Below are 72,089 nucleotides of genomic sequence, written 5' to 3' on the forward strand. Positions count from 1 at the left end.
GGCAAACAGTCTAACAGATCATATAGCATATCAACATCCTAACCAGGATTCCGACCTAACCGGTCACTAGCATAGCATTACCCTATATCCCGGGTACCGACCTTAACCAGGTCACTAACATAACACCATCCTAAATACCACGATGCAGATCTAGCAAAACAATAACATAACAACAATACCCGGATTTCCATCCGATGAAGGGCCGGCCTTGGTGCCGTAGACCCTGTCGATATAGTGAGGATAACTCACCTTGCAACTGCCGAAATCCTACAAATCTCTGACTGCTGACTCACCTGGACTCCCAACTATCACATGATAATCACCAACTTAGAATCCAACATGACTTTCTAGGCCAAGGGCCCACAACACTCATTAAGTCCATCATCCTCTTATTGGGCCAAGACCCAAAACCAAATCTTCATGCAAAGCCCAATATTGGCTCAATTTACTAAATTGGGCCCACCTTTCGAAACGGGCCTAGATCCAAGGTCCATAATAATTATTAGGTCCAATTTACTCCATCCATACTATTCAGTCACGACCCAAGCCCAGCTAGCCCATAAACAACCCAATTACTCAAGGCCCAAAATTGAAAACCCAACAGAGGGCGTACGCTGGGCGTACTCCTCTGGTACGCGGGGCGTATGCACGTCTGCACCAAAAATGCTTCCGTGTGCTTAATGGCTTAAGCACTTAAGCCCATATGTCAGATCTAGTGACAAAAAGGGCCTAGGACTCATAAAGTCTCAATCTTTATCCTTTTGGACGTCCATAAAGCTCTTAACTCAAGGTCTTAACCCATTAAGACCTTCCTACTTCTTACATGGGACAACCAAAGCCATTGGGACCTCATTTTTCTTACTCAAGACCTCTCCAATGGTCTGCAAGGACAGCTCATCTTAACCAAAACACATCATGCATCCTAATGGGGGTTTTTGGGACAAGAATGGTGTCAAAACTTCACCACACTTAGATCTACACAAAATAGATGTCAAGCAAGAAGATTTATACCTTTAGGAGCTCTTGAACCACCAGAAAACTTTAGATCTACACGCTGGCCTTCTTCCTCTACTCACTAGATGCAACACCTTCTTCTCAAAACACTCCAAATTCACTTCAAAAGTTCACACACTCAAGAAGTTGGCTAGGGTTTGGGGAAAACGGCTCTAAACAGTGGAGGCTAGGGTAAGGGAGGGTTATAAGCTCTTAAAGTTGTTTAAATAGCCTCCACACCTAAAATATTAGGGTTTCTGGATGATAGACGTACGTTGGGCGTACATCCAGTATGTTGGGCGTACGTCGAGGGACTCTCGCGTTCATTTACTCCATTACGATGGGCGTACATCCAACTTACGCTGGGCGTACCGAGCCAAACACGTGCATGCATGCTTAGCATGCATGGGACCCCTTTGCCAAACTTCCCCCCCTTAAGGACCATTGATGCCAATATCTTTAGTTTACAATATCTCCTCTATCCTAAGTCCGTTCCCGACGAACTTTATATCCACGTAAAGGTGGCGAGAAGCCCCACGCTTCTAGCAACACACCCCGGTTCGAAACCTTCTCGAATGAAACCCATTGCCCATAAAAGACCGAAACGCCCTTACTCTCGATCTCGGAAATTCATAAATAAATACTTTTAGAACGGAAGTTACACAATGCCGGCCCACTAGTAGTTGATTATAGTGGAGATGATTGTCTTTGTGATAATTGTTTGGTATGCCACTATCTTTTATGCTTTATATGCTAATATGTTATGATATTATGTGATAGTGGTAGAAGGGGTAGGTTAGACCCCGTAACCGGTTGAGATAAACCGGAGGGTAGGTCGGGCACCCAGATATGCCTGACAGTATTTTATGCTATGTATTATGTGGTTGTGGTAGGGGTGAAATAGTCCACGTAGCCGGTTGAGATAAACCGGAGGGTAGGTCGGGCACCCAGATATGCCTGGCAGGGTAGGTCGAGCACCTAGATATGCTTGACAGGGTAGGTCGGGCACCCAGATATGCCTGACAGGGTAGGCTGGGCACCCAGATATGCCTGTCAGTATGCTATTATATGGTATGCGATATGATCGGGAACTCACTAAACTTTGTGCTTACGGTTTTTACTTTTTGTTTCAGGTCCTTCTTCTTCGAAGGGAAAGGAGCCGGCACGATAGCAGCACATCACACCATGACTTTCCGCACGATAGCAGCACATCACACTATGATTTTCCGCACTATGGGGATACGGGTCGGCTGACGAGAAGTTGATGTTTCCGATGCTCCGTGATAGCTCGTCTACGTCGTTCCATTGACAGTGTGTGTGCTCGTTTCATGACCTTTTGATTGTTAAGGTTTCCTGCTTTTGTTGGTCTTTGTCGGGTTTTCGTAGAGGTTTGACGTTTTTCATGATGGTGTTGGGTTCGGTCGACCAGGCGTCCCTGTTGACTATTATGGTTGAGGAGTTCGTTGTAGCGTATGATAAAGGTGACGGGTCGGATGTATGGCCCGCTGCGAGACCATGGGCCGACGCCACTCGTGTGCTAAGAGAAGATTGCGCTTTTGGTGTGGGTGAACCTAGAGCCGTCAATGGGTTGCTTCGACTTGTGCATACTAGGTTTGCCAGCATTCCAGTAGCGTGATCCTTTATCTGCCATTGTCGAAGTCTAGTGTCGTTTCACAGGTTGTGTAGCTCTTAGTACATGTCAAGATGGCACCAGACTTTGTGATATGTTCCACGGACTTAACGTCACCTCTTTTTATCCCAATAGAGTAAAGCCTTATAATCACATCATAGAGAAAAAGGTCTTCGGTTGTCGTCCGGGATGGGCTCTCGGAACGAAGCTTCGACGGTCAAGTTAGTGACTAGTTGAGAGAGTATGGGTTTAGCAGAAGAGTGAGTGAGAGGTCCCCCTTCTCCTAAAGGAGAAGGGTTCTCTTTATACCAATCATGGCAGGGACAAGATCCTGACAATACATTTTGGTCCTTGTTGGGACGACATGACATGCAAGCGTCTCATTGGTGGATCGTGCTCCACTAGTGGTTAGCTACCATTGGTGCATAATTCTTAGGAGGCGTGGCCCTGAGTATTACACGTGTCGCTTTGGGAGACGACTGGTACTGTTTTGTCTCTGAGTTGGCTTTAGTGCTTGGTGTAACAACCCGATATTTCAAATCAATGTATCGATCCAAAAATCAAGTTTGGTAACCTATCTTAATATAATATGAATAAACGTAAAAAATGAAATGTTCAAAAGTCTCACTTTGAGTGTGCTAAGTGGTAGATATCGTAATAAGGTTTCCAAAAATATAAATAACGCTAAAATCTGACTTCATATGAGGAAGTTATGATTTTTCGAAGTTTCGGACATAGCAGTAGACAGCTAAAAACTCGAATTAGAGATCGAGCGACTTTTTGCCAACATGACCTAAACGAGAATCGAATATCTCATCAATGGTATTGCAACGGTAAAAAGTCTGACGAAAACGGACATCAGATGAAGAAGTTATGGATTTTTAACGAACTTTTCCAGTCCCGGCCTGTTAAAAATGTAATATTAAAAATAAATTCAAAATTAGCCAACGAAGTCCAAACGAGAGTTGTAGAGCATAATCTCACCTACGCGTGCATATAAAGAACGTCGAAAACGGAGATCGTATGCAAGAGTTATGATTTTCTGAAGTTTTAAATAGTTAAAATATATAAATTTAATTATTTATTCGGATAATATCTGAAATGCTGACGAGTCCGATCTGATCCGCAGGGTACGCCCAGCGTACCGAGGAGTACACCCCGCATACATGTCGACACCGAGGTACGCCCTGCGTACGAGATCGCTACGCGCAGCGTACAGCTGCTTTCCTCGGCCCAGAAGTGACCACGTCGCACCATCCGGAGCTCGACACCTGGAGGTCCGATCCGAACTACGCCCCGCGTAGAGCTTCGTACGCCCAACGTATGTGCGAGGTTCAGCCCCTATAAAAGGGCATGCGAGGCTGCCAAATTCTTTTGCTCAATTCTTCTCATTTTCGTGCTTTTGCTCTGCGTTTAACCCTTCGAAACCATCCCGAAGCCTCGGCTTTCATATTCAAGTTCCGAAGGAAGTTTTACGCTCCCGAGATTCCCGAGATTCCCGAGAGATCAACTTTCTCCAGTCGAAGTTCTGATCGATTTTTGTCTCACCTTCTTCAAGCTACCAAGTGAGTTCATACCCCTATGACTACGTTTTTAAATACTTTTTAAATGCTTTTAACACATTACGGGGGAGAATACAAGTAAACACCCGGTTATTCCCGAGTGAAAATATGGAACATTTTGCTATACTTTGCATGCAGTTATTTTAACTATCAAATGGAAGTGTTTAACATACAAAACACCTTACTTTACTTTACCCTCACGGGGTGAAACATGAGTATAAATATCATAAGCTCTATTTATACGTTTACATCATATCAAGGGTAACCACTTTCGTTATGACATCTTTATGCATACAAGAACATACAAATCATTTTTATGCCTTTATTATCATTGTGAAAAAGGATAATCATTTCAGAAACAAACATATTCATTTTAGTACGGGACTTAATTGAGAATTCGTGAGGCATTCATCTTCAATATACCTTTTCAGGTACCACTAGAAGTCCTGTTTATAACCAGAATCTCCCGACCGGAGAACGTGACAAGTGTGTATAGATCTTTACGGGACTAATGATCTCGCGCCCTGACTGCTAGCTACAGTCCGCAGGGTGACCAGTGTCATCTCATTTCGACGCCTGAAGAACGTCACTACAGGCAAATTATGATAGTACGGTTATAAAAACTCACTGGATAGACAATTATTATGGTATTTCGTTTTCACGGGGAAAGTAACAAATACAGTTCTTTTCACATTCAAATACAAACCTTCTTATAGTTTTGTTTTATAATAAGACTATACATAATTCTTTAAAGCATGTCATAGTTGCTTACAACTTACGGTCTTGGTCATTTGAGACTGCATTTCACTTATAGGAAAATAGAGGATTTTCCTGGTTCAAATACATACAGTTTATACAACGATCTTTCATACCCATTTCATACACTTGTTAGAAAATATCGGATTTTCTGGAAAACATACACGAACTTTCGAATGGCATACATTTTCTCAAAACACTACTTATGAACTCGCCAACTTTATTGTTGACACTTTTTCTTTGAAATAACTTGTATTCTCAGGAAAACGCTAAACCAGGTAGCAACTACTTTTGAAGACTAACGCGCTGGCGTTAGTAACATATTTTTGGATCACTATATTGTATTTGATATTCAAACATGTAACACTTACAATCATGTAAACTTTTCAAATATTTATATTATGGTGGTGTGTACTTTCTTTACTATTCAATTGTTATGATACTGAATATGACGTCCTCCACCCCCGAACGTTTCTGCCGTTCAGGTTTGGGGGTGTGACAGATTGGTATCAGAGCATTGTTTATAGTGAACTAAGTATATCAAAACCATTTATTTTTGATATACAACTATAAACACAATTGGGCAAAAACACTCTGACTGAGAGTTATACTTTTAAAATAAAATTTTTATAAAGTATACATGCATACATCATATATCAGGGTCAATATCATGATGAAAACAATATAGAAGTATTATAGATGAGTTGTGCACTACAGTTATGCCTTGAGATATGTAGTTGGAACTGGGATGAATATAGCCTGCTCAACTATATTTGTCCGAGAGCCGACTAACGTATGCCAGGGAGTAATTGCAATGGACAACAAGTCTAAAAACTTACCAAAAGCATAACCTTTTTGAATCAAACATAACATTTAGAATACTATAGGAGTATTTTATGCATACAATAAGTTTAAACTTTGATACTTCAGTATGTGCTTTAGGTAATAGTCAATTCTTAACCCTATTCTCGTATAGACACAATGGCTGGATTCCACCTACCATGAGACCCCTACTACCCCAATCAAGGCAACGGGGGATGGGAAGAAGACGACCCAGAAGAGGATGAGGAACCCATGGAAGAGGAGGAGGAGAAAGGCTCTGATGGGACAGACTCAAACCCAGATCCCGAGGACAATAACCTACCCTTAGCGGCTCAAATTCAAAATCCTAATCCTCGACCGGAATTTCATGGCTCGACACCTCTATAGGCAACCAACCTGAATAGGTGGAGTCGCGAACAGGGTCAACCCCTTCCATACAATGGAGACCGAAGCTTCTACAATCTGAGTGAGGGAGGCTCAGCAGACAGAGTCCTTCCTATATTGGTTCGCCGAATTGCTCGCATTGATGAACGAGGAAGGACAACCATCTATCGAACTAAGGAGAATGATGCGAACACTGGAGTCAATACAGTTCGCATCCGACAGTTAGGATTAGCTCATGGTAGAATCGTAAATCAAAATGAAGCTTGGCAGAGAGAGCTAACTGAAACTCAAACTGAAGTCATGGAACTTAGAGCGCGCCAAGCAAGGTATGAAATGCGTTTGCTCGAGATGGAACGTCAATTGGCAGGTCAAAAGGCTCAGCATAACAGTTCCCGCCGCCAGTAGAGGATACTCTACTCGCTCTTTCTGTTGGTTTATGGAATAACCTTAGTAGGTACTCCAGGTAGTACTTGCCCAACTCCCAAAATTTTGTTATAGAATAGGATCTCGGCTAAAAGTCTTACTTTTCTCTAACTTTTGTAATCGGATACCTTTAGAAAGGTCAAAAATTTTCCTGACTCCAAAATGTAACCCAATATATGTTTAATATATAAGGAAGTACTTCTTTTGTGTGTTAATTCTTTGCATACCACTCGAATTCATAAGTTTATCTATAAACTCTTAATATGAATCAAAATCGAGAGCCTTGTTTAGGTCGAACCTAATTCAGGAAATGTTGAAATTGGCTAACTCATTAACACACGACTATCAATCATCAAAGACTTATTGTCTTCATTGTTATTTCTTCGGCAGCTAGATGCCTCCTCGTAGGTCAGCACGCCGAAATACGACACCAACACCGCCACCACCACCTCCAGCTTACTATCCCGCTATGGTGCAGGCTGCCATCACCGCAGCAGTAGCAGCTGCGCTATCCCAAATAAACTCTAATGGAGCCGGAGGGAGCGGGAGTAGTACCAACCATCAGAACCATGGCACTGGTCATGGTCATGTTAGGGAATGCACCTACAAAGAAGTCTCAAACGCCAAGCCAAAAATGTTCAACGGCACTGGAGGAGTCATTGCTCTTATGCAATGGTTTGAAAAGACCGAGACGGTCTTTGAAATCTGTTCATGCCAAGAAACAAGCAAGGTCAAGTTTGCTGTTTGTACCTTCACAGACCGAGCCCTCACGTGGTGGAAGGGCCATGTGAAATATGTGTCTCTTCCAGTCGCCAACGCCATGAGATGGGAGGACTTGAAGGTCCTACTGTTGGAAGAATACTGCCCGAGGGGCGAAATTCAAAAACTGGAGCAGGAGCTATGGAACCTGAAAATGGTTGGTTCTGACCTAGCCGCCTATACGGCCAGGTTCAGTGATTTGTCAGCCCTTTGCCCGGGAATGGTAAACCCGGAGCCGAAGAAAGTGGAAAGATACATCTGGGGGTTGTCACCCCAGATTCAAGGACATTTCTTGGCCTCCAACCCAATAACATTCAACAGCGCAAAGCGCCTGGCACAACGTTTGATCGATCACGGGATCAAAAAGGATACTACCACAGTTACTGCCGACCCACCAAAGGAAATACAGGGCCAAAGGAAACCGTGGAACAAGAGAAAGGGACAAGCCATGCAGGAGAACCCCAACAAACAACAGATAGTGACGGCTCACGCTGTTACTATCCCTACCACCCCCACACCGACAAAGCCGTACATCGGCAATCTGCCGAAGTGCAATAGATGCAACTTTCATCACCACGGACCCTGCCGTGAGATGCATTGCACCAAGTGAAACCGGAAGGGACACACCGTCCGCTTCTGCAAAGAACCAGCCCAACCAGCCGCACCAGCTGTGAATGTCGGAGTAGGCCGTACCTGCTACGAGTGCGGAGCAGCAGGGCACTTCCGAAGGGACTGCCCGAAGGCAAACAACAGGAATGCTGGTGGAAGTGGCCAAGTCTTCGCAATGGGCCAGGAGGAAGCCGTTGCAGACCCCACTGTTGTTACGGGTACGTTTCTCCTCGATAACTCATATGCATGCATGTTATTTGATAGTGGAGCGGAGAGGAGTTTTGTGAGCCATAGTTTTAAGAACCTACTCAAACAAATCCCTCAATCATTAAGTGAAACTTTTATAGTAGAAATGGCTAACGGGAAAACAGAAAACGCTAGGGAAATATACTTAAACTGTACCCTCTCATTAAACAATAATTTCTTTCCAATCAACCTCATGCCAGTCTCAATAAAAAGTTTCGACGTCATCATAGGCATGGATTGGCTAAGTTCTCATCGTACGGACAGTTTATGTTACGATAAGGCCGTTCGCCTTAATCTGCCAAATGGCAAAGCCCTCGTTATTTATGGCGACAAACCTAGCACCCCTCTTCGTATCATCTCTTGCATCAAGGCTCAAAAATATCTACGCAAGGAGTGCCACGCGTTCTTGGCACATGTTGTGCATGTGAATCGTGGAATAGAAGACTTCAAGGGCGTGCCTGACGTCTGTGACTTTCCTGATGTCTTCCCTAAGGATCTTCCAGGAGTACCGCCTGCGTGACAAGTCGAATTCAGAATCGACTTAATTCCTGGAGCCACCCCTGTGGCCAAAACGCCGTATCGCTTAGCCCCATCAGAGATGCAAGAACTATCCAGTCAACTAAATGAACTACTCAGCAAAGGATTCATCCGACCAAGCTTCTCACCTTGGGGAGCACCAGTGCTTTTCGTGAAAAAGAAAGACGGATCGTTCAGAATGTGCATCGACTACCGAGAACTCAACAAACTTACCATTAAGAACCGGTACCCCCTACCACGAATAGAAGATTTGTTCGATCAACTCCAAGGAGCAAACTACTTTTCCAAGATCGATCTGAGATCGGGATATCACCAGCTGAGAGTCCTAGAGAGTGACATTCCTAAGACGGCCTTCCGAACTAGATACGGTCACTACGAATTCGTAGTGATGTCGTTCGGACTAACCAATGCACCCGCCGTGTTCATGGACTTAATGAATCGGGTATGTCATTCGTTCCTGGACAAATTTGTGATAGTATTCATAGATGACATACTCATCTATTCAAAAAGTAAAGAGGAACATGGTCAGCACCTGAGACAAGTCTTAGAGACGCTGAGAACTGAGAAGCTTTACGCGAAATTCTCAAAATGCGAGTTTTGGATTAGGAAGGTGGACTTCCTAGGTCACGTGGTCAGCGAAGAGGGAATCCACGTGGACCCTTCCAAGATCAAGGCTATCCAGAATTGGTCTGCGCCAACAACGCCAACCGAAATTCGCCAATTTCTAGGCCTTGCTGGCTATTATCGCAGGTTCATACAGAACTTCTCCAGCATTGCAAAACCTCTTACCTCCCTGACTTACAAGGGTGTAACCTACAACTGGGGGGAAAAGCAAGATACTGCATTCCAAACCTTGAAGCAGGCCCTGTGCAGTGCACCCATCTTGTCCCTTCCAGATGGGACAGAAGACTTCGTAGTATATTGCGATGCTTCCAATCAAGGGATGGGTTGTGTACTAATGCAGCGAGGAAAGGTTATTGCGTACGCCTCACGACAACTGAAAACACATGAGGTCAACTACACCACTCACGACTTAGAACTTGGAGCGGTGGTGTTCGCTCTGAAGATTTGGAGGCACTACCTATACGGTACGAAGTGCACCATCTTCACGGACCACAAAAGCCTTCAACACATATTCGATCAGAAGGAACTCAACATGAGGCAAAGACGTTGGATTGAGCTACTTAACGACTACGAATGTGAAATTCGTTATCATCCGGGGAAAGCCAATGTGATGGCAGATGCCCTTAGTCGTAAGGAGTACTCTGGTCGAGGAGTGAAGTCATTAACCATGACGATCCATTCACACCTGTCAACACAAATCAAGGAAGCTCAATTGGAAGCCTTGAAACCCGAAAACCTGACAGGTGAAGCACTTAGAGAGATGGACAAGAATTTTGAGATCAAGAGTGTCGGAGTTCGTTACCTCATGAACCGAATCTGGACACCGGAGTTCGGTGGATTCAGAGAAGTAGTTATGAGCGAAGCACACAAGACCCGATACTCCGTGCACCCAGGTTCAGATAAGATGTATCAGGATCTCAGAGAACTCTACTGGTGGCCAAACATGAAAGCATAAATTGCTACCTATGTGGGCAAGTGCTAGACTTGTGCCAAAGTCAAGGTAGAACATCAGAAGCCCTCAGGACTACTCCATCAGCCCGAAATACCAGAGTGGAAGTGGGAGCAGATCTCCATGGATTTCATAACCAAACTACCCAAGATGCAGGGTGGTCACGATACCATTTGGGTGATCGTCGACATGTTATCCAAATCTTCCCACTTCTTGCCCATCAAAGAGACGGATAAGATGGAGAAACTAACAAGAACCTACATCTGAGAGATCGTGCGACTTCATGGTGTACCGGTATGTATCATCTCGGATAGAGATGGTAGATTCACTTCAAGGTTCTGGTAAACTCTACAGAAAGCCTTAGGTACTAAGCTAGATATGAGTACAGCCTATCACCCACAAACTGACGGGCAGAATGAGAGAACGATCCAAACCCTAGAAGACATGTTGCGAGCATGTATAATCGACTTCGTTAAAGCATGGGACGTCCACTTTCCATTGGTGGAGTTCTCTTATAACAAGAGTTATCGCACTAGCATCAAGACTGCTCCATTCGAAGCCCTTTACGGCCGCAAGTGCAGATCACCTCTGTGCTGGGCGGAAGTGGTCGACACGCAGTTGGCGAAAAGTCTAGTCCCTGATAGCACTCTCACTGGTCCAGAAATCATAAGGGAAACGACTGAAAAAATCTTTCAAATTCGAGAGCGACTGAAAGCCTCAAGAGATAGACAAAAGAGCTATCCCGACAAAAGACGAAAACCCTTGGAATTTCAGGTTGGTGACCGCGTCCTACTGAAGGTCTCACCCTGGAAGGGCTTGATACGCTTCGGGAAGCGCGGAAAACTAAACCCAAGGTACATTGGACCCTTCGAAATTACTGCAAGGATTGGTCCAGTAGCGTATAGACTTCAGCTTCCAATCGAACTTAGCAAAGTACATCCGGTGTTTCATGTATCTAACCTGAAAAAGTGTCTGTCCGATGAAACTCTCGTGATTCCACTCGAGGAAATCGAACTGAATGAAAATCTTAACTTTGTGGAAGAACCCGTCGAGATCATGGATAGGGAAATCAAGCGAACTAAGCAGAGTCGCATACCAATAGTGAAGGTTCGCTGGAATGCCAAGCCGGGACCCGAATTCACTTGGGAGCGAGAAGATCAGATGCAGCAAAAGTACCCGCATCTCTTCCCTAGTCCATAGACACTTACCTTGTAAATAATTTCGGGACGAAATTCCCTCTAACGGGGGGGATGATGTAACAACCCGATATTTCAAATCAATGTATCGATCCAAAAATCAAGTTTGGTAACCTATCTTAATATAATATAAATAAACGTCAAAAATGAAATGTTCAAAAGTCTCATTTTGAGTGTGCTAAGTGGTAGATATCGTAATAAGGTTTCCAAAAATATAAAGAATGGTAAAATCTGACTTCATATGAGGAAGTTATGATTTTTCGAAGTTTCAGACATAGCAGTAGACAGCTAAAAACTCGAATTAGAGATCGAGCGACTTTTTGCCAACATGACCTAAACGAGAATCGAATATCTCATCAATGGTATTGCAACGGTAAAGAGTCTGAAGAAAACGGACATCGGATGAAGAAGTTATGGATTTTTAACGGACTTTTCTAGTCCCGGCCTGTTAAAAATGTAATATTAAATAAACTCAAAATTAGCCAACGAAGTCCAAACGAGAGTTGTAGAGCATAATCTCACCTACGCGTGCATATAAAGAACGTCAAAAACGGAGATCGTATGCAAGAGTTATGATTTTCTGAAGTTTTAAATAGTTAATATATATAAATTTAATTATTTATTCGGATAATATCTGAAATGTTGACGAGTCCGATCTGATATGAAGGGTACGCCCAGCGTACCGAGGAGTACGCCCCGCATACATGTCGACACCGAGGTACGCCCTGCGTACGAGATCGCTACGCGCAGCGTACAGCTGCTTTCCTCGGCCCAGAAGCGACCACCTCGCACCATCCGGAGCTCGACACCTGGAGGTCCGATCCGAACTACGCCCTGCGTAGAGCTTCGTACGCCCAGCGTACGTGCGAGGTTCAGCCCCTATAAAAGGGCATGCGAGGCTGCCAATTTCTTTTGCTCAATTCTTCTCATTTTCGTGCTTTTGCTCTGCGTTTAACCCCTCGAAACCATCCCGAAGCCTCGGCTTTCATATTCAAGTTCCGAAGGAAGTTTTACGCTTCCGAGATTCCCGAGCTTCCCGAGATATCAGCTTTCTCCAGTCGAAGTTCTGATCGATTTTTGTCTCACCTTCTTCAAGCTACCAAGTGAGTTCATACCCCTATCACTACGTTTTTAAATACTTTTTAAATGCTTTTAACACATTACGGGGAAGAATACAAGTAAACACCCGGTTATTCCCGAGTGAAAATATGGAACATTTTTCTATACTTTGCATGCAGTTATTTTAACTATCAAATGGAAGTGTTTAACATACAAAACACCTTACTTTACTTTACCCTCACGGGATGAAACATGAGTTTAAATATCATAAGCTCTATTTATACGTTTGCATCATATCAAGGGTAACCATTTTCGTTATGACATCTTTATGCATACAAGAACATACAAATCATTTTTATGCCTTTATTATCAATGTGAAAAAGGATAATCATTTCAGAAACAAACATATTCATTTTAGTACGGGACTTAATTGAGAATTCGTGAGGCATTCATCTTCAATATACCTTTTAAGGTACCACTAGAAGTTCTGTTTATAACCAGAATCTCCCGACCGGAGAACGTGACAAGTGTGTATAGATCTTTACGGGACTAATGATCTCGCGCCCTGACTGCTAGCTACAGTCCGCGGGGTGACAAGTGTCATCTCATTTCGATGCCTGAAGAACGTCACTACAGGCAAATTATGATAGTACGGTTATAAAAACTCACTGGATAGACAATTATTATGGTATTACGTTTTCACGGGGAAAGTAACAAATACAGTTCTTTTCACATTCAAATACAAACCTTCTTATAGTTTTGTTTTATAATAAGACTATACATCATTCTTTTAAGCATGTCATAGTTGCTTACAACTTACAGTCTTGGTCATTTGAGACTGCATTTCACTTATAGGAAAATATAGGATTTTCCTGGTTCAAATACATACAGTTTATACAACGATCTTTCATACCCATTTCATACACTTGTTAGAAAATATCGGATTTTCTGGAAAACATACATGAACTTTCGAATGGCATACATTTTCTCAAAACACTACTTATGAACTCGCCAACTTTATTGTTGACACTTTTTCTTTGAAATAACTTGTATTCTCAGGAAAACGCTAAACCAGGTAGCAACTACTTTTGAAGACTAACGCGCTGGCGTTAGTAGCATATTTTTGGATCACCACATTGTATTTGATATTCAAACATGTAACACTTACAATCATGTAAACTTTTCAAATATTTATATTATGGTGGTGTGTACTTTCTTTACTATTCAATTGTTATGATACTGAATATGAAGTCCTCCGCCCCCGAACGTTTCCGCCGTTCAGGTTTGGGGGTGTGACACTTGGGCTCCAAGGAATAAACATGGGATCACTAGGGCGATGGCATGGTTGATCCTTGACTACCACGTTTATCAGACGTAGGCTTTGTTACATTTGACGTATTCTTAGCGGGATACGTTAACAATGTTCTAAAACCCTCATCTACCTCTAGCATCATATATCAATTGAAAAAATTCATACCTAAACATAAATTAACTACAGTTAAAAAGTATCGTACATTTGTTGTAAAATTAAAGAAACATGTAGTATATTTGTATTTATTTTGTATAAAAGTACAGTAAAGAAGCGATACCGGCTTTCTAAGGCGTTGGCGATCCATAGGAACACAATCCTATTCAAACGAAATGTAACACCCCAAATTCCAGAGGTGCTATTGAAGGACTTAAAGTGTAAACTAAGGAAAGGGACTCGACGAGTAGGCATGTTTACTCGCCGAGTCGGAGCGGGAATCTGTTGCGGGTTAAGTGGCCAACTCGCCAACTCGGCGGCTTGGACTCGACGAGTTGGTGTTGAAGAGAGAAAACCCTAATTCCGGGGGTTGTGCCCTATATAAAGCACATTATAACCCACCATCAGCCTCTTTGCTACCCTTTTGAGATCCAGAAACTCTAATTTTCGTGTGAGACTCCATTGTTGAGGAGATTCGAGCTTGGAAGAGGAATTTGGTGGAAGGAGCTTGAGAAATTAGAGGCTAGCATGAAGGGGCTTGTGTAGATCTGGAATCTACATTAGTTTGGGCACATCTCAGAGGTAAGGAGCCATTATCTTAAGCTATTTCCTTTTTGGTTCATCCTTGGTGGTTGATTTGGAGTTCCTTAGCTTGTTTGAGATCTATTTCGGGTTTAGAGTTTAGATCTGAGGTTGCTACTCCAGATCTAGACTTGTGATGGCCTAGAATATCATAAAGCTCCTGTCTAAGGGTTGTTGGTGAAGCCCCCTAGTCCTTAACCCTAGCCCTAATGTGTTTTGGGCCTATATCTCCTTGGTTTCACGTAAAGTTTGCAACTTTATGTGAGGGTTAGACTGTAGAAGAGTGGATCTATGGATTGGATCCCCTGCATGGCTCGAAAAGCCACTGTATGGATTGAGAACTGGAAAGACTCGGCGAGTCACATGGGTATACTCGACGAGTTGTATGAACATGTGCATGGACTCGGCGAGTTGGAAGTGATAGGTTTTGAGCATTCTAACACTCCTAAGGTGTTCATGCAACCCTAAATACCTTGGATCTATGTTTTCACTAATTATACATGCAATGGTGTTTCCAAGGTATTAAACCTATAACTAGCATACAATTGTCATAGAATCTAGTTAGGATAACATACCTTATGGTGGAGCTTGAAGTCTTGATGTATCTAGCCTTAAGAGCTTAGCCCCAATAGTGTGGAAGCCTCAAGTGGAATCACAACACACCATGGACAAAAGATGAACTTGAGAGAGAATCTGCATGCATCCAAAACCACCATGAACTCCAAGAACACACCGGTGGTTATTTTGGGCAATGAAGTATGTATTTATATGTGGGATTTCTAGGGTCATGGATATAACCCAAATCCATACCCATGGGTCTTATGATCCATGGTTCATGTGGCCCAACTCTTTATGTATCCATACATAAAGTTAGTCCAACATGGATCATAAGCCCAACACATATAAATATAACTAATTAACATAATTAGTCCGCATAGATTTAATTAGTCTCTTTTGATCACTAAATTAATTCCAAATTAATTATTGATCAATACTAATTAAAACATATGATTTCATATTAATATATTATAACTTATAATATATTAATAAACCATAAATAACCTTCTCTCAAAAGTCCATCCTAACAAATTGTCCTGATGATATGCAACCCAAATGGACCATGCTACTTTCGGGTCAAGTACATACCAATAATAGTTATGGGCTTAGACATCTAATCCAACAGTCTCCCACTTGGATAAGTCTAAAACTATTATTGCAAGTACGACTTCATAACCTGGCTAGCAATCGTAGCTCTTAAAGCCGTTGTCAAACTCTGAACAAATCAATGGTGCGTCCATTAGATAAGTGATCATATATTCCTCCATTCTATATATCATATGGACTGAGACATGGATTAGAATCATTCTCTCTGTCCATTTGTTGTTTCCCGATTTCTGATTTATGACGACCGACTAATTGAACAAATCAAATCAGTCCAGGCTTGGCCAAGCACTTAGGGGTGTCATCACTAAATCATCGAGGGGCCCACAGATATCGCTTTTATCCCGAAGGTAAAAGGAATGGATAAACTTCGACTCGTATGGCTTGTTCTACTACTTGTTGAATCATACACAAAGGCACGTTTTATAACATCGAGTTACCGAATGCGTTTTTGTGCAATCAATGTATAACCAACTCATAGTAACAACTCATATCTCTAGGTTTGAAGAATATAAGATATTATCGTCTCATGATTCACTCGTGATAAAATCCATGAAGTGATTCAAATGAGCGTGGGTTTAATCCAATACTCGAATCTTATTCCAGGAGCACTCATGAACGTTGCAGCAACCATTGCAATGTCTAATGCACCTTAGACAAATCGTACAAGCCAAATTCATGACAGTCTTGATTCATACCTACTTCCAATATATGACTGACTGTGGATGGTTTGAATAACTCAGTCATTCGGGAAGAATGACCCAATTATTCTGGAAGTCAAAACATGCAAAGTGAAACACAAGAATAATACTAATCTTATATGGCCCCAACACTTTAAGTGTAAATAAAAACACCTTTTATCTAAGCACCATATGGATTACTCATTATTTATGTTTCGATTTATCAACTTTATACTTGAATTGAAAACAATAGTCATGTCATGCTCCAAGCATGCCCACTATGTTTGTCCAAACAATAGTCATGCCATACACCAAGTATGCATACTATGTTTGTCTATGATCTTTACTTTGTGAAATAGATCAATTGAACATAATTCCAATGATTCTATTTCACAATCCCAAATCCTTATTGTAAATGTAAGAATGCCAAACTCTTGTCATTTACAGTAATCTGTTAGATTCTAAACTTATATGCAATGATCCTCTTGTAATGACTATGCCCAAATCACAAAGACTTGGCAACAAACGTTACAAACTATTCCAATGGAGATCAATTCCATGGAAACGAAGTCTCAAATTCTTGCATTAAGTTCTCTAATCTTACACAGATTCAAAGAATAACTTCCACCTATGGAAACAATTCCATATTCCTATTTTGACCATCACTTCTGTACAAGAGTTGCCTATTTTCAGAATGTGTCAATATGGTCCTATCTCTATACTTCCAATTGTCCATGAGCAACCAATCTTTGGTAAACCTCAGATTGTCCTCGACAATTGCTTAATCATTTTAGTCATATCAAGTTCTATTCCTTTTTCCCTCTTAATGCCCTAAGCATTTGGAAAATTTAGAATGGACGAATATCATAGCATATGTAATTGATCCTATACCCGAAGCATATGGGACACGATTCATGCTATAAAATTTTTATTTGCCATGTTCTCAAAATTCGAACTATGAAGAGGGATGTCGTAGTCATAAACGAATTTTAAGAATGCAACATATATAGAACTTCCTTATGTCGAACCATTCCAACATAACATTCATATATATCCTTGACTGAAGTTGATTAAAATCTCAATCTAAACTTGTAGAATTGGAATGAAGTATAAAATCCTCTCCCTTAATTATAGTAAAACAACTTTTCAAAGCGAATTGAACCTTTTGTTTTCTATAATTAACATTGCTAACTTGCAATTCTGAACATAATAATCATGCTCCCACTAGCATAATGATTATTATCTTACTAGCATAACACTTATGCTCCCACTAGCTTTGACATGTACCCAGAAATCAACTGGACTTCTAGAAATCAATACTTTAATGACTTTCTTACCAAAGTTCAGATTTCTGATACGAGATGCTTTGATAAGACTTTATCAAAAACATACACCTTTCCTTAGATAGCTTACATGTGTGTCTAAACAATTATGAAGAGGGATGTCATAATCATAATGTTTAGACCTTTTGTCATTCTCACAATTGCTATCTACTCAAAATCTACTTAGTGAAAGAGTTTCCTTACCATCATTTTCATGAATCGAAGAGAAACCTTATGACACTTAGATTTTATGGTGTAAGTGTTCCTATCCATGTGAACTTGTCATAACCTTAATCACAAGACAAGATTAGTGACAAATCCAAACTCATATGGACTTAACTTGTTCAATCTTAATTTCTTGCCATCTGGCAGCACAAGGGCCTACCATTGCTTCCAGGTTGTTATGCAAACAACTGAGAACTCTTAGAACTCACATGCATGGACAACTTTAACTGGAATGGTCACAGAAATAAGAATGTGTCAACACGATAGGTTACAAACCCCAAGTTGTGGGCTAGTGATTAACAATACTCTTGATTAGTTCTTGAAACTCTCTCAAGTTCTTTTAAGACTCCCACTGTCCTCTTGACATATAAGATTCTCTTTGTCAAGAACCATTCCTTGACAGACAAATATCCAAGAGTTGGTGAGAATTCTTATCAAGATTAACACTTCACACAATTGATCTTAGTTGGTCTTTGTCTTATCCAAAACATCAAAACCTACCAATCCCAAATGTACAAGAGAAAGAAACATGTTACTCTACATTTGATAAGTGTTAGAAACCTTTCTTAAAATTATATCACTCAAGTTACAATCTTAGAGTATGACTCTAAGACTTGATTTTGGAACAAAGTATAATTTATCTTTTGATTTAACCATTTCAACAATTCACGATTCCTCTCCTTAGCCAAAAAAATGCACTAAGGTGTCCTTAGAGGATCAATTGTGATATGGTTTTTCTAATCAGTAATATAATCATAAAACATGATACTAAAGTACTCTCCCATCTTCTCAGATGTGAGAAAACTTTTATCCTTCTGCCAAATTTGATTCTTCTCATTCGTTCTGCCTATCATTGTAACTCTTCCAATGATCCAGAATTATACCTAAACTTGTAAGCATAACCATATTTACTAAACTTTAGTAAATCATGACGAATAGTCTTATCATTCTTTGTGGTGGACTTGACCAGCACACAACTAAGTGTACCCAATCCTTCACTTGACTCACACATACATGTGAATAAAGACTTAGTCTTAATTTCCCAAAAATGAAAATTCTCATTCATCCTACAATACAACTTGCACGATTCCAAGTTTCTATCCAACTGAAACTTGGGTGATGAGAATTTTTTTCCTTATTTGGTAAATTATGACACTACCACAAATAAAAGAATCAAATCCATCTTCCAATATTGCTTATCAATGGAAACATATAAATAACATTTTTCACAAATGCCATTGTAAGGATATTTAAAATAAATAAAATCAAAACTTTTTTTCTTTTATTTCAAAACACTTGCGGAAAAAATCTTATCCTTACAATGCAAATACATATGAAAACTATGTTGTTATCTATTTTTAAGAAATATATCATAACTCTTAAGCAGCAGTTCAAAATTCTGATCATCGAACCATGCGATCGAAATCCATCTTCGTGATCAGAATTAGCATACTCTTTACTTTAAGCATCCTTTGATTCTTTCAAAACATCAAAATGTAAGTGGATTACATTATGTATTGAGAATCTCCAAAAGAAACTTAATAGAGTTAGATAATGGACTTTACCTGAAGCAAAGTCAAACTTTTGACTTTTACCATCCTTATGAACTTTCAGGTAAAATTGGCAGCTTCGCAACCAATGTCCCTTCTTTTGGCAATGGACTCTTTGGAAATGGTACACTTGATTGTCCAGACTTAGCCATTCTCTTTACCATTAGGTCAAGTGACTTGACCATGGCCGATCCCTTTCCATTGGGAAGAAAAAGCTTTTCTGGACTTCCAATGTCACCATTGTCAATGTCCAACTGGGTTCGGGAAGTTGATCTTCCAATCTAATTTACTTTATTAATGCCCCAAATCATTGCTGATTTAGCATTATCAAGCAAATAGGTAAGATCACTAAGGGTCATGTCATGATCTGTCATCAGGGAGTGACTGAAGAACCAAGTCAACAGTCAAATGCCTCGAGACTTTGACACCCGACTCTCCCGGCTTGCCAATAGGGATTGAGTGACTTAGAATTTTCAAGTATTTGAACTTGTGGGATAGGGAGAATAATAGGAGGAGGTGGAGGAAAGGAAGCATGATTTTCCAGTCCCATTAATGCACAACAAAGGGATTGATCTTTCACCTTGATAGCCATTTGGGATATCATCTTCATTAGGAAAGCTTGTTTCTAAGGATTTGGGAAGACCACTGATGTCTTAACAAGACATCTATTATGGGAGAAATTCAAGTTTAGTTGATTTAAAGTCCTTAACATAACACCCAATATGAAATATTAAGGCTAGGACCCAACAAACTATTTTATAACTTGGAAGAGGGATGCCGTAATCCAAGCTATAGAATATTTGAAGGTAGGTAAATGACGATTTACCAATTTCCACCAAGAAAAACAAAATATAATTAAGTTTTAATTGGATTTGAAACTCCTAGATCTGTTAAGATACATTGAACTTTCTATGGCATGTTTGAATCTCGATTGTGCCCTCTCAAGTTTGTGACTGGGATGCCGAGGATCACAAACAAGGTGTGAATAACCATGCAAATTGACTTGGTACCCTTAATTTTATCACCTAATCGATGTGCCGGTTAACCACACACGCTCCACCGATCTATGATAAAACTTAAGTCACCCTTTACCACACATTGTCAGTCCCATGTTAGTGTGCCGGTTAACCACACACGCTCCACTAACGGCTTAACAAAGGTGCAAAGTGTAATTTCATGGGTTAGCACCATTTCACATTTTCCTAAGTAACTAAGATTGGGAATTTATAAGTGTTTAGTTACTTAGTATTTATCATTATACTTTTAATGAAAGGAGAATTAGAGTCCTTTCCTACCCGTTCGGCTAACGACCCTCCACCAGTCAAGGAAGCGGTGGGTGAGAGTGGACACCCATTAAACTGCCATTTTATAGGCAGTAACCTTATACCCCCCTTATAGACCCGCTTCGTGAATGAGGTCTACTAATGGTAAGACTGACTTTATCTTATACATATCTATATAATTAAAATTATAATAATAGTATAAGGGTGTATTTTAAACATTTAAAATACTTGGTGGTTTAATCTATTAATTAAACTATACTATTAATTTAATTAAACTTAAACCATGTCTTTATGGAATTATTAACTCTTTTAATTAAACACTTTAATTAATTTAATGAAGTCCATAAAGTTTGAACTTTTAACTTTTAAAATTCGAGGGTTTGGAATTAAAGTGTACATGGGGGGTGACTTTCCAAATTCCAAAACTTGAGGGCAAGTTTTAAAACTTTTCAAAACTCTTCAACTTCATAACATATGAGTTTAATATAGGTTTTTAAAACTTTGAATGAAGAGACTCTTGAAAATCCATAACTTGAGGACAAGTTATGGAGGTCACAAAACAATTTATGGAGAAAAGACTTTTCAAGTTCATAACCTATGTTTTTAATAAAATTCATTAATGAGACTTTTCATGTAACTTGAGGACAAGTTACAAAAACACATTTTATGAATAAATTGTAGATTAATTTGGATTGAAAACAACTATCACAATCATATCTAGCAATATTCATAATCTTGATTAAACTCATATGAACATTGACAATTCAAATCAAACAATTTTCATGTAATTAGCCTAAACATTAAACTAATACAAAACATGAAACTTTTGACAATTATCTTTTGAATTGGATTAGAATGATCATTACCACATCAAAAACAAGTTTATAGGTTCAAAAACAGCTTATGGTAATGTTCCTAGTCCAATTCTAGCCAAAAAACTCGAATATATGCATTCTGGAAGACAAACTCGTCAAGTTCTTCATGGAACTCGTCGAGTTCATGCTCTAATACATGAACTCGTCGAGTTTTCCTCCAGAACTCATCGAGTTTCAGGTCCTGACAGATTCTTGGCTTCGAAAAAACAGTTTGCATCAAGTATAATTGAAAACAAGCCTAGGCTCTGATACCACAGATAGGTTTTGAGCATTCTAACACTCCTAAGGTGTTCATGCAACCCTAAATACCTTGGATCTATGTTTTCACTAATTATACATGCAATGGTGTTTCCAAGGTATTAAACCTATAACTAGCATACAATTGTCATAGAATCTAGTTAGGATAACATACCTTATGGTGGAGCTTGAAGTCTTGATGTATCTAGCCTTAAGAGCTTAGCCCCAATAGTGTGGAAGCCTCAAGTGGAATCACAACACACCATGGACAAAAGATAAACTTGAGAGAGAATCTGCATGCATCCAAAACCACCATGAACTCCAAGAACACACCGGTGGTTATTTTGGGCAATGAAGTATGTATTTATATGTGGGATTTCTAGGGTCATGGATATAACCCAAATCCATACCCATGGGTCTTATGATCCATGGTTCATGTGGCCCAACTCTTTATGTATCCATACATAAAGTTAGTCCAACATGGATCATAAGCCCACCACATATAAATATAACTAATTAACATAATTAGTCCCCATAAATTTAATTAGTCTCTTTTGATCACTAAATTAATTCCAAATTAATTCTTGATCAATACTAATTAAAACATATGATTTCATATTAATATATTATAACTTATAATATATTAATAAAACATAAATAACCTTCTCTCAAAAGTCCATCCTAACAAATTGTCCTGATGATATGCAACCCAAATGGACCATGCTACTCTCGGGTCAAGTACATACCAATAATAGTTATGGGCTTAGACATCTAATCCAACAGGAAGAACAAATCGGCGAGTCTGTTGAAGATTGCCTTGGACTCGGCGAGTATGTTATTGGACTCGGCGAGTCTGGTCGCGGAACCCTAACCTCTTCTGGTTAAGCCTCGAATCGGTGAGTCGAGGGACGACTCTGTGAGTTGAGCAGGATGGGACTCGGAGATCGTTGGACTCGACGAGTCTTGGGGCGACTCGGCGAGTTGAGTCGTGTTATGGGAGTTTCTGAGTATAGGAACTCGACGAGTCGACGGGTTGACTCGGCGAGTAGAATCAACCAGGAAGGTTGACTTTGACTGAGGACTTTTACTTTGACCAAGAGTTGACCAGTTTGACTTCCAAGGGTATTTTGGTAATTTTGGTATTTATGGAATTGGTTCTTTGGTAGTGTTCTGTGGTGAAGTTCGTGTCGGTGGTCGGAGCAGCTTGGTCTTATCTCTTCAGTCGGCAATTGCATGTGAGTTATCCTCACTATATCGACAGGGTCTATGGCACCAATGCCAGCCCTTTATCGGATGGAAATCCGGGTATTGTTTGTTATGTTATTGCTTTTCTAGATCTGCATCCTGGTATTTAGGATGTTGTTATGTTAGTGACCTGGTTAAGGTCGGTACCCGATATATAGGGTAATGTTATGCTAGTGACCGGTTAGGTCGGAATCCTGGTTAGGATGTTGATATGCTATGTGATCTGTTAGACTATTTGTTTGGTTAAGGATTTGTTATGCGATTAATTGTTTATGTGCACATGGTTGTTTGACGGGGGTTGGGTTGAGGCGGGTCCTGCTTTGTGTTGTAGGCCAACATACCCAGGGCGGACCGGATATTCCGAAGGCCCATCGAGCGGTCCGGATAGGCTGAAGGCCCCAAGAGGGCGGACCAGACGTGCCGAGGCTCGGAGAGTGGACCAGTCCGACTGAAGGCCCGGTGTGGGCGGACCAGTCATACTGTAGACTCAGAGAGTGGACCAGGTGGATTGAAGGTCCGGTGCGGGCGGACCAATCACACTATAGACTCGATTTACATGGCTAGACTCGGAGGGTGGACCAGGTGGACTGAAGGCCCGGTGCGGGCGGACCAATCACACAGTAGACCCGATGTGCATGGTTGTTCTATTTGTGATATGTTGTGAGTATGTTTATGTGTGGTTGGTATTTTGGGGTAACTCACTAAGATTTCGGGCTTATAGTTCAGTGTATTGTTTCAGGTACTTCAGGAGATCGTGGCAAGGCGAAGGCGTGATCGTACCGCTCCTCATGTTTTATGATTTATGTGATATGGTTCTGGGGGATACTCTGATGTTTAAACTATTTTGAAAACGAGATGTATGAACTTAATGGTTTTTGAATGAATTAAAATGTTTTAATTTGGCACAATTTTTATGGGTGTTACAAGTTGGTATCAGAACCTTGGTTTGAGTGAATTGGAGGAACATTCGTGTAAATCCAGTCTCAAATCAAGCAGGGATTTTCAAAATGGTTTTCAAAAGGTTTTTCGAAATAAGTAAAGGAGGATGCAGAGGGTACGATCAGCCAGAGCCAGTAAGTAGACCCCAAAATACCATACAAGTTATTTGATTATGTGATATGTTAGAACAACATGCTAGTACTAGGCTAGGGATCTTCAGGAATTGCATGATAGAATTGTCTGATTATATGATGCCTGCTAGCCTAGGGTTTCCTTTGTATGAAATTGACATCATTACTGTAGTTATTTAGTGTATGCATCATGGTTATACATAATTAAGATCTTATAGCCTGAGAATGTTTGATTTGGCCTTATGTTCTGTTCTTGTATGATTGGGAGCATAGGGTAGGATTGGATATTCGAAAGTCTATAGGGTCCAACGTTATGTATGACTAGCATACACTAGTGCTGCAGGGTTGGTGGAAGTTTCATGGATGGGAGGGTTGCGTGATACCGGTAGGTCGGTTATGGGATAGTGGTGCTCCTCTAGGAGTGGGGATCGAGTGTTCGTTATGTATATATATGCTATTGTTAGGGTGTTGTGGTGATACATGATACAAATATGGGTAGGTGTGGAAGGTAGTATGGGCCCTTACTACTGAAAGCACAGGACGCATACACGTATCAAGGAAGTCACAACCCCTAGGATTTTGTTGGGAGCTAGTTCTTGGGGTTATTATGAGGAATGCCTAATATCTCGTGGCGTATTTTGCATGGCGATTACGAGACGTCTCGGGGCAGGATCCGGTTCGGGATCGGGATCAGGAGAGGGTGATTAGGATGGATCAGTACCACCCGAGGTCATTGGTCAGATGAGTACGGATGAGTTGGATGCCAGGATTCGTGAGATCCTGCATGATGAGGTTGCTGCTATGTTCCGGGCTGAGTTGTCGGAGATGTTTGGGTCGATCAAGACCGCCAGGGTTGAGTACTTTGATGAGCGCTATGCAGCTCTTACGGAGGCGGCTGCCGTGGCAGCTACAACGGCTGTAACAACGGCAGGGGGAGGAACCGGTCGAGGTTTTCAGTATCGGGACTTTGATAATACGAAGCCCCCTACCTTTGATGGAGTTCAGGATCCTATCATTGCTATGAGATGGTTGTCAGACGTGGAGGGTTGTTTCTTCACGTGCTCATGCCCTGCGGATCAGAGGGTAAGGTGTGCTCTGAACCTTTTGAGGCTCGGGGCGAAGGATTGGTGGAGGTTGACTACGGGATCTTATTCTGATGCGCAGCGGGCTGCGGTTAATTGGGATCAATTCCGGGAGATGTTCAGTACTTGTTATGTTCCACAGGTTGAGAGAGAGAGGTTGGCTCAGGAATTCTTGGAGCTGAAGCAGGATTCAGAGTCGATGACGGTGATCACCAGGATGTTTACTGAGAGGGCGATGTTTTGCCCGGAGTTTTCTTCGAAGCAGGCTCAGATGTCCCGATATCTGAGTATGCTCAAGAGGGATATCTGACAGTTTATGTCCACACAGAGATGTGATACCTTGTTGGAGTTGCAGGAGGCCGCCAGGCGGCGCGAGTTGGAGATTGAGTTGCAATTGCGAGAGCAGAGGCAGGCCCCGGTGCAGTCGCAGCCGGCGCCGAAACGGTCCAAAACCGTTGACTCTAGGGTTGGAGGTCATAGCAGCCACACTTGTGAGAAGTGTGGGAAGGGTCATGCTGGAGTTTGCAGATCCGGTGGTGCGTGTCGCAAGTGCGGGAGAGAGGGGCATTATGCGAGGGATTGCCGTCAGTCGGCCCCGGTGCAGGATATGAGGATTTGTTATCATTGCCATCAGGTTGGACACTTGAGGGTCAACTGTCCACAGCTTGTTGCAAGACCGGTGCAGGCTCCAGCACCGGCCACTTTGAGGATTACTGGTGGGAGTCAGGGTGGAGCGGAGCCTCCGAGGGCTCAGGGACGCGCTTCCCAGCTTACAGCAGAGGAGGTCAGGGCAGAGCCGGATGCAGCTGCGGGTATGTTTCCATTTTGATACCTTGTTATCTTGTTGATTATGTGGTATTGTAAATCTGTTCGCCTTTTTCGCATGAATCATGGTATGATTGAGGATCTTAGTAGTTAGGGGTTGTAGCCGGTTAGCATCCAAGAGGATAGGTGATCGGAAGATTGGATATACAATCTCGTTGCTAGGAATAGCAACTGCGATGCAAGAAGTGTTCAGTTGGGATTCGAACTTTCTTGGAGTTCGGTATGTGCGATGTCAGGAGAGTGCTCTGCGGAGATTGCTCACTCCAGAGGGATTTAGTTCCGGGAAAAGAGGGGGAACTTTATCAAGTAAGGTCGATCGAGTTACGCCGGTTTGTCAGCGGAAGTTAGTAGTTGGTACACTAAGTGGGGAGAATTGGAAAATTCTCCGGTAAAACAGCAAGTATCCAGGGTTGGTTAGCTGCTTAGATTTATCAGTGTTGTTAGCCGAGAGTGTGGCATGATTGGAGCAAGTGATAGACAAGTGGGGCAGGGAACAGACCATGGTTTCAGGTGAGGTAGTTGGTCGATGTGAGGCCTGGGTTAGGCCATGGAAAGGATTCCGGGAACGGAACTGGAGTTCGGAACCCCAAGAGGGCTAGAATAGACTGCATGGGAGAGATTCCCGGGAAGGATGGTTCAGGGTGACATACGACAGTTTTGAGATGTCTGGATAGACTGAAGGCCGGAAGGCGTACCAGTCAGACCGAAGGCTCGGGGAACGGTCCAGATAGGCTGAAGGCCCAGGAGGGCGGTCCAGACATGCTGAAGGTTCTGAGAGTGGTCCAGATAGGCTGAAGGCCTGGTAAGGCGGTCCAGTCATGCTGAAGACTCTAGATGTGTTAGTAGATCTGTATGCGGATAATGAGTGGATATGTCGCCATGCAATAGTAATCGATATGGTCTGGCCCCAAGTATTGAACATGATGATGGAGTCGGCCGGAGGCCGTGCGTGGGCCTAGTTAATTATGTGATCGGATTCGGAGTATATGGGAGTTCGAGAATATCAGTTGCTCTACATGGATAGTGTAGAGTGGAGTTTAGCTCGGTGGCACTTATAGGTGCGGTAAGGGTTGTTGAGTAGACTTCCTGGAAAGGAAAAGTATGTAGCTCCGGAAGGAGTGTGGGTCCTCTGAAGGCAGCAGAGTAAAAGGATGATCGAAAGTGCTTCGGTTATTGGTAGTAAGCACTGGGATTGTACCAGATATATGGAAGCACATACGGGTTGGATGCCCGTTGAGGTTGTGGCAATGTTGGATGATGCGCAGGCATGTTTTCAGTCTCCTTGGAAGAGGAGGAGGATAGTGGTTCCAGATTGGAGATTGGGACAGAGGAAGGTGAGTCAGCAGGATAACAGACTCGGGAGTAGTCTGGACCGGTGCTGAGGACTGTATAAGGATATTACAGTTGGAGGTCAAGGACCTAGAGATCGTGATAGGGAGGTGTGAGTGGGTTGCACTCCGTTGTGTCGAACCGAAGGGTTCGAGGGTGACGCAAGGACAAGGTCCTTAGTTCCGAGTATGGTTGTAGGCTTGAGTTATGTATGTGGAGGTATTTCAATCTGGGGTATTCCATCATGAGGATGACCGGACCCTATGAGTGATTGGACCTGGTGTGTTTGGTATTCCAGCCCGAGGCTGATTGGGCCAGGTACGAGTGGTTACGCGATATGTTTGGTTGATGGGTTATGGAAGCTGAGGGATGCAGTATCCTGTCAGCGCGTAAGGGATAGAACCAGAGGCTGGAACAGGATTCGTTCCTGGTTGCAAGTTATCAGGGTTATCGCCAATTTTGGGCGAAGGAAGATGGATTAGTGTCTTGGCAGAGCTCGGTGGGTGTTTGTGGTATCTAGCGTTCGCAGGGCGCGAGGGTGTGTTCCTGATTTGAATGGATGGTATCATCGGGTGATACGTGGTTAATATGTAGTGCTATTGAGTTGAAAGGCTGATGGTCGGCTTGGAGTAGTGGCAAGGATACCACGTGAGAATGAACCATTTTAAGAGAGATGCAGAAGTAGGGTTTGTAAGAGCATGAGTTGATTGAGAAATAGGAGTCTGCAGTGCAAGGGGTTTGTTCTGAAGCGTATACTGCAGTAGGCTTCGAGGACGAAGCCTAATTTAAGTGGGGGAGAGTTGTAACACCCCAAATTCCAGAGGTGCTATTGAAGGACTTAAAGTGTAAACTAAGGAAAGGGACTCGACGAGTAGGCATGCTTACTCGCCGAGTCGGAGCGGGAATCTGTTGCGGGTTAAGTGGCCAACTCGCCGAGTCGGCGGCTTGGACTCGACGAGTTGGTGTTGAAGAGAGAAAACCCTAATTCCAGGGGTTGTGCCCTATATAAAGCACATTATAACCCACCCTCAGCCTCTTTGCTACCCTTTTGAGATCCAGAAACCCTAATTTTCGTGTGAGACTCCATTGTTGAGGAGATTGGAGCTTGGAAGAGGAATTTGGTGGAAGGAGCTTGAGAAATTAGAGGCTAGCATCAAGGGGCTTGTGTAGATCTGGAATCTACATCAGTTTGGGCACATCTCAGAGGTAAGGAGCCATTATCTTAAGCTATTTCCTTTTTGGTTCATCCTTGGTGGTTGATTTGGAGTTCCTTAGCTTGTTTGAGATCTATTTTGGGTTTAGAGTTTAGATCTGAGCTTGCTACTCCAGATCTAGACTTGTGATGGCCTAGAATGTCATAAAGCTCCTGTCTAAGAGTTGTTGGTGAAGCTCCCTAGTCCTTAACCCTAGCCCTAATGTGTTTTGGGCCTCTATCTCCTTGGTTTCACGTAAAGTTTGCAACTTTATGTGAGGGTTAGACTGTAGAAGAGTGGATCTATGGATTGGAGCCCCTGCGTGGCTCGAAAAGCCACTGTATGGATTGAGAACTGGAGAGACTCGACGAGTCACATGGGTGTACTCGACGAGTTGTATGAACATGTGCATGGACTCGGCGAGTTGGAAGAACAACTCGGCGAGTCTATTGAAGATTTCCTTGGACTCGGCGAGTCTGTTCTTGGACTCGGCGAGTCTGGTCGTGGAACCCTAACCTCTTCTGGTTAAGCCTCGAATCGGTGAGTCGAGGGACGACTCTGTGAGTTGAGCAGGATGGGACTCGGAGATCGTTGGACTCGACGAGTCTTGAGGCGACTCGGCGAGTTGAGTCGTGTTATGGGAGTTTCTGAGTATAGGAACTCGACGAGTCGACGGGTTGACTCGGCGAGTAGAGTCAACCAGGAAGGTTGACTTTGACTGAGGACTTTGACTTTGACCAAGAGTTGACCAGTTTGACTTCCAAGGGTATTTTGGTAATTTTGGTATTTATGGAATTGGTTCTTTGGTAGTGTTCTGTGGTGAAGTTCGTGTCGGTGGTCGGAGCAGCTTGGTCTTATCTCTTCAGTCGAAAATTGCAGGTGAGTTATCCTCACTATATCGACAGGGTCTACGGCACCAAGGTCGGCCCTTTATCGGATGGAAATCCGGGTATTGTTTGTTATGTTATTGCTTTGCTAGATCTGCATCCTGGTATTTAGGATGTTGTTATGTTAGTGACCTGGTTAAGGTCGGTACCCGGTATATAGGGTAATGTTATGCTAGTGACCGGTTAGGTCGGAATCCTGGTTAGGATGTTGATATGCTATGTGATCTGTTAGACTGTTTGTCTGGTTAAGGATTTGTTATGCGATTAATTGTTTATGTGCACATGGTTGTTTGACGGGGGTTGGGTTGAGGCGGGTCCTGCTTTGTGCTGTAGGCCAACATACCCAGGGCGGACCGGATATTCCGAAGGCCCATCGAGCGGTCCGGATAGGCTGAAGGCCCCAAGAGGGCGGACCAGACGTGCCGAGGCTCGGAGAGTGGACCAGTCCGACTGAAGGCCCGGTGTGGGCGGACCAGTCATACTGTAAACTCAGAGAGTGGACCAGGTGGATTGAAGGTCCGGTGCGGGCGGACCAATCACACTATAGACTCGATTTACATGGCTAGACTCGGAGGGTGGACCAGGTGGACTGAAGGCCCGGTGCGGGCGGACCAGTCACACAGTAGACCCGATGTGCATGGTTGTTCTATTTGTGATATGTTGTGAGTATGTTTATGTGTGGTTGGTATTTTGGGGGTAACTCACTAAGCTTTCGGGCTTACAGTTCAGTGTATTGTTTCAAGTACTTCAGGAGATCGTGGCAAGGCGAAGGCGTGATCGTACCGCTCCTCATGTTTTATGATTTATGTGATATGGTTCTGGGGGATACTCTGATGTTTAAACTATTTTGAAAACGAGATGTATGAACTTAATGGTTTTTGAATGAATTGAAATGTTTTAATTTGGCTCAATTTTTATGGGTGTTACACGAAATCTTCTTTTGAAGTCCTTCGACCCATATACACAATTATCCGCAAAGTAATCGTGATATGGATGTTCGTGTCCTTCCTCACGATTTCTGTTTAACATCGCACGTCTTGTTAGTAGTGGAGTTGGGTTTGTTTGTAGCAGGTCGGTAGTGTAATAATGATACATCATCCTGAAGAAAATATCGTCATTGGAATCATCGGACGAGTTGAAAGGATCCATAATTTTTTTTTGAAGATAATTGAAATTATATAGAAAGAAAGAGAAAAGTTATGTGTAAAAAATTGTATAGATAATATTTATTTAGATAGGAAAAGAATAATTAATTTTAAAGTTTTTATTATTATTATTAAATTGACCGTTTGAGTTTAAAATCAAACGGTATAATTCCCGTTTCATCCGGTGGTAACGAGCACGAATTGTAACACAACGAGAAGCAACGAGTAGTGGGGAGGGGGTGTTCCCCGTTACAACGGCGTTAAGGCCATACACCTCAGCCCATAACGAACAAATATGTCTCATACAATATGTTCTTAAATAATGTTAGACATTTATATAAATAAGATAAAAAAAATAAATATGAAACACATAAAATAGGAAAAGAAACCAAATGAAAGGTCGTGTTCATACTCATATTGGCACTTGGAATCACCTTCGAAACATGCATCGATTACAACATATTCTATTTATGAAAAAAGCTATAAAGATTGAGATGATTGTTTCTGGGAAGGGACAAAATAGGATTATTAGTTTATTAAAAAAAAAAAAAAAGATATGAGAATAAATGTATGTATGAATGTATGATTGTATGGAATAATGGTAGTAATAGTTTGAAGAACGGAAATGCAGTTCTGTAATGGGGTCGGGTCGTTGGGCCCTTTAAGAACGTGAATTCGTAACGTGACATCAATCACATCTTATCTTCTCCCCCCTCCCCTTCTTTTTTTTTTCCTTGTAGTTGTAGCCTTGTAGGCAGCAGGCCGGCTAGGCTCCCTTTATTTTATTTATTTATTCGCCGGTTAGCTGTTGGCTCCAAATGTAAATCCATTATCCACGGTCTGCATTTACCCTTTTTTTTCTTTCACTTTTATGTATTTTATTTATGTATTATGTAGTGTAGATTAATATTATTAGACTAGTAACATGTTGTCTCTATCTATTTTTATTTTATGAATCTATTTTTTAAAGGGAATTTGACTTATTAAGGTAATTAAGTATTTCAAATGTTCACATATGGGTAATATTGTTTTTTTTGTACTCATTTATCCAACTAACTTGTTTCACCCGTTCACAAATAACCAACTTTACCGGCTATTGTAGGTTTTGGGTGATGTGGCATCTACGTGGCTTGTACGCTGCAATACTCATCACCTACGTGGCATTGAGAAGTGTTTACATTATAAGAAGGGTGAGATACGACTGCTTATTAATTAAAACCCTAGATCGATCGATGACATCTTCTTCCTCATCCTTTTCTTCCAAACGACAAGACGAATTGCAACCGGATCATCCATGTGATTGCGACTTGCCATCTCGTGTGAAGACATCAAGAACCCCAGACAATCCTGGAAGGAAATTCAGAGTTTGTCAAAACTCACTGGTAATTCATATTTTTTTACTTCTTCATCCTTCAATTTAACATGTTTTTATAAATTTCTTGAAGAATGGAAAAAGTCCAAGCTGTAAATTTTGGCAATGGTTGGATGAGGATGAAGGGAGGAAAGATGGAAGAGGGCATTACAGGATGAAAGCAGAAGAAAGCTGCAATCTTACCTTGAAAATTTGTACCTTGGAGAATGAAATCAGCATATGCAGGATGAAGATTGAAGAAGAGAAGAACAAGAATAAACAAGAACTTGACAAAGTCAATTGGAAATTGTTTACCCATAGACTTGCATTAATTTTCTTGTTTCTCTTGTATGTCAAAATGTTGTTTTAAATTATGTATTATGATGTAGTATGACTAAATTATGTATGCTTTTGTGATGTTTTCAATGAAAAAGGTTATATTCAATCATTGGAATGGAATTGTACATTGTAATGGAATTGTTATTAAACTTGGTAGTATAAAAGATAGTAATAAACATTTTAATGGAATTGAATCATTGTAATTGAATCATTGGAATTGAATCATTGGAATGGTAGTGTACAAAACTTGTAATGTTATTGTGAATCATTGGAATTACATTGTTCAAACAATGTAATGGAATTGTGATTACACTGTAATGGAATTGTGATTACAATTGATATTCTAAAAGATGGTAATAAATTATAAACAATACAAATGGTATTAGAAAGATGTGCAAAAGGTGGTAATACATTATAAACATTCCAGGGAACATTGACTTCAAAAGATGTGTCAAAAGTTTTACATAACATAGTTAGACATTCATTACACCCAAAAGATGTGCAAAAAGTTAAACACTACACACTTAAACATGCATTTAAGCTATTCCAACTAGTTTTCAAAAGATGTGCCAAAAGATTCCAAAGTTAAAAAATGTCAGTCAGAGATGCCAAAAACATTAACAACAGTACAATAAGCCAAAAGTTAATCCAACTCATACGGTTTGTCATCACTGCTTCCCTGTTTTCCCTCCCACATCTTTCTTATCTTCAGTTTTTGTAATTCTTTCTGAAGGTTTCCTTGCCCTCTTTCCCACTACAACTTGAAAAGCTGGTATTTCCACTTGATCTTGAACTACAATTTGGTTAGCATCTTCAACTTGAACTTGCACTTCAGGTTCAACTTCAGCTTGAACTGCAGGGTGAACTTCAACTTGGTTAGCATCATGAACTTCAGGATGAATTTCAGGTTCAACTTCAGCTTGCACTTCATCTTGAACTTCATGTTGCACTCCATCTTGGACTTCAGGTTCTACTCCATCTTCAACTTCAGGTTGCACATCATCTTCAAATTCAAGATCAAAAGAGTCAACATCACTTTCAGGTTCTATTTCAACTTCACTGTCTTTAGCTTTCAACTTCCTTATACTCATCTTATACTCATCTGCATTGACCAACACTTGCAATCAAATTAAATTTCTTGCTGACTTTAGCTTTCAACTTCCTTATACTCATCTTTGGTTTCTGAAGTATATGATTCATGAAATGCTTTGCTATCCATTTATAGGTAACAATGGACCCAAATTTGAACACTCTTGCACAATTATGCATATCATTTAGAGATTTAATCTGGAATGATTTTTCACTGCTCATCCAGGTTGCCCACAACCTAAAGGGACAACCTTTACCCTGTTTATTTGTCTTACCTTTACAACATTTTACCAATAACCTTTCATGATCACTTTTCTCATATCATAAATCATATCCATTTTTGACTGCATAGTTGGTGATACACAACTTCAATTCCAATGGATTAGAAAACTTCATACCCAAAACTGGCACCATTCGCTCCCATTCTTGATTCTCATTATGGACAGGGAACACAACATCCTTAAGCTTCCCATTGTTTGCTTCCTCTTCATCATCATCACTAATATGCCCTAAAAGTTTGTCCAAGAATGGGTCTCCAACAGTTTTATCAAAAGTATGTTCCTCTTCATCATCCCATTCATGTTCATATTCCATTGTCATTGAAACTTCAGAATCCTTGTCATCCTCTTCATCCATATAATCCGACTCATACCTTTTACTATCTGCTAATAACTCGTTATCAGCCCAATCAAGAATTGGTTCATTTCGGTGGTCAATGTACACATCTAACTCACTTTGAAGACTATCACTCTCCAGACTATAAACAGTTTCCACAAACTCCCAATAATCAGCATCACTGTCGATTCTTCTAATACCCTCACACAAGCTTTCCTTTCTCATACAGTAGTAGACATTATCACAGGCTCCATTGGTTAATTTCGTAAGCCACAAAAGAAACTCTTTATACGTAAATCCCCCAAAATCCACATCACGTACATTTGTTTTTATGGGGTCTAAGTACACCAATGGGTTTGGCGAAAAGAATCCATTGTAATGAAAATCTACAGATACATACATACCTGTAGATGAGGATGCCATGCTAGCAGTCAACTTCAATTCCAACTTCAATTTCAAGCCCTAATCGTCGATTTGATGTATCGATTGATTTCTCACAGAAGAAGGTAATCGAGGTGTGTTAGCTGACGATGACGAACCCTAATTAAATGAGAAAGGGGTGTAATGGCCACGTAAGATTCCACGTAATGTTTTCAACCCAGCTAAATCAATGTTACCGGCTAAAACAGGTAATAGCTGGTAATGTTTGTTATTTTTGAACGGATGAAAAAAATTAATTGGGTAAATGAGTACAAAAAAAAAAACAATATTACCCAACATTGAAATAATTAATTACCTTAGTCAAATTCCTTTTTCTAAAAGCTGTGCATTTGAGGGCCTTCGTGTTGGAAAATAATTAAATATTAAAAAAAATAAAGAATATTAAAGACGGCTGGCTTGGCTGGCAGAGAAGGTGCGGACGCGCTACCACCAACATCTTCTTTGTCTGTCACTATTTAAAGTTTAAACCACACATTTCTCTTTTCCTGCTTCTCTCTCTCTCTCTCTCTCTCTCGAGTTGCAGAAAACATTTGCCGCGAATGTGGAACCTCCGGTGCCTCGTCTACCTCTGCCTCCTCTCGTTGGTCGCTGCTCAGGGATCTACCAACACAACTTCTCCATGGCTAACATTAACGGGTACATACAAATACAAATACAATACAACAACTTAATTTTCCTTCTTTCCCCAAATTTAATGTCAAACGAATTAAGCTTCAGGCTTGGTTGTTTTTTTTTCTTTTTTGATAATATGTATGTATGTATGTGGTTTTGCAGGAGCTGCCCCTTTGGTGGTGGCACATGGTGGGTTTTCAGGTTTATTTCCTAGCTCCAGTTTCAACGCCTACTCGTTGGCTGTGATTACTAGCGTACCCAACGTCATCCTCTGGTGTGATGTACAATTGACTAAAGATAAAGCCGGGATCTGCTTTCCAAGTCTTAATCTCCAGAATTCTTCCACCATTACTTCAGCCTTTGATAAAGGGGAAAACACCTACAATGTAAACGGAGTCCCTGTTAAAGGATGGTTTCCTATCGATTTCACCCTTGATGACCTCGGCAAAGTGTTCTGTAACTTACTTCATCTTCATCTTAATATTTCCATCAATCTTAATCTTGCTTGTAGTTGTTTGTTTGTAACTGTCTATCTTCCTTCCAGTAACCCAGGGCATCTACTCGCGAAGTCCAGTTTTTGATGGGTCTTCCTCAATTCTTACCGTCAATGACGTCGCCGACCAAATACAACCACCTGGACTGTGGTTAAATATCCAGGTGAGCTCACTGATGAAGATGATTGATCAGTTATCACCTCCTTCCGGTTGTTCTAATTCTCTGTTGTTGTTGCAGCATGACGCGTTTTACAAGCAGCATAATCTGAGCATGACAAGTTTTGTGACAAACTTTATGAGAAATACTTCGGCAAATGTCTCCCATATATCTTCACCGGAAGTCAATTTCCTTACAAGTATTGCACCAAGTTTCAGACGAAGCACAACCATCGTGTTCTGTTTTCTAGGAAAGTCGGAGACTGAGCCTACAACCAATCAAACATATGGTTCACTTTTGAGAAACCTGACATTTATCGGGACATTTGCTTCGGCCATTGTGGTTCCTAAATCATATATATGGCCTGTTGGCACTGACTTGTATTTGGAACCCGCTACCACACTCGTCCAGGACGCCCACAAGGCCGGTCTCCAAGTCTTTGCTTCCAATTTCCTGAATGATGTGCAACTTCCCTATAATTACAGTTATGACCCTGTACAAGAGTATCTCTCTTTTGTTGACAATGGCGATTTTGCTGTTGACGGCGTCCTTTCAGACAACCCAATAACTCCGTCTGCAGCTATTGGTACTTTTTCTTTTCCTCTTCTTCTTATTAGTTCCAGATTAAGTATAATTTGACATTTGAATTTGCAGATTGCTTATCTCGCATGGGGAAAAACGAATCACAGAAAGGTACTAATATTTTCTATAATATTATTTGAATTTGAATATTTCTATTCATGAATCGCAAGCTGACAAGATTTCATTATATATATGGTGTGTTATGTGTTTAGTAAAAGCCTTGATAATCTCATATGAAGGAGCAAGCGGGGAGTACCCTGGGTGTACTGACATGGCATATAAGAAAGCTGTTTCAGATGGTGCAGATATTATCGACTGTCCTGTTCAGATGACGAGTGATGGAATACCAATTTGTTTGGGTTCTATAAACCTTCTTGATAGAACAAGCGTTGCAAACTCACCTTTTAATAAGCCTTTAGTAATTCCTCAGCTCTCTGGTGCTGGAATCTTTACCTTCCAACTCAAATGGGAAGACATTCAGACCTTGCAAGGTAAGCATCATCATATATACTTAACTTGAAATATTCAAATATGCTACTTAATTTCTTATTTTGGTTTTATATATATATTTATATCTTTGTTGCTTTAGCTGTAATGTTCAACCCATATTCAAACTACTCTCTATCGAGGAACCCTAGATTCCAAAACGCTGGCAAGTTTATGACTTTGTCTCAGTTTTTGGACTATGCAAGTAATTCTACTTCCCTTTCTGGAGTCTTGATTAACATAAAGGTTAGTCTTGATTCAACATTATATATATATATATATATATATATATATATATATATATATATATATATATATATATATATCATTCCATGGATACAGAAAGAACGAGAAAGAGAAAGAGAGTGAGATGTTTTTTTGTTGAAATGAATGAATGCAGAATGCAGCATACCTAGCATCTGGTCAGGGAATGAGTGTAACAGATGCAGTGATGGGCGTCTTGAATACGTCTTCTTACAATAACCAGAGGAGAAAGAAAATTTTGATCCAGTCTTCAGATAGCGCAGTGCTGAGATTATTCAAGGCAAGAAGCAACAGACATGAGCTTGTTTATGAGGTGGATGAGAATATCCGTGATGCACTCAACTCGACCATCTCAGATATCAGTGAGATTGCCAATTCCGTTATCATTGGAAAGGAATCCGTGTTCCCTCGCAACGCAGGATTTCTTGGTGGACAAACCGATGTTGTCGCAAAGCTTCAGGCTTTCAAGCTCCCTGTCTACGTACAATTCATGAACAATGAATTTGTTTCACAACCTTGGGATTTTTTTTCAGATCCATACGTCGAAATAAACTCCTACATCAATGGAGTCTCGGTCAATGTCAACGGTGTTATTACGGATTACCCCGCCACTGTTGCCAAATACACAAGTAAGCTGTTTTCAGTTCAATTCGGACTCCTTATCTTCATCCTTTTACTCTCATAATTTGAATTTCTGATTGATTTGACGATGAATTTAGGGAACCGTTGCTTAGGGTTAGCAGCGAATATGACACCGGCATACATGGCTCCTGCATCGCCTGGCCAATTGTTCTCAGTCATGACACCCCAATTTATTCCACCAGCCGAGGCTCCTAGCCCTATTCTCACCGATGCTGACGTTGCGGAAGGTCCCATACCTCCAGCTAGAATACCATCTCCGCCTTCTGGTGGTGGTTCAACAGGGCCGCCTACGGCATCACCAAGCGGTGAACCACCTAAAGCTGCCGTGGGCGTCGTGTTTTCTTTTCTTGCCGTTATTGTTGTGGCGACGGTGTTGGTGTTTTGAGGTGGTGGTTGTTGATGCGTAAGTGTAACCTAATTTAGGAGATTTTGATTTCGATTCATATTGTTGTATTGTAAGTAAGTATATTATTGATTCATTTGTGGAATAATGTTAATTTGAAACATAATACATGTTAGCTTTCTTTGTTTGAATCAATGTGTTTTATAATTGTGTTATTCCAATCAATTTAATGGTTTTGTTTAAAAAAGTCTTAATGTTTTTTTTTTTGGCATTATAAACATACGAACTATAGTTTTAGTTAGGCCTGACAATTGGGTTGGGTTCGGGTTGGCGGGTCACGGGTTGGTGGGTTGCCGGGTCAGAAAACATAAACTCAACCTAACCCATATGATATATGGGTTGACGGGTTGGTGGGTTGGAAACCTCAACCCAACCCAACCCATTTAACCCGTTTAAGTATATGGGTTCGCGGGTTCACAAGTTAATGGGTCAAACCCAACCCATATAACTCATTTAATAAATAAACAACGTATTTTAAAAAATGAGGTTTTTTCAACATAAATTCATAAAATGATTAAAGTAATTAGCATAAAAAAAGGTTTTCAACAATAATTCATAAAGTCGATAACATCCAAATAAAAATGAAATACGAAAACATTCATAGAAAGTGGATGTGTTCTTCATTGTGACTTGTGAGTTTCTAAAAGTAACGACATGTATTTTTTCTAACGCAGATTAGTCACATACGAATATGAAAGGAATACAATGATACGAAATATTACAAATACGGATGTAAATCAAATTTCATTAATAATTAAATATATCATATTTTATATATATATATATATATATATATATATATATATATATATATATATATATATATATATATATATATATATATATATATATATATATATATATATATATACACGGGTTGGCGGGTTGACCCGTGAACCCAAACAGATAACCCAACCCAACTCATGAAATAAACGAGTTGGTGGGTTGGCGGGTTGGCGGGTCAAAAATGTCAACCCAAACCCGTCTATTTTAGGGTTGGGTCAGTATCGGGTTACGGGTTGGGTCGAGAGTTACCACCCTAGTTTTAACAGCTTATTTGGGAAATTTCCCTATTCCAGTAGGTTTCCTCTGCCACATCGGAAGAAAAAATGATGACATATTGCTTATTATGCCACAAGTAAACAATGTGGCTGACTAGTCAGCAAACCTTGGAGCCTATGGCTTGAAGTGGTCCCCTTGTATACAACCTAACCTACGTGAGGACTAAACAAAAAGGTGCTATCCGCCAATGGCAGGTCCACCACCGAACCACACTATATAAATTCACATGAATGCCTTATTGTCAGCAATCTATTTTGTGACTACAAATGGAAGCTCGAGAAGACTCAGGTGGAAATACAAAATATGAAATAGGATTTTGGGTGAGACATCGTCAGTTCCAGTACCAAATTCATCCATCTGCAGCATGAAGTCCGTGTGTTTCAAAACTGATGCGGAGCACATAGATGACCTGGCAGAAGCTTTTATTGACAAGTGGAAAAAAGATAAGTGGGGCCAAAAGATGTCTAACTTGAAACGGACATAACTTTTGATCCGTAAAGAATTTGGAGACGTGCGATATATCGACGGAAAGGTATCGACGAGTCGAAACTCCTGAAAAGTCAATGTGCTCCATAGTTGACCTTTAAATTCTACTATTTATGCCCTCAAATCCATGTTTTTCCAATTTTTCGAATAATTTCCAATTTTATTTTATTACGTATTTATAACAGAACATCTCTTTTCCTTATTTATTATTATTTTTTTGAAATTCTTTCTCTTATTTAGAAGGTTATTTAGTGGAATTTATTATTGATTTCAGTTTTCCAAATCTATACCTGCCAAACTTTGAATCGCTCTATATTAAGGGTTCATTGTAAGCCTTTAGGGTTATCTTGAATTTCACAAAGAAAATACTTTGAGTCTCTATTTTTTTTGCTTTCGTTGTATAGAAAGATATTTCAAGCGAAGAGGTTTTATTGGGTGGTGGTGGTGGTGGTTTGAAGAGATAAAGTTTGCAATTTTATGGTTTCTCTAAGTCCCTTGAGCATTAATATCTTATAGCTCTAGGAATTAATGGGGGTTTGAAGACATTGCATGGATCTTAGGTCATTTTACATTTTTTACCTATATTAGGGAAAGGATATGCATCGGTCATGTATGTCCATAAAGTTTGCATTTTTAGGGATCATTAGGTTCCCTAAAACCCTTCTAGAAGATTTGGACCGAAAACCTTAGGACTTAAGTGCATAATAGTTTATTCCATGCATTATTGTTGAATCATGAAAAGTAAACCTCTAGTAATCCCAAGCATTCAAGATCCGATGTCAGCTGAGTCCGAGATATGGTGAAGTTCCGAGATTGAGATCAAGATGTTCCGAGATTCGAAGTCTGTTCACGCATTTAATGCATTTTGTCTTATCTTTGATGTAACAGTTCATATGACTTATTTATGTGTATCTTTTAGATATCAGTTTGTCAAACATTGATTTTTGTCTAGTCTTAAGAATGTTTTCTCGGTTTGTACTATGTTCCTCCTCCACTATATAAGGAGTGAATGTTTCACCATTTCAGTGTGTGTGAACGATTCAAAGTTATAATTCAAGAATAGCAAATATTCTTTTCACTTTACTTTCACCTTCCTTCAAGTCAAAGTTCTTTCATAACATTCTTCTTATTCTTTTAATATCTTTGCATTGATTATACTCTAAGTTTACCTCATTTATTACTTGAATAGTTTGTTGAATATTTACCTTTAAGTTCTAACTGGTTTACCAGATTTGACTGGAACTTTATATTAAGAGCAGACGTTGATCTTAAAGATTAACTCAAGGTTTGAGTTTTCAAACCTTGTCCTTGCGCATTGATTATCGTACTCACAATTAGTATCAGAGATTGAGTGGTTGTCCTTTGAATCCATAAGCATAGATTATAGTTTTCAAACCTTGTCGCTGCAACTCTCATGGGCCAAGAAGAACAGCGCCCATCACCTCTCACTGCTACCGACATCGACAAGCTACATGCATATCAAGTTGCATTTTCCGAGATGGCGTTCGGTGTTCCTCCTTCTCTCTTTGAGCACATTAAGTTGTGCAAATCTACTAAAGAGATTTGGGACACACTCCAAGATATGTTAGAGGGATCATAAAACATGAAGGATAAGCATCCGACTTCGGTTGTCAACGAGTTCGATACCTTCACCACTACTCCCGGTGAATCAGTTGCCTCAGCTTCGAATAGGTAACGAATCGTTATCAACAACATGACAACTTATGGGATTGTCCGAACTCCGCTAGAATACAATCTCAAGTTCATCAATAGTCTTGGTAAATGATGGGGAAACATAAAATCGTGTCTTCAGAGTAATGGATCTCTAAAGAAGCTGAAGCTTTACCAGTTGTTTGATGAGCTACAAGGACATGAATTAAATGTTGCTCAAACATTGAGAGAACTCTCAGGAGGTCCTCTAGCTCTTGTTAGTTCTTTCGATCCTCAAGTCTCGAACCCCTCTGTTTCAGACTCTTTCAATGTTGTTATCCCACCTATTCCATCTGTTCAAACCACTCCACCAGCTTTACATGTTCCTACTAGTTCCAACTATCAGTTTGATGGAGACCTCGATCCTAAAGTGATGGACTCTAAACTTCGCTTTCAACAAGAGTTTGCTTTACTGTCCATGAAATACAAGTGTCCATGGAATCCCACTCACAAACCATATCATAACCATTTCCAAGCTTCTCACCAGAGTAATTCTCAACCATTTCACAAACCTTTAGAGAACCACGTGCTTATAAACCCAACATTTCTACACCAAGTCATCCCTCCCGTGATAATCCAAAGTCTGACAAACCCAATATAGTTTGTCACAAGTGTGGTGATGGAAATCACTTTGCCAAAGATTGTATGGCTGAAGCCACACATAAAAAAAGATCAAGGATTCTACATACTATACCTGTCGAGCCCAAGAGATGGCTGCAAGTGAAAAAGCATTCATCACCACTGTGTCAAGAGATGTTGATGGGTATTGGTCATATGGAGATGAGGGCGATGTGAGCACTAGAAGAAACATGTGTCGTATGGCTAGACAAACGATCGAATGCGATGAAGGCTACTGGTCATCAGGATCAGAAGGAGATGATAAAGATGATGAGCCAAACTTTTGCTACATGGCAACCAACGATCCACCCGACAGAAGCATAGTTCAACAGGTAAAATCTATGATGACTGATAATAATTTTGATTTATCTCTTTGTGAACCATATCTAACCCAAATCCACTCAGATATGACCATCATCCATAAAGCCTATGAGTTTACCATAGAAGTGAGTGAGAAGATTGAAACTGAACTGACTCGTCTTAGATTGCGTTTTGAGGATAGGAAGCTTAAGATAGAATCATTAGAGAGAGAGAGAAAGAGAGCTTGTAATGTCTCAAGATGAATGTATCATTTTAAAAGATAAATGTGAAATCACTTATTCTGAAAGGAATGTTTTAATTTCTGATAACAAACGTCTGAATGCCAAAATTGATGCTTTACATCATTCCATATATATTCTTGAAGCCAATGAACAGGTGACTCATAATTTTCGTCATCCTTGGTCCAAATCACTTGGTCTCGGAAGTGAGTTTCTGAAACCTACTGCTCGTACCTTGAAGGAGATACAAAATCTATCTTTTATGGGAGACATTCCGAACCTCAAACATTCGGATACCCCTGTCTCACCACTGTCACTCCTTCCTGAGACCTCAAACCGGTTTCAATCTCTGATTCCTGAGTTTCAACCCATAGTTGTCAAATGTCCTGATTCTACGCCTCTGATACACCTGGACCTGACTCTGATAGATTAAATTTCGTTTGGGCATCTTTAGATAGTGACGTTGAGGAAATCTTAAGTGATGATTCATCTAGCTCGTGCATTTCTAATTCTCAAGTGATTTCAAAAACAACCCTTGTGCCAATCAAGCCTAAGTTTAACAACCCATCTGTTGGCAAAACTTCGAAGTCATCATCTGACTCCAAGAAGAAACCTTCGTTAAATAGGTCAAGACATGACTCCAGATTCATTGAGAATTCCAAATAGAAAGTATCTGAGAGTGTTAGCCCTTCCACTAGGAACCATAATATATTTGCGCCTGTTAAGATTCTTAAAAGGCCATCTAATCCTCCTAGTTCGGTAGCTCAAAACAAGGTTGTCAGTCCCATTCTGAAAAGACTACTGTTGATACTCATCCCACCAGAACTAACTCTCCTTGGAGATTTCCCTATGTATTCATTGCTAAAACTGATGGTATAATTTTCAAACCGCAACAGCTTTCAAAACCAAATGTGCCATCAAAAGTAGCAAACAAAGAACGAGTTGCTACGAAAACTATTATTCAAAAAAATTCAAATGATTCAAAGCAAAATTTTGAGTGGAAAGTAAAAAGTGTTGAAAAAGAAACTGTAAATTCAAGTGACACCGTGATTCGTACAACTCCAAAAAATGTTGGTCTGAGAAAAGTTGTTCCTAAAAAACCTGTTGTTGAATATGATTTCTGGATCAATCAAAAGACAATGGCTTTTTGCTTCTTTCCAAAAGTATCTCAGAATAAACCCTCTGAGACGTCCGGTACTCAAAAGTCACAACCTAAGTCCAAAACCCGTGCCAAAGTCCCAAAACCTAACCTGGAGCCTAAAAACTCCAAAATTCACTAATTTTGCAGGCACTCTATGCTTCGGAACAAGATACAATATGGTATATTGATAGTGCTTGTTCCATGCGCATGGCGGGGCAGAAAGACTTTCTGCGTGATCTCAAACTCTCACCAAATGCTGGATATGTGACATATGGCAACAACTCCAATTCTCAGATCCGAGGTTATGGCATCCTCACCAATGGCAATTTCTCTGTCTCAAATGTGGCGTACGTAGCTGACCTGAAGCACAATTTGATTAGTGTGGCTCAAATCACTGACTCTAACCGAAGAGTTGAGTTCTATAAAAAGCATAGCTATGTCATGACAGAATATCGGAAAGAATGTCTCATCAAATCGAATCGCAACAAGAATACGTATCCACTAGACATCAACATGATCATTGGCAAGCCTCAACTCTGTCTACTCTCCAAGGCCATTCCTAATGTCAGTTGGTTATGGCATCGGGAGGCTTGCTTATTTAAACTTCTGATATATGAATGATCTTGTTTCCAGTGAAATAGTCAGAGGTCTGCCACTCCTTAAGTTTGAAAATGATCATTTTTGTGTTGCGTGTGATTGTGGGAAACAATCCAAGAAAGGTCATCCGGTTATTATTGAAAAATCAATTTCGGAACCATTAGAACTCCTTCATATTGATCTTTGTGGACCCTCCAATGTAGAAAGTCTACATCACAAGAAGTATATTCTTGTAATTGTTGATTATTTTACAAGGTTCACTTGTGTCTCGCCAAACTACATGTGAGATGAATCCGAAGCGATAATGGCCCAGAATTCACCAATGTCACCATTGAGAAATTCCTCTCCGAAAAAGGCATTGACCACAATTTATTTGATCCCTACACTCCTCAACAAAACGGTGTGGTTGAAAGAAGAAACACAACTCTTGTTGAAGCTGCTCGATCGATGCTCAACTTTGCAAATCTTCCACTTTATCTATGGGCTGAAGCTGTATCCACTACCTGCTTCACTCAACATCGAAGCATCATCAATCGACGCCTCAACATGACACCATATGAAGCCATGAATGGTCGTAAGCCGAGTAACTCATTCCTACATGTCTTTGGCTGCCGTTGCTTTATCAAAAACAACCGTGATTAACTTATGAAGTGTAACGTCCCAAAAATAAGACCATAAAATTTCATTTTTAATCAAATAAAAGTAGTGCTCCAAACATTATACATACAAGTTTAACAAAGAAAGTATATGAGTATTATTTCAAATCAGAGTAAATTATAATATGCGAAAACATGTGGTGCGTGCCCTACAATCATCCGGAGCTCCCTTGTTTGAAAACCGTAGTACCTGAAACACAAACTGAAAATCGTAAGCACAAAGCTTAGTGAGTTCCCCCACCATACCACATACAACATAAACATATTGTTAGGCATATTTGGGTGCCCGACCTACCATGCCGAGCATATCTGGGTGCTCGACCTACCCTTCGGTCTATTTCAACCAGTTACGAAGTCTATTTCACCCCTACCACTACCACATAATAACAACACAAACATATTGTCAGGCATATCTCGGTGCCCGACCTACCCTCTAGTCTTTTTCAACCGGTTACTAGGTCTATTTCACCCTACCACTACCACATAATAACATACATAAATCACATGATCATCAAGCAATATGTGAACGATGATAATTATCACACAAACAATCATCATACTATGCAATAAATAAAGGGCCGACCTTGGTGCCTTCGACCCATAACATTCACGAAGGGAGACTCACTTTGAATGCAAACGCTCACTGAAAGAAATCCCTAGCTGATGCCCTGACGACCACCCAAGCTATCAATGCCAAAATAACACTCAATTAGGAATTGGGTTCCAAACTATGCTCCATAATCCATACTTGGGGTAAAATGACCATTTTTTTGGATTAGGTGTCTAAGCACATAACTATAATTTTTATGTACTTGAATTGATAGTAGCAATGTCCTTTTGGGTTGCCTTCAAACCTGGCAATTGAATAGGATAATTGTTGGAGAGAGAAGAATGATTTATTAATTTATTGCTTGGTTAACAAATTAATAATCAAGATAAATGATTTATTAATGTATTATGGATATAATATATTAATTAGAAATCATATTGTTTGATTAATATTTAATCAGAAATTAATTTGGAATTAATTTTGGGATTAAAGGAATTAATTGAAACTGCAGGGACTAAAGGTGACAATGTTCAAAAGTTGTGCATTGAGCATTCTAGAACCTCCCTTAGAGGTGGGGAACGAAATCTAGAGTGTCATAGGGTTTCCTTGGGCTCTAAGGATGCCTTGGAAGCCTTAGGGAGGAAGTTAAGGGATTAGGGTTATCTAAGATACACCTGCCTTATCCTAAACCTTCCTTATCACCTATATAAACCCCTATAGGGTTGGATTTCGTCTAAGGCACTCCAAGAAAGGCTAAGGGCTGAAACTCTACTCTACTTCTCTCTCTCCATAGTAATCCTTGGTTGCTAGGTTTGTTTGTGAGCCATTAGAGGCGCGACACTTGTGGCGCTTGCTATCAAAGTTCAAGATCTTCAAGGATTTGATTGTTATTACAATATAACAATCAAGGTATGTATCCTAACCCTAATTATATGTTAATTTCGAAAATTACATGTGCCTCCTAGGGTTTCAAGTTTTTGTGTTCAATGCTTGTATGTCTAATAGTGAAAACATAGATCCTCACCTTAGGGTTGCATGCACACATAGGATTGTTTGTTATGTACAAAACCCATCAGTGGTATCAGAGCGTATGGTTTTTGTTTTCAATTAGATTTAGTACAATTGATTGAACTATACAAATTAGGGTTTATGGCTATTAAACCCTAAGGCCTTTAAATTTTCGCAAATTAGGGTTTAAGAACCCTATATTTCGAAAATCCCTAAGGGTTTTCAAACCCTTTCCTTTGGCCACCTTGGAGTCGAAATCTAGGGTTTCCTAACCCTAGGGTTTTTGATTTTTAGGCAAGTTTGAAAGCCTTGCCTTCCACTCCCAGCAGAAGATTTCGAAATCTAAGGAATCTGTTAGTAGGTTGTTATTTTTGGTAATTATCTTGTTAATTGTTTAATTGGATAATTAAAGATATCCCTGCCTAAATTTCGAAATCCATGGATATAGGATTAAATTAAGTTAATATATTTAATTTAAATTGGTAATCCTTATTTGATTTAATAATTTAGTTAATTGTTTAATTTTTGAATAATTATTAAATCAAAATAGTTCAAATTACACCCTTATGGTTTTATTAAGTTAATTAAAAGTTTAATTAAAAGAGAAAATTAATAAAACCACCTAGTATTTTAAAAGTGTAAAATACACCCTTATACTATATATATATATATATATATATATATATATATATATATATATATATATATATATATAAAATTAAAAGTCTAATATTATATATGTATAACTTAAACTGCTAGTCTTACCGTTAGTAGGCCTCATTCACGAAGCCGATCTATAAGGGGGGTATAAGGTTATGGCCTATAAAATGGTCGTTTAATGGGTGTCCACTCTCACCCACCGCTTCCTTGATTGGTGGAGGGTCGTTAGCCGAACGGGTAGGATAGGGCAAACCCTCTCCTCATTAAAAGTATAATGAATAAAGTAACTAAATGTTTTTACCAAATTCCCAATCTTAGTTACTTTAAGAAAAAGTGAAATCGATGCAATTCCATGTAATTACACTTTGTACCTTTGTCGAGACGTTAGTGGAGCGTGTGTGGTTAACCGGCACACTAAATGGGTTCTAAGCAAAGGTAGCGAAGGGTGACTCGGTGTTTGTTATAGTTCGAGGGAGCGTGTGTGGTTAACCGGCACATCGAATAGGTAACTGTAACATTGGGGGCACCATGTAAGTTTGCATGGTTATTCACACCCTGTTTTGTGATCCTCGGCATCCCAGTCACAAATCGAGGGGCATATCGAGATTTAAACATGCCATTGAAGTGTTCAATGAATCTCAAAAGATCTAGGAGTTTTCAATACATTTAAAACTTAATCTCCTTTTCGTTTTTCATGGTGGAAAATTAGTGAATCGTCATTCACTTACCTTCAAATGTTCTGCAAGTTGGATTACGGCATCCCTCTTCCAAATTGTATAATATTGTGTTGGATCCTAGCCTTAATATCTCATTTGGGTGTTTTATTAAGGACTCAATCAACTAACTTGAATTTTCTCCCGTTTTATAGATGTCAAAGTCTGACAACTATGGTCTTCCTAAATCAGTTGGAAAAAGTTTTCCACGTGAAGATGATGTTCCACGATTGTATTGTGGAAATAGAAATCATGCTTCATTTCCTCCACCTCCTCCAATAATTCTCCCTGACCCACATGTTCGAAGACTTGAAAAGTTCAAGGTCACTCAAGCCCTATTGGCAAAAGACACGAAAATGGAAAGTCTATATGTGCCATATCTTGGATAAAAGGTTACATATTGATAAATTGGGATTATTGGGTGTCGATGTTTAAAGAAAGTTGGCTGTTGACTTGGTTCTTTAGTCACTTCCCAAATCATATGGTAAGTTCGTTAGAGAGTACTATATGATGGACCACGACATGACCCTTATTGATTTGACTTATTTGCTTATTGCTGCTGAATCAGAAATGATTTGGCGCACTGGTCAACAAATTTGTCTGGTAAATCAATATCCCAACCCTCTGTGGGCAATGGTAACATTGGAAGTCCAGAAAAGTTTTCTCTACTCAAGAGAAAGACTGAGTTTGAGATAGTCCTGTGTGCCATTCCAGAGAGTCCATAAGTTTCTACTGCCAAAAAGAAGGGGCATTGGTTACGAAGCTGCCCTGACTACCTGAGAGATCTAAGAGATGGGAGAGTCAAGATGTATGACTCTGCTTCAGGTAAAAATCCACTATCTAACTCTATTAAGTTCCCATTTGGAGATTCTTAATAGATGATGTGATAAGATTACATTTCGATGTTTTAAAGGATCGAAGAAAGGAAAGGAAGCTTAAAGGAAGGAGCAAGCTGAGTCTAATCGCGAAGAAATGGATTTCGATCGCATGATTCAAGGATCAGATATTTAAGCTACTACTTTAGAGTTAGGATAGATTGCTAAGTAATATTTACATAGTTTTCATTAGTAATCGCATTGTAAGGACAATATTTTTCCGCAATAAAATAAATTTTGATTTATCTTATTTATGTTTCCTTGCGATGGATTTTATGAAAATTGGTGTTTGGATGGTTCTATTGTTAGCAATATTGTGAATGGATTCGATTCTTAGTTATGTTATTTGTGGAAATGTCAGAAATTTACCAAATGAGGAAAGATTCTCATCGCCCAAATTTCAATTAGACAGAAACTTGGAATCATGCAACTGATATTGTGTGATGAATGAGAACCTTCGTATATGGAAAATTGAGACTAATTCCTTGTTCACATAAGTATGTGAGTCAAGTGAAGGATAATGAGATATGGTACACAATGTTGTGCGCTAGTCAAGTCCACCACAAAGATCGATAAAATGTTCGTCATGATTTGCTAAAAGATTAGTAAATATGATTATACTTAAAAGATTAAGTATGATTCTGAATCATTGAAAGGTTTCAATGAATGGCAGAACGAATAAGAAGAATCAATTAGGCAAGAAAAATAAAAGTTTCTCCAATCTAAGAAGAAGGGAGAGTACTTTTGTATCATGTTTATGATTGTCTTAAGAACCATATTACAATTCATCCTCTAAGGACACCTTAGTGCACTAGTATGGCTAAGAAGAGGAGTCGAGAATCGTCAAATTGGTTAAGACAATAAGATGAATCGTACTTCGTTCCAAAATCAAGTCTTAGAGTCAAACTCCAAGATTGTGACTTGAGTGACATAATCTTAAGTAGGAATGTTCTTACATTTGCACATTTTGGTAAGTTGTGATGTCTTGAATAAGACATAGACCAACTAGTACCAAATTGCGCGTAGTTTTGTCTTGATATAGACACACACTAACTCTTGGATATTTGTTTTGTCAAGAAATGTTTCTTGATAAGAGAATCTAATATGTCAAGAGGTCAGTGGGAGTCTAAAGATCCTGAAAAGTTTCAAGAACAAATCAAGAAGTAAACCTATTAAACACTGGCACACGACTTGAGGATTATAACCTATCGTGTTGACAAAATTGTATTTCTGTGCCAATCCAGTTGAGTGATTATGCATATGAGTTCTACGAGTTCTCAATTGAATGCATAAGGGCAAACACCTTGATCAATGAAAGTACATTGACTGGCATAGGTGAGTTGCTAAATAACTGGGAAGCAATGGTGGGACCCTTGATGGCAAGAAATTAAGAATGAACAAGTTCTATCCATAAGAGTTTGGATTTGTCACAAACATTATCTTATGATTGTGGTTATGACAAAATCACATGGATAGAACACATGCACCATAAAATCTAAGTGTCATAAGGTTTCTCTCCTGCATGAAAATGATTGTGAGGAAACGCTTTATTTTAAGGAGATGACGATTATGTAAATTGCATTCTCGAATTCGATTATGATTACGGCATCCCTCTTCATAGTTCGAATTGTGAGATTTGGCAATTAGTTTGAACATTCGAGACTTATTGATATAAGTTCTAGAATTTTTAGACACACATGTGAGCTATCTAAGGAAAGGTGTATGAGTTGTTTTCTAGAAGATTAGATAAAAGCTTATCGAAGCATCCCGTGTCAGAAATATGAACTTCGGTAAGAAAGTCAATAAGTATTGATTTCTAGAAGTCCAATTGATTTCTGAATACATGTCAAAGCTAGTGGGAGCATAAATGTTATGCTGGTAAGAAGATAATTATCATGTTAGTGGGAGCATGATTATTATGATTTGCGAGTTAGCAATATTATATAGAAAACAAGAATTTCAATTTGCAAAGTTGCAAGGGTTGAAGAGTTGTTTTGCTATAATTAAGGGAGAGAATATTATACTTCATTTCAAATCTAAAAGCTTAGATTGTGAGATTTTAGTCAAATTTAGTCAAATATATATGAATGTTATGTTGGAATGGTTCAACGTAAGGAAATTCTATATATGGAAAGGATAATTGCATTCTCAAAATTTGGATATGATTACGACATCCCTCTTCATAATCAAAATTATGAGAATATGGCAAATAGAAATATTATAGTAGGAGACTGGTAAAGTATCACGTCTTTATGTAAGACATTATGAATCGTGTCCCATACGCTTTTGGTATAGGATCGATTGCATATGCTATAATATCCGATCGTTCTGATTTTCCAAATGCCTAGGGCATTAAGAGGAAAAGGGACCAGAACCGGATTTGACTAAATTAATTAAACATCTGTCAAGGACAATCTAAGGTTCGCTAAGGATTGGTCGCTTGTGGACAGTTGGAAGTAAATTATTAAATGGACCATATCGACATCATTATGAATAAGTAAGACTCTATTAAGAATGAGTTGTCATATGGAAAATATGGAAATGTTTCCATATTGGGAGTTGGATATATAAGAATCTATTTCTAGATTAGAAACTTTTATACAAGAAGGATGTTCAAAGGAATGTACTTTGAATGTGAGTCTTCACGTCTATGGAATTGTCTTGCAACAATCTCCGATAGAGAACTTTGTAATTTCATTGGCTGAGTCTTGGTGACTTTTGTGCAATGACATTACGAAAGGATCGTTGCATAAAATGTTAGAATCTAACATATTCTAATAGTGGCAAGAATTTTATATTCTTACACTAACAATGAGTTTTGGGGATTGTGAAATGAGTTTCATTGGAAATGTTTTCCAATTGATCTATTTCACAAAGAAAGGATGATAGGTAAACATAGTGTGCATGCTTGGTGCATGGGACAACTGTTGTTATAATTCAAGTGTCAAGTTGATTATCTGAAACAGTATACAATGAATAATGAGTAATCAATATGGTGACTAAATAAAAGGTGTTTTATTTATACTCAAAAGTTTTGGGGTCATATAGGATTAAGTATTATTATTGTGTTTCACTTTGCATGTTTTGACTTCCAGAATAACTAGGTTATTCAAACATCCACCGTCGCTCATACATTGGGAGTAGGTATGAAGCAAGACTATCATGAGTCCGTCTGTAGATTGTCTAAAGTGTTTAGACATAGCAAAAGTTTGTTGCAGAGTTCATGAGTGCTTTAATAAGACTAAAGTATTGGATTAAACCCACGCTCACTTGAATCACTTCATGGATTTTATCACGAGTGATTGTGAGACGATAATATCTTATATTCTTGAAACAAAGAGATATGAGTTACAGTTTGCAAATCGGTTGCACATTGATAATACGTAAACGCACCAGTAACTTGGTGTTATAAAACGTATTGTTGTGTGTGATTTGATGAGTAAATAGAGCAAGCATATGAGTCGATGTTTATCCGTTCCTTCTACCCAAAGTTGGATAAAAGCGATATCTGTGGGCCCCTCGATGATTTAGTGATGACACCATAAAGTGCTTGGCCAAGCCGGGACTGATTTGATTTATTCAATTAGTCAGTCGTCATAAATCGGAAATCGGGAAACAGAACATAGACAGAGAGAATGATTAAAATCCATGTCTCGTGTCTATACGATATCTAGAATGGAGGAATATATGATCCCTTATCTAAGGACACGTCACTGACTAGGTCAGAGTTCGACAACGACCTTTGGTAGCTAAAATTTGCTAGTCAATTTTTGAATTTATACTTGCAATTATAGTTATTAGACTTATCCAAGTGGGAGACTGTTGGATTAGGTGTCTAAGCCTATAACTATAATTGTTATGTACTTGAATTGATAGTAGCAATGTCCTTTTGGGTTGCCTTCAAACCTGGCAATTGAATAGGATAATTGTTGGAGAGAGAAGAATGAGTTATTAATTTATTGCTTGGTTAATAAATTAATAATCAAGATAAATGATCTATTAATGTATTATGGATATAATATATTAATTAAAAATCATATTGTTTAATTAATATTTAATCAAAAATTAATTTGGAATTAATTTTGGGATTAAAGGAATTAATTGAAACTGCATGGACTAAAGGTGACAATGTTCAAAAGTTGTGCATTGAGCATTCTGGAACCTCCCTTAGAGGTGGGGAACGAAATCTAGAGTGTCCTAGGGTTTCCTTGGGCTCTAAGGGTGCCTTGGAAGCCTTAGGGAGGAAGTTAAGGGATTAGGGTTATCTAAGATACACCTGCCTTATCCTAAACCTTCCTTATCACCTATATAAACCTCTATAGGGTTGGATTTCGTCTAAGGCACTCCAAGAAAGGCTAAGGGCCGAAATTCTACTCTACTTCTCTCTCTCCATAGTAATCCTTGGTTGCTAGGTTTGTTTGTGAGCCATTAGAGGCGTGACACTTGTGGCGCTTGCTACCAAAGTTCAAGATCTTCAAGGATTTGATTGTTATTACAATATAACAATCAAGGTATGTATCCTAACCCTAATTATATGTTAATTTCGAAAATTACATGTGCCTCCTAGGGTTTCAAGTTTTTGTGTTCAATGCTTGTATGTCTAATAGTGAAAACATAGATCCTCACCTTAGGGTTGCATGCACACATAGGATTGTTTGTTATGTACAAAACTCATCACATTTTACCCCTGGCCCAACTAGACTCACAACTAAGGCCCAAGCCCAAAACTACAAGATCCATAAAAGCCCACTAATGGACCAATTTTCCATATTGGGCCCAACCCCTATACAGGCCTTATCCTAAAGCCTAATAATTCATTGTCCAAATAATAAATCTCATATGACCCAAAGGCCTAAATAGCAAGTCCCACAAACAAAGTTAAGTCCAAGCCCAACAACCAAAAACTCCACTTATCAGACAAACACGCCGCGTTCCCTGGAGGAGCGTTGGGCGTTCTTCGCCTGACCGAGGATTGGGACTGCTTGCTAGAACGCACCGTGTTCCTGAGATGAGCGTGCAGCGTTCTCGACCTTTGACCAAAAATTCACCCTAATTTCTTAATACCTTAAGCCATGACGTCCAAAATTCAGAATAGCATAACCTCAGAGCCTTAATCCATAAAGTCAAAGGCTTTAAGCCTTTGCGTGGCCCAAAAAGGTCCAATCATGATTTCAAGCACTTAAAATCCACAAAGTGACCAATAACTCAAGCATGGGAGGACTTAATGCATCAAGACTCCAACTTTATATCAAATCCAACTCAGAAAAGGCAAGATCTACAATCCTAGGCTCTTGGAGTGACCAACACCACCCACATCCAAATGGGTCCAAACCTTTCTTCCCTATGGCCCTAAGACTCATCATAACTGATGATCGGGCCACGATCCCGAATAATGAAGCGATTCGAAATCGGGCATTACACGAAGTTTCAACCCAAAGCCGATGAAGCAATCTTTCTAGGATACTTAGCAAAATCCAAATCATATCGAGTTCTAAATTACCGGACTCATGTTCTTGAAGAAATTTTTGATGTCACCTTCGATGACAACTATGTTTGGAATTCTGGCCCAACCCATGTCACAACCCACATCATGGAGTCCGATTCTCCATCTCCAGGATGTCCGAATTCCTAAATTATCCATGAAGTTGAACTTGAAACCCTGTTAGGACCATCAGAAACAACTCTTGATTTGGAATCTCGATCAATACCGTGCTCACGAACCGCTGCTCCAATTTCCCAAAATGTTTCTGGTCCGACTCCCACTTTTCCTCCATTTGATTCCGATCCGATTTAACCTTCTCAGGTTGAGGGGGAGAATAGTCTTACCTCTCTTGAATCAAATGTTGAAGGATTCCAAGATGCAACAGATCAATTCCCCAAAATTCGATCCTATTCTGAACAACAACGAAGCAGATGCCAACTTCTTTGACTTTCCGAACGAAGATGACATAGATATATTCGATTCAGAAGTTCAGGGGGAGCATCATCCTCAAATTCAAATTGTTTAGGGGGAGCAACATAATCCTATTGCTGATGTCGGATCATCCACTGCACAAGAGATTCCGAGATTACATATCTGGATAAAGGTTCATCCTCCAGACCAGGTCATAGGAAATCTCAATGCTGGTGTTCAAACTCGTTCTGCTACTAACATCCAAAATAAATGTCATTTCTTGACATTTATCTCAATGTTTGAACCAAAATCCACCAAGGAAGCATTAGAACATGCTGACTCGATTACATCCATGAAAAAAGAGTAAGCAGAATTTGATAGAATTGAAGTGTGGACTCTCGTCCCTCCTCCTCATGATCACTCTATTGTTTGTACGAGATAGGTTTTTTCTAAACAAGCTAGACGACACTGGAGTTATCATCCAAAACAAAGCAAGATTGGTGGCAAAAGGATTCACTCAGATTGAAGGACTTGATTATGCGAGACCTTTGCTCATGTTGCTCGTCTTCAAGACATCAGAATCTTTCTTGCTTATGCATCTCATAAAGGCTTTAAAGCTTACCAAATGGATTTCAAAAGTTCTTTTCTTAATGGTGAACTAGATAGTGAATTGTATCTCCAACATCCTCTCGGTTTTGTCAATCTTTCTTATCCGAACTATTGCTACAAACTCCGAAAAGCTGTTAATAGCCTCAAGCAAGCTCCTTGCGCCTGGTACGAGACTCTCACCGACTTTCTCAAGCTTTCCGGTTTTCAAAGAGGAATTATCGATCCTACCCTATTCTGAAGATAAAATGGAAAACATCTCATGCTAGTCCAACTCTACATTGACGATATCATTTTTGGATCCAAGGATTCATTAATGGTTGCTGATTTTTCCATGTTAATGGTTAGTCGATTCAAAATGAGCATGAATCGTGAATTAAGTTTCTTCCTCGGTATCCAAGTAAAGCAAACCAACAGAGTAATCTTTATTCACCAAGAAAAATACATTTCCGAGCTTCTCAAGAAATATTCAATGGACATCTGTGCCTCTGCAAAGGTTCCTATGGGTTTTGGACACAAGCTCTTATCGGACCCATCAGGTGTTACTGTTGATGAAAAGAAGTATAGGGGAATGATTGGATCAAAGTCTCTACCTAACAGCAAGTCGTCCGGACATCATGTTCTCTACATGCACGTGTGCCAGATTTCAGGCCAATCCAACTATGTCTAATCTTTTGGCGGTTAAGCAAATATTCTGATACCTCAAAAGTACAAAGAGTCTCGAAATCTGGTATCCAACAAATGAGAGTTTCCTCCTTCAAGTGTAACACCTAGTTCCCTGGTACACATTTAATTTAATTATTTATTTATTTAGAGAGAAGGACTCGACGAGTTGGTAGCCCTAACTCGTCGAGTAGAAGGCAGACTATGCGTGGAGTTTATGTTGTCTACTCGGCGGGTCAAGTCCTTGACTCGGTGAGTAGCTCAGTCAGGGTGAAACCCTAATTTCATGGTTTTACACCCTATTTAAACACCTTAATCCCCACCCCTTAGCCTCATTTTCAGCCTCCTTGTCCCAAACCCTTAGCTACGAAACCCTAGAGTGCTTTTTGAGTGTGTGAGCCACTTTTGAGTGTTATTTGTGCCTTTTGAAGCTTGTGGAAGAAGAAGAAGTTGGAGGACTCAAGAGAAAGACTGTAGATCCAGAAGTTTCATTCCTTTAGCTACATTTTCTGGTAATAAAGCCTCAAACTTGATCATTCTCTCCTTAGATCTATTTATGACCTCTTTTGAGGGTTTTTGGTTCAAGATTTGCTAACTTGTGGGTAAGGATTGATCCATGAGTTGCTATTCCAGATCTAGTGCCTTGAGAGGCTGTGAGGACATAAAGGTGCAAACTTTATGCCCTTAGAGTCCACATGTAAGTGCTAAAGAAGTATTTATGGCCTTTTGAGCCCAAAAAGGCCATGCATGGAAGCAAGCTCGAGACTTTTAGTGATCATCTGATAGCTAGACCCTAGATTTAGGTTTGCATGCGTGGATTTAGATTCTAAGGCTCTTTGGACAAGATCCATGTCCTAAAGGAATTAGGATTTTGTCTAAACCCTTTAACAAGAGTTATGAACGGGTAAAGTTGGAAACTTTACCCTTAGAAAGGCCATTCCAGCGAGCAAAGGAACCAAGGACCTTGGATCCATAAGATAAGGGCTTACTCTATTAAGATGGCTCAAACAGACAGGGGAACTCGGCGAGTCCAGGAAAGGACTCGACGAGTTGAAGCGGGTTGTCCCGATCTTTATAATAGGAAGAACTCGACGAGTCTGTTTAGGGACTCGACGAGTTGACTTAGTTGACCACGTGTCTGAGTTGTTCATGAACTCGCCGAGTTGGAAGATGACTCGATGAGTTGGGGTTGACTGGGAGTTGACCTTGAATTTGACTTTGACCAGGATGTTGACTTTGACCAGGGGTAAAATGGTCATTTTACCCTAGGAAGGATTATCATATTTTGATTAAGTGTTGTTTTGGAATTGATAGCTGGAGAGTCGCCGGAGTAGCGAACAGGGATTCCTCACTCGAGTTTTCAGCAGTCAGTCTTGCAAGGTGAGTTCCCTTTCAGTAGGAACAGGTCAAAGGCACCAAGGTCGGCCCGTATATGTGATATGTTAGTAGATGAGTGTGGGCGGGGCTCGAAACTCCTAGCAGTCGAGTGTGGGCGGGGCCCGAATATCCTAGACAGCGGAGTATGGGTGAGGCCCGAATCTCCTAGACAGCAGAGTGTGGGCGGGGCCCGAATCTTCTAGACAGTGGAAAGTGGGCGGGGCCCGAATCTCCTAGACATCGGACTGTGGGCAGGGCCCGAATCTCCATGAGAGTGGGCGGGGCCCGTATCTCCTAGTTGTATGTTATTGTATGGTATGTGGTAGTTTGGGGGAGCTCACTAAGCTTCGTGCATACGGTTTTCAGTTTTGGTTTCAAGTACTTCCACTAGCAAAGGGAAGGGCTCGGGATGATCGCATGGCAGACACCACAGTCTTTAGCCTGGGAGACTTACTCTGATTTTTTATATGAGATTTTGATATGTTGACAGAAATTATGATATTTTGAGACACATGGTTTATGATTTTATACTAAGGCGATGATATTATGGTTTTAATAATGATTTAAAGACGAAATTTTTGGGTTGTATTTTTGGGACGTTTGAAGTTGGTACCAGAGCCTTGGTTTGAGGGATTCGGGCACACTCTCTAGTGTGTATGAACTAAAACTAAGGACTTGGTATGAAAATTTTCAAAAGGAAATCATTTTTATTAAAAGATTTTTGGAAAAGACAAAAGAATTTGAAAAGGCAAAAGAACTTTGAAAAGAGAAAAGGGTGTGGTGCATGCAATCAGCCGAGCTCAAGTAAGTACTCCCAAATTACCCATACAAGTTTATGTTATGATATGATTATCAGCTTTATGAGAACTGCATGCTAGATTAGGACTAATGATCTAGGAAGGATGCCTTATGTGTATGTTATATGTGTATCAGCTCTATGAGAACCGCATGCTAGTACAGATTAGTCAGGGATATCCTGAGAAGTATATGCTTGATTATGTGTACTCAATGCTCGAATGTTGCTTGCTTTGTGCTTTTAGGAGTTCTAGTTGTCCTTTACTAACTAGTAAACGAATATGCGAAATTACATATTGCAAGGACTAAATAATTTCAGAAGGTTAGGTCTAGCTCTATTTCGCAGCTCTTGTTTGAGTCCAACCGTTGTAGGGTAGGATCTCTTATTCGAAGAATTATCTAGTCTGAGTGATATGTAATAGTATTCGCGAGCTAGTTAGGGGAAGAAAGCAGGGACTTCTTATGCAGCCGATGGTGGAGAGTGGGATGGTGATTACCCTAGGGCAAGCCTAGGCTGAGAGTAGCACGTGAAGCATTAGTAGTAGAAGGGACTTGGAGGAGTCAACGCAGTTCTTGAGGAAAGTTCGGATAGATGTGGAAGGTAGTATGTGAAGGGTTTTGAGAATTCTAACACTCCTATGGTGTACATGCTACCCTAGATGCCTTGGATCTATGTTTTCTCTAATATACATGCAAACTTTCAAGATTCCAAAGCATCATCCTAACTAGCATACAATGGAGTATCTATAGTACAAAATTCTAGTTAGATGACATACCTTTTAGTGTGGTTGGAAACCTTGAAGCTTTAAGAACCTAGCACCAATAATGTGAATGCCTCAAATGGAACCACAAATCACCACTAACAAATGGAAGAACTAGAGAGAGATTACTTGCACTCAAATTTCGGCTAGCACTCTTGTGTGTACACTTAGTGGCCGATTTTGCTGGCTAGATGGGTCCTTATATAGTGTGTCATGATTAAGGTTACACCATGAAAACCTAATGTTCATGACCTTCCACATTCCTTAGGCTCCATGGGCTTTAACCTCCATGGAGTATCCATGGGTCACCACATGGGTTTAGCCCAACATAAAGAACTATGGATCATAAGCACACTTTATAAGAATGAATGATTTACACAATCAATCCCCATTTATTTTATTAGTCTCTTTTGATCACAAAATTAATTCCAAAATAATTCTTGATCAATACTAATTAAATAATATGATTTCATATTAATATTTTAGAACTTATAATATATTAATAAATCATAAATAAACTCTTCTCAAAAGTCCATCCTTACAAATTGTTCCGGTTAAATGCAACCCAAATGGACCATGCTACTCTCGGGTCAAGTACATACCAAATATAGTTATGGACTTAGAAACCTTATCCAACAGTCTCCTACTTGGATCAGTCTAATAACTATAGCCATAAGTATAACTTCAGGATCCGACTAGCAATCATGGCTCTTAAATGCCTTTGTCGAACTTAGACGTACCATTTTATATAAGTGATCATAGAATCCTCTGTTCTTAAGATATCAGCCAGACAAACACATGGAACACATTCAATCTTATTGTCCAACAGTTTGTTTCCCGATTTCTGATTCATTTGACATAGAACTTAATCGAACACATCAATTTAGTTCTGACCGGGCCCAACACATAAGTCAAAACAAAATCATCGAGGGGCCCAAGATATCTCTTTTAATCCTCCAAGGACTAAAAGGAACAGATAAACTTTGACAATATATGCTTGTACTAACTATTCACTGAACCATACACAACAGCACGTTTTATAACATCGAGTTACCGATGTGTTTTCGCACTATCAATGTACGACCAATTCATAGTCAACAACTCATATATCTAGGTTTGAAGATTATATGATATTACCGTCTCACGATCACTCTAGATAAATTCCATGAAGTGATACAATTAAGCGTGGGTTGAATCCAATACTCAGACCTTATGAGCACTCATGAATGTCATAGCAATGTCTAACCATTTCTGACAATCTACAAGCCAAATTCATGATAGTCTTGCCTCAATACCTACTTCCAAAGTATGATCGACTGTGGATGGTTTGAATAATCCAATTATTCTGGAAGTCAAAACATGCAAAAAGAAACAATAGTAAAACAATTGACATGAGACAGTACCATACTAGTAAATAAAAAAACACCTTTTATTTAAGCATCAAATGTCAATTACATTTTATCTATTACAAGTTTCGAATCAGCTATCTAATCATTAAAACTAATATCATCCCTCAGCCCAATGTGCCTCGCATGCTGTAAATGCGTAACCCTACTCAGTCCCTTCATGAGGGGATCTGTCGGGTTCTCATCTGATGATACACTTTTTGCCACTAGGAGTCATTCTTCTATCTTGTGTCTTATGAAGTGATATTTCTTGTCGATGTGTCTGGACCTGCCATGATCCCTTGGTTTGTTGGCTAAGGTAACCGCACTATCGCTGTCACAGAAAATCTCCGTAGGCTTCTTTATAGTTGGTACAACTCCAACGTCTCCGATGAAGTTCTTCAGCCATATCGCCTCCTTCGTCGCTTCGCTTGCTGCTATGCACTCTGATTTGCACGTTGAATCAGCTACTGTCTCCTGCTTGGAACTTTTCCAAGTTATTGCTCCTCCATTTAGGGTAAAGACCCAGCCCGACTGAGAGAGGAAATTATCCCTTTCGGTCTGAAAGCTGGCGTCACTATACCCAACCACTCTCAAGTCATCACTCCCACCAAGTGTAAGGACCTAGTCCTTTGTCCTCCGCAGGTACTTGAGAATGTTTTTCACCGCAGTCCATTGAGCCTTGCCAGGATTCTCTTGATATCTGCTGACCATGCTCAAAGCAAAGGCCAAATCAGGACGAGTACAATTCATAACATAAATAAACGAGCCAACAACGGAAGCATATGGTAATCGAATCATCTCAGCTATCTCAGCCTCTGTACAATGACTCTGAGCCTTACTCAGTTTGGCATTGCTCTAGATCGGTAAGTCACCTTTCTTGTAATTATGCATGTTGAACCTCTTCAATTTACCTCCCACTGTCCCCTTGGAATATAAGTTCCCTCTCTCAGAAAACTCCTTTCCTCACAACGAAGACAACATTGTCACTCGGTCTGTAGAAGAGATAACCAAAGGAATTTTGCGGGTAGCCGATGAAAATACACTGCTCACTAAGAGGTTCGAGCTTGTCGTGAGCCTCGAGCCTCACGAAAGCCTCGCAACCCCAAACCTTGATGTGTGCTAACGAGGGAGCCTTCCCTGTCCACATCTGGTGAGGTTTTTTGGCAACCTTTTTAGTTGGGACTCGATTAAGGATATGGGCGGCAGTCTCCAAGGCATACCCCCAGAATGAGATTTGTAATGAAGCTCGACTCATCATGGAACGAACCATGTCTAACAAGGTTCGGTTGCGCCTCTCAGCCATACTATTAAGTTGTGGTGTCCTAGGTGGCGTTAACTGTGAAACAATTCCACACTCCTTAAGATAGTCCAGGAATTCGATACTAAGATACTCACCACCCCGATCGGATCGGAGCATCATTATCTTCCTGCCCAGCTGATTCTCCACTTCTTGCTTAAACTCTTTTAATTTCTCAAAGGTTTCTGACTTATGCTTGATTAAGTAGATATAGCCATATATGTTGTAATCATCAATAAAAGTCACATAGAAGCGGTTAGTATCCTTTGTGGCAGTTCTGAAGGGCCCACAAACAATCCAACAAACCCTCACCCCTTTCACAAGAACCAGTGAAGGGTGACTTAGTCTTTTTTCCAAGAAAACAAGACTCGCAAGTGTCATCCGACATTAAGTCGAATGACTCCAAAACTCCAGCCTTATGGAGTTGGCCTATGCGCTTCTTGTTGACATGTCCAATAAGACAATACCACAAGGATGCCTTATCCAAATCATTAGAAGAATCGATATACAACACATTATTTCCTAAGTTGTCTGCAACCATCACAGTTTCATATACACCATTACAAGGTAATGCTCTAAAATAAAAAACACCATTATAATAAGCATTTATTGCACCAATTTCATTATCAAACGAAATGTGAAACCTTGTTTGTACAAACCATGAAAGGAAATAATATTTCTCGCCATATCAGACGAGTAGCAACAATCATTCAAATCTATTTCTAACCTACTACTACGCAATAAAGAGTAAACTCCAATCTTGGTGACAGGTGAAACCTTCCTATTCCCCATGATCAAGTTTATCTTCTCGGGCTCCACATCCATACTTCTTTTTAGGCCCTGCACATCAGAACAAATGTGAAATCCACAACATGTGTTAAGCACCCAAGAGTTAGTATGTGATGGGTTTTTAAATAGAATAGTGTAAATACCTGCATGGGTGGGTTTGACCTGTTGGATATAGTGTCTAAGTCCATAACTTTATTTGGTATGTACTTGGCCCGACCCGACATGGTCCATTTGGGTTGCATGACATTGCAATACTTGGATAGACTAAATGAGAGAAAGGACACTTGTGGTTATTAATATATTATAAGTTCTAATATATTAATAACAGTATTATTTAATTAGTGTTGATCAAATATTAATCTAGTATTAATTTGGTGATTAAAGTGATACTAATTAAATACAAAGGGTTGATTATGACAATCATCAATTCTTTTATGGTGGATTAATGATCCATGGTTTATGGGTTTGGTTGTAACCATATGGAGCTCCATGGATAGTCCATGGGAGTTACAAACCCATGAGTCATGAGAAATCAAGAGTCATGACAATTAAGAGTATTCATGTGAAAACCCTAATTGTGACTACACTATAAAAGGAACCCTTTGGCTAGTAAAATTAGGACCTAGTGTTACTAGAGAGGGCATAACCGATTTTGAGGCTAAGTGACATTCTCTCAAGTTATTCCAAGTCTTGTGGTGTTGTGTGAAGCATTTGAGGCACAACATTTGGGGTGCTAGGCTCACAAAGTCTTGAAGGAATCCAAGCAACAACAAGGTATGTATTTCTACTAGTTTTATGTTTTATGTAATCCCCATGCCATGCTAGTTAGGAAATAACCTTGAAAAAGAAATTTGCATGTATATAGAGAAAACATAGATTCAAGGTTATTAGGGTTGCATGTACACTTAGGAAGTGTTAGAATGCTCAAAACCCATCAGTGGTATCAGAGCCTAGGATTGTTTTCTGTATACTTGATGCAAAACTGCTTAAAAATCGAAAATTTTGCACTCTGACGACTGGACTCGCCGAGTCCATGGGGAGGACTCGCCGAGTCCATGAACAAATTCATTCTACTCGCCGAGTAGAATAATGCACTCGGCGAGTAGGAGCGTGCTGGGCAGTTTTTTCGAGTTTTGTTGCTGGAAATGGATTAAGATCATTATCCCAATCTGTTTTGGACTTGTAAAATCTGTTTTTTCAAAATGATAATGATTATGTTAACCCATTTTACATGACTTTTATCAATTTTCAAGTATTGTATATGTTTATATGATTTCTTGAAATTGCTTGACATGAATTTGTGTTCTTATGAGTTTTTAGAAGATCATAGAATTATGTGTAACCTCCATGTGTGTTTAATTCATGATCTTAATGGCTATGATGGTGTCCATAACTTGTCCTCAAGTTATGGATAACCAAAAGTCACTTCTTTTAATTATGATTAAAGAACTAAAGAGGTTTCATAAAATGAAGAGTCTTCATTTTTATGAACCATTAAAACTCATAAGTTACAAATTGAAGAGACTTGGAATAGTTTCAATTCTTGCCCTCAAGTTTTGGAATTTGAAAAGTCTTACACTCTAATACTTTAATTCTAAATTAAACCTTAGATTTTTTAAAAAGTTTAAAAAATCAACACTTATACTATTATTATAATTTTATTATATAGATATGTATAAGAATATGTCATTCTTACCGTTAGTAGGCCTCATTCACGAAGCCGGTCTATAAGGGGGGTATAAAGTTGTTGCCTATAAAATGGTGACTTAATGAGTGTCCACTCTCACCCACCGCTTCCTTGATCGGTGGAGAGTCGTTAGCCGAACGGGTAGGATACGACTTTAAATACTCGTTAAAAGTATAATGAATTATAAAGTAACTATACATTATAAATTCCCAATCTTAGTTACTTTAGGAAAATGTGAAATTGGTGCTAGCCCATAAAATTACACTTTGTACCTTACCAAGTCGTTAGTGGAGCGCGTGTGGTTAACCGGCACACTAACATGGACTAGTAAGAGTGGCAAAGGGTAACTTGACCTTATTATAGATCGGTGGAGCATGTGTGGTTAACCGGCACATCGATTAGGTAATATTGTTAAGGGTACCAAGTCAATTTGTATGATTATTCACACCTTGTTTGTGATCCTCGGCATCCCAGTCACAAACTTGAGAGGGCACAATCGAGATTCAAACATGCCATTGAAAAGTTCAATGTATCTCAAAAGATCTAGGAGTTTCAAAACCAATAAAACCTAATAATAAAATATTTCGTTCTTATGGTGGAAATTGGTAAATCGTCATTTACCTACCTTCAAATATTTTATAGTATGGATTACGACATCCCTCTTCCAACTATAAATAGTTTGTTGGATCCTAGCCTTAATATTTCATTTGGGTGAATTATTAAGGATTCCTAATCTAATGAAACTTGTCTTTCTTTCCTTTCAAATGTCTTCCAACAATGCTTCTGGCTCAAACCCAACAGGCTCCTTTTCCCTTATGAACTTGTGTGGTAAGGTCATCTTTGATGGATCCAATTTCAATGAGTGGATCAGAAACATCAGAATGATTACCCGCTACGAGGACAAAGAATATGTTCTCGATAGGGAGCTTAAGGTTGTGAATGAAGCCACTGCTACTCCTGAAGAGTTTGCGGAGTTTGTTGCACATGAAAAGGATGCTACTAAAGTAGCATGCATCATGATGGCCACCATGACTCCTGAACTTCAAAAATCCTTTGAAGATTTCTACCCCTATGAGATGCACCTGGATCTGATGGAAAGGTACCATCAGAGCGCGCGTCAGGAGAGGTATGAAATCATCTCCTCCATGATAACCGCAAGGATGAAGGATGGTGAACCCATCACCGGTCACTTGCAGAAGATGCAAAGGTTCGTTGACCGGTTGCTGAAGCTAAATGTTGACTTTCCTGAGGAAATGGCGATTGACATCATTCTCCATTCCTTACCTCCAAGTTATGATCAGTTTCGTATGACTTATCATATGAACAAGGAGGAAGTCACACTTAGCAAACTTCAAGGACTCTTAAGGACAGCTGAAAATGGCCTTAAGGGTAAAGCGGTTGCTACTTCTACTCCTTCAACAGCCCCTGTTCTGGCTATTGGGCAGGGAAAGGGTAAGAAGAGGAAAAGCCCTTCGAAGGGTACCAAGGGTAAGACTCTTGATGGTTCCTCTTCAAGTGGGACAAAGAAAGGTCCCATTACTCCTTCTTCAAACCCAAAGGAAGCACATTGCTTCTATTGCCAGGATAAGGGACACTTCAAGCGAAGCTGCCCTAAATATCTGCAAGATGTAAAGGATGGGAAGGTTAAACCCACCCATGCAGGTATTTACACAATATTGTCTAATAACTCATCTAATGCTAATTCTTGGGTGCTTGATACAGGTTGTGGTATTCACATTTGTACTGATTTGCAGGCACTAAGAAGAAGTGAGCAAGTGGAGCACGGGAAGATAAACTTAGTCATGGGCAACAGGAAAGCATCACCTGTTACCAAGATAGGAGTTTATTCTCTATTGCTTAATAATGGGTTAATGTTAGATTTGAATAAGTGTTGTTACTCGCCCGAAATGGCGAGAAATATTATTTCTTTTCATGGCTTGTACAAACAAGGTTTTTCATTTTCATTTGATAATAAAAATGGTGCTATTAATGTTTATTACAATGATGTATTTTACTTTAAAGCATTACCTTGTGATGGTGTATATGAAGCCGTGAATGTTGTAGACAATCTAGGAAATAATGTGTTGTATATTGATTCTTCAGATAGCTTGGATAAAGCATCCTTGTGGCATTGTCGTCTTGGACATGTTAACAAGAAGCGCATAGGCCAACTCCAAAAGGCTGGAGTCTTGGAATCATTTGACCTCAAGTCAGATGATAGTTGCGAGTCTTGTTTACTTGGAAAAATGACAAAGTCACCCTTCACAGGTACTTGTGATAGGGGTGAAGGTTTGTTGGACCTTGTACACACGGATGTGTGTGGGCCCTTCAGAGTTGCTACAAGGGATGCTAATCGCTATTATGTGACTTTTACTGATGATTACAGTAGATATGGATATATTTACTTAATCAAGCATAAGTCAGAAACCTTTGAAAAGTTCAAAGAGTTTAAGCAGGAAGTGGAGAATCAATTGGGCAGGAACATCAAGATGCTCCGATCCGATCGGGGAGGAGAGTATCTTAGCATTGAGTTCCTTGACTATCTTAAGGAATGTGGGATTGTCTCACAACTGACACCTCCCAGAACACCACAGTTGAATGGTGTGGCTGAGAGGCGCAATCGAACCTTGTTGGATATGGTTCGTTCCATGATGAGTCGAGCTTCGTTACCAATCTCTTTCTGGGGGTATGCCTTAGAGACTGCCGCCCATATCCTTAATCTAGTCGCTACTAAAAAGGTTGCCAAAACACCTCACGAGATGTGAACTGGGAAAGTTCCCAATTTGGACCACATCAAGATTTGGGGTTGTGAAGCTTTCGAGAGGCGTGAGACTCATGATAAGCTTGAACCTCAAAGTGAGAGGTGTATTTTCATCGGCTACCCACAAAGATCCTTTGGTTACCTCTTCTACAGACCCAGTGATAATGTGGTCTTTGTAGCAAGAAGAGGAGTCTTTCGTGAGAGAGAATTCATAAGCCAAGGGGACAGTGGGAGGCAAATTGACCTTGAAGAGCTTCAAGAGTCAAGTGGTGAAGGAACCTCAAATGCTATCGACCAACCTGAGGAGGAAACTCCTGTTGATCCGATATATGAGTCTGTACCTCCAAGACGTTCCACTAGGGTGAGGAACACACCTGATTTTTATTATGGTTATCACATCACCACTGAAGGTGATACATTTATTAGTGACAGTACACTAATAGATTTGGATGAACCTAATAATTACAGGGAAGCCATGGCAGGCCCTGAGTCTGCTAAATGGAAGGAGGCTATGGACAGCGAGATTCAGTCCATGTATGACAATCAAGTTTGGAACTTGATTGACAATGTACCAGGTCGTAAGACAGTTGGGTGCAAATGGATCTTCAAGAAGAAGACCGACATAGATGGAAAGGTACATACTTACAAAGCGCGACTGGTTGCGAAGGGCTTTACTCAAACTCCGGGAGTTGACTATGATGAGACCTTCTCACCAGTAGCTAAGATTAAGTCTATTAGAGTATTGTTAGCCATAGCTGCATTTCATGATTATGAAATATGGCAAATGGATGTCAAAACCGCTTTCCTTAATGGAAAGTTGGCTGAGGATGTTTACATGGCTCAACCAGAGGGTTTTGTCGATACAAGATACCCTAATAGAGTGTGTAAGCTTGATAAATCCATTTATGGATTGAAACAAGCATCTCGCAGATGGAATCTTTGCTTTGATGAGAAAGTCAAAGAGTTTGGCTTTTCTAGGAGTGAGGATGAGTCTTGTGTGTATGTCAGGGCTAGTGGGAGCATAGTTAGCTTCTTGGTGTTGTATGTGGATGACATACTTCTCATAGGAAACGACGTCCCAACTTTGCAGGAGGTTAAGTCCTGGCTTGGGAAGTGTTTCGCTATGAAGGACCATGGGGAAGCTGCCTATATCCTAGGGATAAGGATATTAAGAGACAGGAGTAAGAGACTAATTGGACTTAGTCAGAGTACTTATGTGGATAAGGTACTGAAGAGGTTCAGTATGCAAGATTCCAAGAAAGGAGAATTACCAATCCAGAGTAATGCCAAGCTGAGTAAGACTCAGAGTCCGAGTACAGAGGCTGAGATAGCTGAGATGAGTCAAATACCATATGCTTCCGCTGTGGGCTCGATCATGTATGCTATGACTTGTACTCGCCCTGACGTGGCCTTTGCTTTGAGCATGGTCAGTAGATATCAAGGGAACCCTGGCAAGGCACACTAGACAGCGGTAAAGAACATTCTCAAGTATCTGCGGAGGACTAAGGATTGGGTCCTTACCCTCGGAGGCAGTGATGACTTGAGAGTGGAAGGATATAGCGATGCTAGCTTCCAGACTGATAGGGATAATTTCCGCTCTCAGTCAGGCTGGGTCTTTATCCTAGATGGAAGGGCAATTACTTGGAAAAGTTCCAAGCAGGAGACAGTAGCTGATTCTACTTGTGAATCAGAGTACATAGCAGCAAGTGAAGCAGCTAAGGAGGCGATATGGCTAAAGAACTTCATCGGAGACCTTGGAGTTGTACCAGCCATAAAGGAGCCAATGGAAATTTTCTGTGACAATGAAAGTGCGGTTGCTTTAGAAAAAGAACCAAGAGATCATGGGAGATCTAGGCACATTGACAGAAAATACCATTTCATAAGACATAGAATAGAAGAAGGACTCCTCGTGGCTAAGAGGGTATCATCAGATGACAACCCGGCAGATCCCCTGACGAAGGGACTGAGCAGGGTTAAGCATTTACAGCATGCGAGGCGCATTGGGCTGAAGGATGATATTAGTTTCAATAATTAGATTCCTGAAACTTGTAAAATGTAATTGACATTTGATGATAAATAAAAGTTGTTATTTATTTATGAGTAAGGTGTTACTATCTTGTGTTGATTGTTTACTATGTTTCAATTTTGCATGTTTTTACTTCCAGAATAATTATGTTATTATTCAAACCATCCACAGTCAGTCAAACTTTGGAAGTAAGTATTGATTTAAGACTGTCATGAATTTGGCTTGTATGATTTGTCTAAAAGTGCTTTGGACAATGCAATGGTTGCTACAACATTCATGAGTACTCATAAGGGCTGAGTATTGGATCCAACCCACGCTCACTTGCATCACTTCATGGAATTTATCTCGAGTGATCGTGAGACGGTAATATCATATAAATCTTCAAACCTAGAGATATGAGTTGTTGACTATGAGTTGGTTATTCATTGATTGCACGAAAACGCATTGGTAACTCGATGTCATAAAATGTGCCTTTGTGAATAATTCAACAAGTAGTTAGTACAAGCATATCAGTCGAAGTTTATCTGTTCCTTCTAGAGATAGAAGCGATATCTGGGCCCCTTGATGATTTGGTTTTGACCTATGTACCGGGCCCGGTCAGAACCTAATTGATGTGTTCAATTTAGTTCTATGTCGAAACAAATCAGAGATCGAGAAACAAATGCTGGAAAATAAGTAAGACCATGTTCCATGTGTTTGTCCGGCTGATATCATGAGAACAGAGGATTATATGATCACTTATCTTAAATGGCGTATCATCATCATCTCAGTTCCGAGAGACTTTGAAAGAGCTACGATTGCTAGTCGGATTTTGAAGTCATATTTGCAAATATAGTTATTAGACTTATCCAAGTGGGAGACTGTTGGATATAGTGTCTAAGTCCATAACTTTATTTGGTATGTACTTGACCCGACCCGACATGGTCCATTTGGGTTGCATGGCATTGCAATACTTGGATAGACTAAATGAGAGAAAGGACACTTGTGGTTATTAATATATTATAAGTTCTAATATATTAATAATAGTATTATTTAATTAGTGTTGATCAAATATTAATCTAGTATTAATTTGGTGATTAAAGTGATACTAATTAAATACAAAGGGTTGATTATGACAATCATCAATTCTTTTATGGTGGATTAATGATCCATGGTTTATGGGTTTGGTTGTAACCATATGGAGCTCCATGGATAGTCCATGGGAGTTACAAACCCATGGGTCATGAGAAATCAAGAGTCATGACAATTAAGAGTATTCATGTGAAAACCCTAATTGTGACTACACTATAAAAGGAACCCTTTGGCTAGTAAAATTAGGACCTAGTGTTACTAGAGAGGGCATAACCGATTTTGAGGCTAAGTGACATTCTCTCAAGTTATTCCAAGTCTTGTGGTGTTGTGTGAAGCATTTGAGGCACAACATTTGGGGTGCTAGGCTCACAAAGTCTTGAAGGAATCCAAGCAACAACAAGGTATGTATTTCTACTAGTTTTATGTTTTATGTAATCCCCATGCCATGCTAGTTAGGAAATAACCTTGAAAAAGAAATTTGCATGTACATAGAGAAAACATAGATTCAAGGTTATTAGGGTTGCATGTACACTTAGGAAGTGTTAGAATGCTCAAAACCCATCATGACCTTCCCATCCTGAACATCCTGCAAGTACTTGGGGCAGCTTCGCTTCCAGTGCCCCTTTTCATGGCAATAGAAACACTCTTCTTCCTTTGGGATGGTCGAGGGAGTAGCAGAACCTCCTTTGGTTCCACTTGAAGAGGATCCACCAAGAGACTTTCCCTTGCGGCTCTTGGAAGGAGCCTTCCTCTTCTTTCCCTTACCTTTCCCAATAGATTTACCTTTGAGACCACTTTCGGCAGTCCTCAAAAGGCCCTAAAGCTTGCTCAGAGTGACTTCCTCCTTGTTCATATGATAAGTCATGTGAAACTGATCATAACATGGAGTTAAGGAGTGTAGAATAATATCTATAGCCAGCTCCTCATTGTGACAACCCGAAATTTCTATCTTGTACAACCATTCAATTCAATCAAAGTTAGACTCATTTCCGCTATCTTTTAGCATTGTTTAGAGTCTGTTTGAGTGTTCTAAGCCTAGTACAATCAAGGTTTGGGTTTAGGGATGAGTTATCTTAAGTCATAGTGTTGCATTCGGGACAAACACTCCTTCAAGAGGAGTGTACGGCCGTACACATGGGTGTACGGCCGTACACCCATCTATGGCCGTGAAATCTCACCTATATAAATGATACTTAGTCATTATTCAACACTTTTCACACTTCCAAGCCAAGAATTCGGATTCTCTCTCAACTATCATCAAGTTTCTCACCTAGATCTTCAAAGATGTAAGTGTTTCCTACTTTGATTAGTTGCTACATAGCTTTAACTAATGAAGGATCCATGTTTTCATTCCATGAATTCCATCTTTGGTTAGATCTTCATCTTTCACCAAGAACACACACTAGTTCTTGGTGGTCGTGAACCCTCATCAAGCTTCCAAATCGTGAGTAACTGCTTCCTATGCTTGTTATCTACTAGAAACACTTGTTATTCATATTAAAATCGACCATCTTAGCAAGAACATGAAGGGTGTACGGCCATACACACCTCATAGGTCCGTAAGCCCTTGTTGATGTTCATAGTTGTCCTTAAACTTTCCTTAAAGCTAAGCATGGGACCAAGAACACTTCCATTTTCCATAAACATCTTGGCCATACACTCCATTGGCCGTACACATCTTGTCCGTACACACCATAGTGTGGCCATAGACCCCCTTAATGCAATCATATGTGATTTAAACACTTCAATCCAAGTGTTTCCTAGTCCCTAAGGTGGTTTCCTTACGTATTTAGTTGTATATACACTAATTGTATACATATATGTGTGATTATATGCTAAATAGGATCCATGTGTGCTCGAGTCTTCACTTGACACTTAGCATCCTACAACCGATCTTACATATGTATCACTCACTGCAGGTGAGTTCATACCCCTTAATCTACCTTTTAAATGATTTTAATTGCTTTTATGGGGGGGGGGGGAATACAAGTTGATAACATTATAGTTATTATATCAATCACATGTGATTAATAACTATCAAACAAGTGGATTTTCTTATACTTCAAACTGTTTTATCAAACAAACTCTTCAAAACATTTTATAAACTGACATCAAGTCATCTGTTACCATTCAAATGGTTAAAACTCTTTTATATGTTAAACTTTTTATTAAAATCTTTT

The 72,089-nt window shown here is 39.8% G+C and overlaps 1 protein-coding gene and 1 long non-coding RNA gene across 2 annotated transcripts; both read left to right on the plus strand.

Annotated features, from left to right (window-relative positions):
* The first annotated feature begins 31,812 nt into the window (after nucleotides 1-31,812).
* On the plus strand, nucleotides 31,813-32,489 carry LOC145127562 (uncharacterized). The gene is made up of 2 exons (XR_013716448.1): nucleotides 31,813-32,087; nucleotides 32,151-32,489. It is a non-coding gene; the product is annotated as an uncharacterized LOC145127562 (long non-coding RNA).
* A 2,532-nt stretch (nucleotides 32,490-35,021) lies between these two features.
* LOC145124014 (glycerophosphodiester phosphodiesterase GDPDL3-like) lies at nucleotides 35,022-38,311 on the plus strand. The gene is made up of 9 exons (XM_079059218.1): nucleotides 35,022-35,176; nucleotides 35,315-35,608; nucleotides 35,697-35,809; nucleotides 35,885-36,389; nucleotides 36,458-36,496; nucleotides 36,598-36,876; nucleotides 36,975-37,117; nucleotides 37,272-37,764; nucleotides 37,855-38,311. The coding sequence occupies exons 1-9, from the start codon at nucleotides 35,080-35,082 to the stop codon at nucleotides 38,160-38,162; spliced, it is 2,271 nt and encodes a 756-aa protein (XP_078915344.1). The 5' UTR covers nucleotides 35,022-35,079; the 3' UTR covers nucleotides 38,163-38,311.
* Nucleotides 38,312-72,089: the final 33,778 nt, after the last annotated feature.

Source organism: Lactuca virosa, chromosome 7 (genome assembly GCF_052849685.1).
Source record: "Lactuca virosa cultivar CGN04683 chromosome 7, Lactuca_virosa_CGN04683_v6, whole genome shotgun sequence".
Classification (NCBI taxonomy): domain Eukaryota; kingdom Viridiplantae; phylum Streptophyta; class Magnoliopsida; order Asterales; family Asteraceae; genus Lactuca; species Lactuca virosa.

What these genes read in the sequence shown, in the direction of transcription:
- LOC145124014 (XM_079059218.1), top strand. Translation starts at nt 35,080, where the DNA reads ATGTGGAACCTCCGGTGCCTCGTCTACCTCTGCCTCCTCTCGTTGGTC. An exon ending in GAAAAACGAATCACAGAAAG is followed by an intron (nt 36,497 to 36,597) that starts GTACTAATATTT and finishes TTATGTGTTTAG; the next exon opens with TAAAAGCCTTGATAATCTCA. An exon ending in AGACATTCAGACCTTGCAAG is followed by an intron (nt 36,877 to 36,974) that starts GTAAGCATCATC and finishes TTGTTGCTTTAG; the next exon opens with CTGTAATGTTCAACCCATAT.